This window comes from Nicotiana attenuata, chromosome 2 (assembly GCF_001879085.1).
Source record: "Nicotiana attenuata strain UT chromosome 2, NIATTr2, whole genome shotgun sequence".
Classification (NCBI taxonomy): domain Eukaryota; kingdom Viridiplantae; phylum Streptophyta; class Magnoliopsida; order Solanales; family Solanaceae; genus Nicotiana; species Nicotiana attenuata.
In genome coordinates, this window is record NC_031990.1 from 66880201 (window position 1) to 66952289 (window position 72089).

Genomic DNA, 72089 nt, shown 5'->3' on the forward strand with positions numbered 1-72089 from the left:
TGTCTTAATAGTCCGTCACTTCGATAAACACGGGTTTTTACAAAAGAGGACTTTTTTATGTTTAACGACACTGATGAAGATGACGTCTCATATTCATATTGGTGCAAATATATGAAGACATGAAAAGAAAAATAATTTGAGAAAGTTTTATGTTTTGAACTTTTAAATGAATTTCGTACATCATTTTCATAACTGTTCATACATCACTTTCATAACTACTTTCATTGTAATAGATTTTTAAATACAAATCCGGGTCTACTATCCCGCGACTAAATTTTTGGCCTCAACCTAAAACTCGTGGGAATAGGAATATCATGCATCCTCTTCACGAGTTCGAACTCCTTCGAAAAATGTTCAAGGCTTCTTCAAGGTTTTTGATTCAGGCTTGAACTATGCCTTTTTGGTTCTTTGCTTCCTTCTATATGCATAGTCCCCCCAATGTTGGAGCTTTGAAGTATGAAATCTCGAACACTGGATCACTCCTTTTTTTGGTCCATTCCCCGAAAAGGAAAATACGAACAAGACTCGGAGATAATTTTTTAGATGATGACTGCATAACCCTTTGTCCATCAGAAAAGTTGCAACCTAGATCAGGAATAACTCAGTATTCCGCGTGTTTTTCAGTCTAATATCATCATTTGGTATGGGCCAGCTTTTTGCCTGTCATCTAAAATGGTTAGTAAAATTCAAAAGAACAAAATAAAATTAAACTTGCGTGATACCTGATCGTGGGTACTTTCCTCGTCTAGAAGTAATACTTCTTCAAATGAACTGCATTCCAATTTGATGGTAGCATCTTGCCATCCATGGTTTCCAACTCGTATGCCCCTTTTCCAGCGATGCCTCAAACTCTATATGGGCCTTCCTAATTTGGGCTCAACTTTCCTGCAATGGCCGTTTTTATTTACCGGAACACCTTTTTGGGGACGAAGTCCCCAATCTTGAAGAATCTCAAATCAGCCTTCCTGTTGTAATATCGTTCAATCATCTGTTTTTGAGATGCCATTCGAATTAATGTTTCTTCTCTCCTTTCTCTAATAAATCCAAATTTACTCGCATCTCCTCCTTATTTGCTTCCTCAGTAGCATGTGTGTATCTCGTACTTGGTTCACCTATCTCTTCCGGAATCAAAGCTTCTGCACCATATATAAGCAAAAATGAAGTCTCACCCATACTTGTTTTTGCTATCATTCAATAAGCTCATAACACCCCCGGTAATATTTCTGGCCATTTGCCTTTTGATTCTTCTAATCTTTTCTTCAAATTATTGATAATAACTTTATTTGTCGATTCAGCTTGTCTGTTGGCCGCAGGGTGGTAAGGTGCGGATGTAATCCGTTTCATCTACCAACTTGGAAAGAATAATGTGATTTTCGTGCCTATGAACTGTGGGCCATTGTCACATACGATTTCCTTTGGAACCCCAAATCGACATATAATGTTTTGCCAAATAAAATCCCTGACTTCTTTTTCCCGCACATGTTTGAAAGCACCCGCTTCTACCCATTTCAAAAAATAATCTGTCAAAACTAACAGAAATCATACATTTCCTTTAGCTTGAGGTAACCACCCTACAATGTCCATGCCCCATTTCTTGAAGGGCCATGTTGAAATAACTGAATGCAACAGTTCTGCCGGGCGGTGCATGTTATTGGCATATCGTTGACATTTATCGCACCTGGCTACAAAGTTTTCTGCTTCTTCCTCCATTTTTGGCCAATAATATCCTGCCCTTATTGGTGTCTTTACCAATGATCTTCCCCCTGCGTGATTGCCGCAATGCCCCTCATGTACTTCTCTCATCACATACTCCGTTTGTGATGGACCGAGACACCGTGCTAAAGGTCTGCCAAACATCTTTCGATATAAATTTCCACGAATTAAGCAATACCAAGCAGCTTTTTGTCGAAGCAATTGTGATTTTTTTTTATCCTCAGCCAAGATACCATACTGCAAAAAGTTTACAAATTCGTTTCTCCAATCCCAAGTTAGATTACTAAAATTTACCTCACTCTTGTCATGGTCGAGTGCCGAATGAAACAAATGTATCACGATAGCATTTTCTACATTTGTTACATCCGCGACAGACGCGATATTTGCCAACACATCTGCTTCTATATTCTCTTCCCTGGGTATCTGCACAACCTTCCATGTCTGAAATTGTCTAAGCAATTCTTGTACCTTTTCCAGGTATTGCTGCATTTGCGTTTCTCTTTCCACGTAAGTTCTCTACATCTGGTTAACCACCAACTGCGAGTCACTTTTGATCACAACCTGTTCTATACCAAGTTTTCGTGCCAATTCCAAGCTTGCAATCATAGCTTCATACTCTGCCTCATTGTTAGTGATTGGATAACATTTTATTGCTTGCCTTATTACTTCACCTGAAGGTGGAATCAGGACAATTCCTAAACCTTCTCCTTTAACTTTTGAAGAACCATAGGTAAATAGGATCCAAGTCCCTGGATTAGCTCCGGTAAACACCCGTAGTTCCTTTTCTGCTTCAGGAACTAAATTCGTGCTAAAAGCCGCTACAAAATCTGCTAAAACCTGTGATTTCATTACAGTTCTAGGCTGATATATGATATCATACTCACTGAGTTCTATTGCCCATTTAGCTAATCTACCTGATAATTTTTGTTTATGTAGTATGTTCCTCAGGGGAAAACAGTTATAACGGAAATAGGATGATATTGAAAATAAGGTCTTAACTTCCTAGATGCCATAATTAATGCTAAAGCAAGCTTTTCCAAGTGTGGATATTGTGTCTCAGCATCTAGTAAAGATTTACTAACATAATAAATTGGGGATTGTTTACCTTTATCTTCTCGTACCAACACCGCACTTACCACTACTTCTGACACAGCAAGTTAAATGAGCAACCTTTTATCGTCTTTTGGTTTGGCCAGCAAAGGCGGAGTTGATAGATACGACTTTAGGTCCTTGAGAGCTTGTTGGCACTCATTAGTCCATTCAAACTGATTCTGCTTTTTCAATACTGAAAAGAATTTAAAACTTTTTTCTGATGACTTTGATATAAACCTCCCAAGGCTGCTGTCCTGCTTGTTAATCTCTGCACTTCTTTCTTGCTCGTGAGTATATTTGGTATTTCCTCGATAGCTTTGATCTGTGCAAGATTCACTTCAATACCCCTATTACAAACAAGAAAACCTAAAAACTTACCTGAAGCCACACCAAAAGCATATTTTTCCGGATTTAGCTTCATATTATACTTGCGGAGTATCTCAAAAGTGTCTAACAAGTGTTGAAAATGATCTCCCGCCTGTGTTGACTTGACTAACATATTGTCTATTTATACTTCCATAGTTTTTTCCAAATGTTCTTGAAACATTGTAGTCACCAATCTTTGATACGTGGCTCCAGCATTTTTCAAGCCAAATGGAATGACTTTATAACAATAATTAGTCCCCCTGTCTGTGATAAAAGAAGTTTTTTCTCATCTAGAGGGTCCATTTTAATTTGGTTATATCATGAATACGCATCTAAAAACTCAAAAGTTCATGTCCTGCGGTAGAAACAATTAGTTGATCTATATGCGGTGAAGGAAATGAATCTTTAGGACAAGCCTTATTTAAATCAGTACAATCCATCCAAACTCGCCATTTTCCATTCTTTTTGGGAACTACCACGGTATTAGCTAACTAGTCAGGGTACTTTACCTCTCGTATTGACCTAATTTTTAAAAGTTTTTTTACCTTATCATGGACCACTTGATTTTTGAAGGATCCTTGCTTCCTCTTCTTTCGCTTGATAGGTGGGTATAATGGATCCTCATTTAGCTTGTGGATCATCACCCCCGGTGGTATACCTGTCATATATGAGTGCGACCAAGCAAAGCAATCCGCATTAGCTCGTAAAAATTCAATTAACTTACCTTTCATTTTTGGGCTTAGGTTTGCTCTGATGTGAACTTTTCTGTCTAGACATTGTACAAATAGCATTACAGCTTCGAGCTCTTTAGTAGTTGTCTTAATATTTTCATTTTCTTCTGGCTCTTGAATAACATCAGGTCTCGGATCAACATCAGTCTGTCCTTGTGTGTCATCAGTTGAGGTCTCTGTAGCAACGTCCTCAACCAAATTCTGTAGTTGCTATTCTGCGTTTACATCATTGGCTACTGTGCTTGCAATCACCACTGAGTTGATACTTCTTGAAGCTTGCTGATGTCCAAGGATTTGATGAATTTCCCAATATGGATGGGACAACGTTTATATTGTGAATCCACAGTCTTCCCAGAATTATATTGTAGGCCATGTCCACGTCTATCACCTGAAACTTTGTATCCTTGACAACTCCTTCTGCAAATGTGGTGAGTACTACTTCACCTTTTGTGATAACGCTTGAATTATCAAACCCGGACAAGGACCGCACCTTTGGTATCACCTTATAATTAGCTTGCATTTCATTCACCACCCTCAGTAAAATGATGTTCGCTGAGCTACCTGGATCAATCAAAACTTGTCTTACGTTAGTGTCATGTACAAGTGATGATATTACCAATGCATCACTACGAGGAATTATCAAGCCGTCTGCATCCTCATCATCGAATGTTATACTGTCACCATCCAAGAACTGGCGAACTCGCTTCTGTGAGTAATCGTGACTTTTGACATCTTTTTTTGCAGCTATATATGTTACTCCATTGACCTTATCTTCCCCAATTATTACGTTGACTGTTCTTTTTGGTGATGGAGGTTTGGGGGGCTCTTGTCTGTTCTTCATATATGATTGTCTTCCTTTCTCTCTGAACAAATCAGTAAGATAACCTTGCTTCAACAGATGCTCGACTTCTCCTTGCAAAAGTTTATAATCTGGATCTGATCTCATTTCTTTAGTTTATTGCACCTTATCCCCCATACCTCTTAAAACAGGTACTAAATCGGAGGTGCTGATATTAAAGCTGTAACCTCCTATCCTCGCTTGCGTATTGGAATCATTGCTTCGGGCATCCCGTTCCTTTTTGAACCTCGATGAAAAACTCGTGTTATTTTGCCTTTTGTCTTGAGTCGAATCGTGCGCTTTCCTATTTAGATCGAGAGTCTCGTTCAGCAGGTCCCATGTACGGCTCATACCAATTTTTATCGGATATTTTTTCTGATTTTGCACGTATCGATCTTGCTCTTTCATCGGCCCTTGGCTGTTCGACCGTATCTTCTTCTATCCACAACTTCGTACTGTACCTATTGTACACATCGTTCCAAGTTTTTGCTGGAAACTTTCGCAAACTTTCCTTCAGCCTTCTCATGGCTTCTGAACTTTTCTCGTTCAAGTTGTTTGTGAATTCCATAGCCGCGCAGTTATCAGATACTCGACGTAACATTATCCTCTCCCGCTAGAATTTGTCTACAAATTCTCTAAGCAATTTTGGGTTCCCCTACTTAACCTTAAAGATGTTTTCCATCCTTTTCTCAACTTTTTGAGCTCCCGAATGTGCTTTTTATATATGAATCCACAAGCTCAGTAAAAGAATCAATAGAATTTTCAGGTAAAAGAAAATACCATGTTAATGCTCCCTTCGTGATGTTTCACCAAACTTTTTGACCAAAACCAATTCGATTTCTTGTTTGGTTAAACCGTTGCTGTAACGACCCGACTGGTCGTTTCGAGAGTTATAGCCCCGTTTCCCCATTTTGTATTTCATTTTGTGTTCTTCAGCGGTATTATGTCTTACCGGGTTAGTTGGTTCGGGTTCGGAATGGCTTTGGAGTGAATTGAGACACTTAGTCTCTATTGTGAAGGTTTAAGTTGGAAATTTGACCGGATGTTGACTTAGGTGTAAATGACATCGGATTTGAATTTGGATGGTTCCGTTAGCTTTGTCAGGTGCTTTTGGACTTAGGAGTGTGTTCGGGTTGTGTTTTTGAAGGTCTATAGTAGAGTTAGGCTTGAATTCGCGAAGGTTGGTCAGATGCTCTAGGAGTGCGGTCCGCACCAAAATGGTGCGGACCGCAGAGGTAAAGTGCGCCCGCAGATAAATGGTGCGGACGGCAGAGGTAAAGTGCGGCTGCAGATAAATGGTACGGATCGTAGAGAGGAGAGCACGGCCGCAGTAATATTATGCGGACCGCAGTGGAAGAAGGCCTAAGGAATGCGGCTGCAGCAAAATTGTGTGACCGTAGTGATTGTCAAAGTGCGGCCGCAGTGAAATTATGCGGACCATACAGTGGAGGTTCAGAGAGCTATATAAGCGAGGCTTAGGGTTTTATTTCACATCTTGGACCTTGGGAGCTTGGTGTGTGGCGATTTTTCCATGACTTTTTCAAGAGAATCATCAGAGTAAGTGAATATAACTCGGATTTGGCTAATATTCATGAGTATATCATTGATTTCATCATTTGATTAGTGATTTGAGATGGAAATTTGGGGAAAAGTTGTGGAGACTTCATAAAATGAATTTTTGGGATTTGAAAGCCGATTCGAAGTCGGATTTGAGTGAAACTAGTATGGTTAGCCTCATAATCGAATAGGTTGTCGGATTTTGTGACTTTTGTCGGATTTCGAGATGTGGGCTCGGGGCCCGGCTTATGAGTTGACTTTTTGACTTTTGACCTAAAGCTTAGTATTTTCTTATGGAATTGATTCTTTTAGCTCGTGTTGATTGTATCGAATTGTTTGTGGCTAGATTCGAGGCAATTGGAGGCCGATTCGAGAGGCAAAGGCATCGCAGAGTAGGATTTGGCTCGGTTTGAGGTAAGTAACGGTTATAAATTTGGTCTTGAGGGTATGAAACCCCGGATATCGTGTCGTATGACTATTTTGGAAGTGACGCACATGCTAGTTGACGGGCGTGTGGGCGCGCACCGTAGGGATTGTGACTTGGTCCGTCCTGTAATCAATCAGCCTACTGTTTAATACATGTTCCCTATGTTTTCATGGAAAATTGATTGTACTTCATGCTAGAAATAATGTGTAGGCCTTATGCTATCGTTGTTGAGACCCGTGAGGTCGTGTACTTGTTGAATTAATTGCTATTTGCCGTTTTGTTCTCAGTCATGATATTACTTGCGTATTTTACTTCCGCCCCCTCCTATTTATCACCGATACATGTTATCTTTGTTTAGGCTGAATTCTATGTTTTCTGAGAGCTCGAGGGACTAGTGAGATTGGTGACTGAGATAGGGCCTGGGTGCTGAGCTGTATGAGTGTATATGGATCGGGCTGCACGCAGCAACGAGCCTCAGGGCTATATATGTATATATATTGGATCTGGTTGCATGCCGCAACAAGCCTTCGGGCTAATTATTTATATTGGATTGGGTTGCACGCCGCAACGAGCCTTCGAGCTGATTATTTATATTGGATGGGGTTGCAGGCTGCAACGAGCCTTATGGCTATTTAAACATTGGATCGGGCTGGACGCCAACGATAAAGCGCTTGGGCTGAAGGAGCCCCTCCGGAGTCTGCACACCCCCAGTGAGCGCAGGTACCTATTGAGTATGATTATTGAGGGCTGAGAGCCGAGTGATTGAGCTGTTGAGATGAGCAGAGTGACTGTTGCCTTGAGAGGCTGTACTTGCTTTCAGTTAAATAGTTGCACTTTGTTGTTATTTGTCCTTGTTGTACAAATTTCTGGAGAACTTGATACTTGGTTTACTTGAGCAGGAACTGTTGTGAACTAAATCGAAGAATTTGAAAACATGACTGTTCTTACTTGAAAGATATTGAGATAACTGTATTTGCATAGCTCGTCACTGCTTCTCAGTTCCTTATTTATTTCTGTTACTTACTGAGATGGAAGTACTCACGTTACTCTCTGCACCTCGTGTGCAGATCCAGGAGCTGTTGGACGCGGTGATTGTTCATAGTACCCATAGCTGGTCATTGGAGATTGCGAGGCAGCTGCGGGCATTCGCAGTCCTGCTTTCTTCTTCCCTGTCTTTCCCTATTTCTATATTTTGGATTCCAGACTATGATAGTCTTGTTGTTTGTTGGATCAGTTGTATCAGATGCTTATGACTAGTGACACCCCGATGTCGGGCTTTGTTTCCGCACTTATGTTTTTTTTTGGGATTCACCCCTTATTATGGCAAAGATTTTAGTTATTTCAAGATTTTTGATTATTTCCGATTATTGTGGAAAGTGTTTTAATAATGTCGGCTAGCCTAGTATCATCGATAGGCGCCATCACGACGGGTAGTGTTTTGGGTTGTGACAAGTTGGTATCAAAGCCAAGGTTACATGGGTCTCACGAGTCATGAGCATGTTTAGTAGAGTCTTGCAGATCGGTACGGAGACGTCTGTACTTATCTTCGAGAGGTTGCAGAACCCTTAGGAAACTTCACATTCTTGAACTCTTGTCGTGCGAATCTGTTAATTCTAGTAACTAAACTTCTGTTATTCTATACTCTCACAGATGGCAAGGACACGTGCTACCGGTCAGGACGGACAGTCACCAGTACCACCAGTTGGGGCCGCGAGAGGCCGAGGTCGCGGTAGAGGCCGTGGTAGGGGCAAGGGTGTAGCCCACACAGCAGCTAGGATAGCACCTGCAGATTCACCAGTTGTCCCGGTACAGGATCAGGTCCCAATTGCGGATGCACCAGCGGGACCAGCTCAGGCACCAGCTGTGCCCTTCGTGACTCCAAGTCTTTAGGAGACCTTAGCTCAGATTCTGACCGTGTCTACCAGTCCTGCTCAGGTAGTCTCTGTTTCTGCTACAGCAGCCACTTCCCAGGCCGGGAGAGGCACTCAGACTCTCGCCGCCCGCACACTCGAGCAGGTTGTTCAGGGACTTTAGACACCGGGGGCTCTACCAGCCCAGCCGGTTGCACTTGCTCAAGACTATGTGGTTCCAGTCATGCCAGATGATGAGCAGTGTAGATTGGAGAGGTTTGGTAGACTTCAGCCCCCGACTTCCAGTGGTGCAGAGGGCGAGGATGCCCAGGGTTTCTTGGATAAGTGTTAGAGGATTCTCCGTACAACAGGTATTCTGGAGACCAGTGGGGTCTCATTTACTAATTTTCAGTTCTCTGGAGCTGCCTTCACTTGGTGGGAGGCTTATGAGAGGCGCAGGCCTGTTGGTGCAACGCCCCTTACATGGCAGTAGTTCTCCGTTCTCTTTCTGGAGAAGTATGTGCCGCAGTCCCGCAGAGAGGAGCTGCGCAGATAGTTTCAGCAGTTGCGTCAGGATGATATGACTATGATGCAATATGAGATGAGGTTTTGAGTTAGCTCGTCATGCTGTTTGGCTGGTTCCCACAGACACGGAGAAGATCAGGAGGTTTGTGGATGGCCTCGCATATCAGCTACAGATTCTTATGACTAGAGAGAGGGTGACCGGTGCTACATTTGAGGAGGTTGTTGACATTACCCGGGAGATAGAGTCTGTTCGCCGCTAGGAGCGGGCTGAGAGGGAGGCCAAGAGGCCTCAGGGATCAGGCAGTTTTAGTAGTGTTCCTTTTGGAGGTCAGTTCCACCACGGTAGGGGTCGTCCTTTCAGGAATGCGTAGACGGCTCGCCCAGTTCACCGTGGTGCATCATCTGGCCATGGTTCTCACAGTTCACATCAGGCCTACTCATCTCTCAGTGCCCTCCTAGCTCAGTGTTTGACTCATGCACCATAAGCTCAGGGTTCATCTATGCCAGGTTCTTTTACCAGTTATCCTGGTGCTCGGGTTCCCTTCAGTCCCCACCACCAGCGCCGAGTAGTTGCTACGAGTGTGGAGAGTTTGGTCATATCAGGAGGTAGTGTCCCCGCCTAGTAGGAGATTCAGCTTAGTAGCAGAGGGGTCAGCCTTCGACTTCAGCACCAGTTACTTTACCACCTGCTCAGTCAGCTCGGGGTGGAGGTCAGTCAGCTAGGGGTTGCCCTAGAGGAGGAGGCCGATCAGGTGGAGGTCAGGCCCGTTTCTATGTACTCCCTGCCAGACCAGATGCTATTGTTTCAGATGTTGTGATCACAGGTATTATCTCAGTTTCCACATGGACGCCTCCGTATTATTTGATCCTGATTCCACTTTTTCAGATGTGTTGTCGTATTTTGCTCATTATATGGATACGCCCCGCGAGTCTCTTGTATCATCTGTTCATGTATCTATGCCGGTTGGCGATACTATTGTTGTGGACCGTGTATATCGATTGTGTGTAGTGACTATTGGGGGACTAGAGACTAGAGTGGATCTGTTACTGCTTAGTATGGTTGATTTTGATGTGATATTGGGCATGGATTGGCTGTCTCCGTGTCATGCTATTTTGGACTGTCATGCTACGATGATGACGTTGGCTATGCCGGGAGTGCCACGGATTGAGTGGCGAGGCTCGTCGGATTATGTTCCCAGTAGAGTGATTTCATTCTTGAAGGCCCAGCGGATGGTTGGGAAGGGTTGTCTTTCTTATTTGGCTTTTGTGAGGGACGTCAGTGTAGAGACTCCTACTATTGATTCAGTTCCGGTGGCGAGGGATTTTCTGGATGTGTTTCCTGCAGACCTGTCGGTCATGCCGTCAGACAGGGATATTGACTTTGGTATTTGTTTGGTGCCGGGCACTCAGCCTATTTCTATTCTACCGTATTGTATGGCACCGGCGAAATTAAAGGAATTGAAGGAGCAGCTTCAGGAACTCCTTGATAAGGGGTTTATATGGCCTAGTGTGTCACCTTGGGGTGCACCAGTTGAAGATTAGGGATTCGGACATTCTTAAGACAGCTTTTAGGACCCGATACGACTATTATGAGTTCCTTGTGATGTCTTTTGGGCTGACCAATGCCCCAGCTGCGTTCATGCATTTGATGAACAGTGTGTTCCATCCTTAGCTCGACCCATTTGTTATTGTATTCGTTGATGATATCTTGGTGTACTCTCGTAGCCAGGAGCAACATGCCCAGCATTTGCGGATTGTGTTGCAGCGGTTGAAGGAGGAGAAACTTTATGCAAGGTTCTCCAAGTGTGAGTTCTGGCTTAGTTCAGTGGCGTTCTTGGGGAACGTGGTGTCCAGTGAGGGTATTTAGGTTGAACCGAATAAGATAGAGGCAGTCCAAAGTTGACCCAGACCGTCCTTAGCCACAGAGATTCACAGCTTTCTTGGTTTGGTGGGTTATTACCGTCGATTCGTGCAGGGTTTCTCTTCTATTGCATCGCCCTTGACCTAATTGACCCAAAAGGGTGCTCCTTTCAGGTGGTCAGATGAGTGTGAGGTGAGCTTTCAGAAGCTCAAGACTACCTTGACCACAACTCCAGTGTTAGTTTTGCCATCAGCTTCAGGCTCTTATACCGTATATTGTGATGCTTCTCGAATCGACATTGGGTGTGTTTTGATGCAAGAGGGTAGAGTGATTGCTTATGTTTCGCATCAGTTAAAGCCCCATGAGAAGATCGAACTACCCCGTTCATGATTTAAAGTTGGCTGCTATTGTTCACGCGTTGAAGATTTGGAGGCACTATCTGTATGGTGTGTCTTGTGAGGTGTTTACTGATCATCGTAGCCTCCAGCACTTGTTCAAACAGAAGGATCTCAATTTGAGGCAGCGGAGATGGTTGGAGCTGCTAAAGGACTATGATATTACTATTTTGTACCATCCGGGAAAGGCCAATTTGGTGGCCGATGCCTTGAGTAGAAAGGTAGTGAGTATAGGTAGTCTTGCATTCCTTCCTGTTAGTGAGAGACCCCTTGTAGTTGATGTTTAGGCCTTGGTCAATCGGTTTGTGAGATTGGATATTTCGGAGCCCAGTCGGGTCCTAGCTTGTATGGTTTCTCGGTCTTCGTTGTTTGATCGTATCAGAGAGCGCCGGTATGATGATCCTCATTTGCTTGTCCTCAAGGACAAGGTTCTGCATGATGATGCCAGAGATGTGACTATTGGTGATGACGGGGTATTGAGGATGCAGGGATAGATATGTGTGCCCAATGTGGATAGGCTTCGTGATTTGATTCTAGAGGAGGCCCATAGTTCGCGGTATTCCATCCATACGGGTGCTGCGAAGATGTATCGGGATTTGAGACAACACTATTGGTAGAGGAGAATGAAGAGGGATATAGTTGGGTTTGTAGCTCGGTGTCTGAACTGTCAGCAAGTGAAATATGAGCATCAGAGACCGGGTGGATTGCTTCAGCGAATAAAGATTCCAGAGTGGAAGTGGGAGCGGATCACCATGGATTTCGTAGTTGGGCTCCCACGGACTTCGAGGAAGTTCGATGCTATTTGGGTGATTGTGGATCGGCTGACCAAGTCCGCGCACTTCATTCCTGTGTGTACTACCTATTCTTTAGAGTGGTTGGTGGAGATTTATATCAGAGAGATTGTTCGCCTTCACGGTGTGCAAGTTTCCATCATTTTAGATAGGGGCACGCAGTTTACATCGCAATTTTGGAGAGCCATGTATCGAGAGTTGGGCACTCAGGTTGAGTTGAGTACAACATTTCATCCTCAGACAGACGGGTAGTCCGAACGCACTATTCAGATTTTGGAGGACATGTTGCATGCTTGTGTCATTGATTTTGGTGGTTCATGGGACCAATTTCTGCCGCTAGCGGAGTTTGATTACAACAACAGTTATCGGTCCAGTATTCAAATGGCTCCGTATGAGGCTTTATATGGAAGCCGGTGTAGATCTCCAGCGGGTTGGTTTGAGCTGGGTGAGGCTAGGCTAGACTTAGTTTAGGATGCATTGGACAAGGTGAAAGTGATTCAGGAGCGGCTTCGCACATCACAGTTAAGGCAAAAGAGTTATGCTGAAAGAAAGGTTCGTAATGTGTCCTACATGGTTGGGGAGAAGGTTTTGCTGAAAGTTTCACCCATGAAGGGTATTATGAGGTTTGGGAAGAAAGGGAGGTTGATCCCTCGGGTCTAGAAACATACTTTCAAGTATGTTTCTAGACCCGGCCGTTTCGAGAGTTATAGCCCCGTTTCCCCATTTTCTACTTCATTTTGTGTTCTTCAGCGGTATTATGTCTTACCGGGTTAGTTGGTTCGGGTCCGGAGTGGCTTTGGAGTGAATTGAGAGACTTAGTCTCTATATTGAAGGTTTAAGTTGGAAATTTTACCGGATGTTGATGTAGGTGTAAATGACCTCAGATTTGAATTTGGATGGTTCTGTTAGCTCCGTCAGGTAATTTTGGACTTAAGAGCGCGTTCGGGTTGTGTTTTTGAAGGTCCGTAGTAGAGTTAGGCTTGAATTGGCGAAGGTTGGTCGGATGCTCTAGGTGTGCGGACTGCACCAAAAATGTGCGGACTGCAGAGGTAAATTGCTGCCGCAGATAAATGGTACGGATCGCAGAGGGGAGAGTGCGGCCGCAATAATATTATGCGGACCGCAGTGGAAGAAGGCCTAAGGAATGCGGCCGCAGCAGAATTGTGCGACCGCTGTGATTATCAGAGTGTGACCGCAGTGAAATTATGCGGACCGCACAGTGGAGGTTCAGAGAGCTATATATGCGAGGCTTAGGGTTTTATTTCACATCTTTGACCTTAGGAGCTCGGTGCGTGGCAATTTGTCCATGAGTTTTCAAGAGAATCATCAGAGTAAGTGAATCTAACTCGATTTGGCTAATATTCATGAATATATCATTGATTTCATCATTTGATTAGTGATTTGAGATGGAAATTTGGGGAAAAATTGTGGAGATTTCATAAAATGAATTTTTGGGATTTGAAAGCCGATTCGAAGTCGGATTTGAGTGAAACTAGTATGGTTAGTCTCATAATCGAATGGGTTGTCGGGTTTTGTGACTTTTGTCGGATTTCGAGATGTGGGCCCGGGTCCCGGCTTATGAGTTGACTTTTTGACTTTTGACCTAAAGCTTAGTATTTGTTTCTTATGGAATGGATTCCTTTAGCTCGTGTTGATTGTATCGAATTGTTTGTGGCTATATTCGAGGCAATTGGAGGCCGATTCGAGAGGCAAAGGCATCGCGGAGTAGGATTTGGCTCGGTTTGAGGTAAGTAACAGTTATAAATCTGGTGTTGAGGGTATGAAACCCCGGATATCGTGTCGTATGACTATTTTGGAGGTGACACACATGCTAGGTGACGGGCGTGTGGGCGTGCACCATAAGGATTGTGACTTGGTCTATCTCGTGAGACTGTGGCATCAATTAGCCTACTGTTTAGTACATGTTTCCTCTATTTTCATGGAAAATTGACTGTACTTCATGCTAGAAATCATGTGTAGGCCTTATGTTATCGTTGTTGAGACCCGTGAGGTCGTGTACTTGCTGAATTAACTGCTATTTGCTGTTTTGTTCTCAGTCATGATATTACTTGCGTATTTTACCTCCATCCCCTCCTATTTATCATTGATACATGTTATTATCTTTTTTTGGGCTGAATTCTGGGTTTTCTTAGAGCCCGATGGACTAGTGAAGTTGGTGGCCGAGATAGGGCTTGAGTGCCGAACTGTGAGCTATATGAGTGTATATGGATTGTGTTGCACGCCGCAACGAGCCTCAGGGCTATATATGTATATATATTGGATCGAGTTGCACGCCACAACGAGCCTTCGGGCTGATTATTTATATTGGATCGGGTTGCACGCCGCAATGAGCCTTTGGGCTGATTATTTATATTGGATCGGGTTGCACGCCGCAACGAGCCTTATGGCTGTTTATATAACGGATCGGCTGCACGCCACGTCGATATAGCGCTAGGGCTGAATGAGCCCCTGCGGAGTCTGCACAGCCCCAGTGAGCGCATGTACCTATTGAGTATGATTATTGAGGGCTCAAAGCCGAGTGATTGAGCTGTTGAGATGAGCGGAGTGACTGTTGCCTTGAGAGGCTATACTTGCTTTCAGTTAAATTGTTGCACTTAGTTGTTATTTGTCCTTGTTGTACAAATTTCTGGAGAACTTGATACCTGGTTTACTTGAGCACGAACTGATGTGATCTAAACTGAAGAATTTGAAAACATGACTGTTCTTACTTGAAAGATATTGGGATAACTGTATCTGCATAGCTCGTCACTACTTCTCAGTTCTTTATTTATTTCTGTTACTTACTGAATTGGAAGTACTCACGTTACTCCCTGCACCTCGCGTGCAGATCCAGGAGCTGTTGGACACGATGATTATTAATAGTACCCGTCGCTGGTCATTGGAGATCGCAAGGTAGCTGCCGGCGTTCGTAGTCCTGCTTTCTTCTTCCCTATCTTTCCTTGTTTGTGTATTTTGGATTCCAGACTATGATAGTCTTGTTGTTTTTCGGATTAGTTGTATTAGATGCTCATGACTAGTGACACCCTGATGTCGGGCTTTATTTTCGCACTTATGTTTTTTTTTTTTGGGATTCACCCCTTATTATGGCAAAGATTTCAGTTATTTGAAGATTTTTGATTATTTTCGATTATTGTGGAAAGTGTTTTGGTTATGTTTGCTAGCCTAGTATCATCGATAGGCGCCATCACGTCGGGTAGTGTTTTGGGTTGTGACAGTTGCCTTCAACGCCAGTAGTGAACGCAGTTACATGATCTCGAGGGTCAATTGTTCCATCGTATTTGGGAATATCATGCATTTTATAATTTTTAGGACTTGGTAAAGGTGCCGCACTTGGCTTCCAGAGTTGTTGTGAATACTTGTTAATATCTACCCCTTTGATTACGGGTGGTATGCCTGGTATCTGCTTTATACGATCGTTCTTCTCCTTCAATTGTTCCCGCAAAGTTAGCACTAAACTTTGTAAATTAGAATTATTTGGAGTACCTGACCCTCCATCACGGGATTCATTAGGATTTTCTCCACTTCCAGAATTATCAAGCCCTGAACGTGGGTTCTCCAGAGTTGCTTTGTTAACTGGTAGAGGAGTTTGCACCGCATTAGGTAATCCACTGACAAAAGCTTGCAGCGCATTATTCACGTGCTCCGCAATCAATTACTTTAGAGCATCTTGATCCACAGTTTGGTCATTTCCCTGTTGATTGTCAGCACGAGAAGTGGACCATGCAGGAAAACTTCCACGTGACTGTTGAGGGGATTCCGTTGGTGTGTGGTGTGGTGAAGTTGTACCTTGTTGGTTTTGCTGATTGTTGTCGTTAACTGTGGACATATTTGATTGTTTGAGATTGGGAAGTGAACAGATTATTAGTTTTTTGGTAATGGAACCAATTTTGTTTAATCAAAAATAGATTTCTCTGTCAAAGCCAATATCTAGAAGAAATCGGGTTACTGATAACCAAGATTTACTTCACTTTCCCAATAATTTTGGAAGAATAGATCGAGGAATGAAAATGGTTGACAAAGAAAAATAAGAAATAAACTGATAATCACTCCCCAAAACTAAGGCTTAAAGCTTAGAGAATAAAGCAATGAATAATAGTGCGGATCTCAATAATAATCGTCATTTTTTCTTACAAAAATGAGATTTCTATCCTTATATAGGAACATACAATTATAACGGTTCCCTTACTTAATTTGGGCTCACCAATGGTAGTTAATTATATTGATTGCCCATTACCATATGTAACCGTAACTAAAACATTTATGACTAAAGATTCCTTATAACTGTACTGGTTCCCTTTTCTTATTTACTTCTGGTTCCTGTACCTTCCCTTCTTTGCAGCCATTATGCATTTCGTTTATGTTTCTTCTTTAACAACTGTCAGGTCTGGTTCTTTTCTCTACATAACCCCGTGGGTGTTTCTCCCGTGTCTTTCCTGCATTCTTAACTCATCTAATTGAGAATGCCAATTATTGTTTCATCGATGCTCCACGTGCAATGCCTCGTCAGCTTGCTGTAGTCCACGTGTCATGTCTTTTTTCCATCAATACAACCCTTATGGAGAAATTCCTGGCTTCGCTTTTCAATTGGTATATAAGTCTAATATGACTCTTTTCGTACAATATACTAAATCTTGAACCACCTTAAACACCTATGGATGTTGGAATCATAAAGTGGACATAAAGTTATTTGATTATTCTTTTCAATCTTTTCTAGATACGCATAAACTCAAAATTCTGGATCCGTCTCTATTTGTATTGGTTGTTATTTTTAATATACCAATTCCAACAATCTTTACCTCGACCAGTTTTTGTAAGTATCAATTCCAATAGTTTATGGGTTCACAATATACTACTAATAGATATTTAACTAATTTTATAGTATATGTACAAGGTATAAACAAAAGCTACTGGGTTCCGATATATATATATATATATATATATATATATATATATATATATATATATATATATATATATATATATATATATATATATATATATATATAACGACCCGGCCAGTCATTTTGAGTATTTTAGCCCCGATCCCCTAATTTATGCTTTCTCTATGTTATATTGTGGTTACGCGACTCGTCAGGGTGTTTGGTTTTGATTTTGGGTGAGTTCCATAGTAAAATGGGACACATAGTCCCTAAGTTGGAGATTTAAGTTGTAGGAGTTTTCCGCAGTTTGACTTGTGTGAAGATGACTTCAGAATGGAGTTTTTATGGTACCAATAGCTCCGTATGGTGATATTAGTCTTAGGGGTGTGTCCAGATGTTGATTTGGAGGTCCGTAGGTCGTTTTGGCATGAATTGGCGAAAGTTGGAAAATGGAAGATTTTGGAAAGTTTGACCGGGAGTTGCCTTTATTGATATCGGGGTTGGAATCCAATTCCGGAAGTTGAAATAGGTCCGCAATGTCATTTATCACTCATGTACGAAAATTGAAGTCAACCAAAGTTGGTTTGGTATGAATCGACAATGGTTTCGGAATTTGGAAGTTCATAGTTTATATGCTTGAATTTGGGTTGCGATCGTAGAATCGATGTTGTTTGATGTGCTTTTGGTATCGAGTAGGTCAGTTATGTATTTTGGAACTTGTTGTATATTTGGACGGGATCCTTGGGGCCCTGGGTGGAAAATGGATTGAATGCGGATCGAAATTGGACTTGTGTGAATTGCTGAAGTTACTAGCCTTCTAGTGACATAGCACATGCAGGGGGATTGGCCGTAGGTGCGGACTCGCAAAAATGAGCTAGGAATCACAGATTCGGAGCTGGCCATGCCCAGCTGGGGTCGCAGAAGCGGGATGGTTTCCGCAGAAGCGAAGTCGCTTCTGTGATGGGAGGAATATGGTTCGCAGGTACGACGAAGTCGCTACAGGAGCAGCCTTGTTCTCGCAGAAGCGGAGAGTGCTGAGCTTAGTCATGACTGCACCTGCGATGGTAATTCCGCAGGTGCAAAGTCGCAAATGCGGCAGTTGGGTCGCAAGTGCGAGTTACCTGGGCAGAAAAAGGGAAATTCTGAGGGTTTGATTCATAATTCATTTCGGGACTTAGAGAGCTCGGTAGGAGGCAATTGTTCGAGGGTTATTCAAGGAGAACTTTGGGGGTAAGGAATCCTAACTCGGTTTTGGTCAATTTATATGAAACTATTGTTAATTTCATTATTAAATTGGTGTTTTGGAGTTGGAAATTTGGAAAAAATCTGTGATAACTTCTTAGGCCAAAAATTGAGGACTTGAAAGGCGATTTGAGTAATTCTTGCATGGTTGGACTCATTATCGAATGGGTGTTTGGATTTTATAATTTTGGTCAGGTTCCGAGAAGCGTGCCCATGTTGAATTTTTGGGTTGAGTTTTCACTTCTTTGCAAAGATCGTAATTTTGATGTTTGAATTATTTTCCTATTGTTATATTTATAGTATGAAATTGTCTTGGGTATATTTGAGCCATTCGGAGTTGGATAATCGAGGGAAAGGCCTACTAGTGGATTGATTTAGCGTGATTTTAGGTAAGTGACTTGTCTAACCTTGTGGGGGGTGGGGGGAGTACCCCTTAGGATTGGTGTTGTTTGTGATGATTGTGATATATGAAAGCCATGTACGCAAGGTGACGAGTGTGTACACGGGCTAAATGTGGAAATTTCCGATTTTAGCTATGTATATCCCTTCCATGCCTTAATTGAGTTGCCTTAACATGTTATAATCATCATTATTAGTCTAATTTCACATGTCTACTTGTCTTATGTCTTACTTGCTAATTGCTCTACATGTTTAGTTGAGTTTCTTGTTTCCTTTATTCCGTATTCATTATTTAACTGTTGAATTCTTTACTTGAAATTGCTCTTCTTGGAATATCTTGTTGTTGAATTTGGTATTGAGTTGCAAAGGCCGTTATTCCTATTGACGCAAAGTGTTAGGCTGTGAAATATCATTCTATTGAGTTATTCATCCGGTCGTTATTGTTGAGACTTTGTGTACTTTGTGGTTGAGCCGAGGGCTCCTTATTGTGAAATTTATTTATTGTTTGGTTTCTCTGGCAAGTTGAGATATTGGGCACTTGAGGTCCAATTTTTGATATGTTGTGATATTGATACACATGCGGTGGTATAAAGTCTGGGGGTTAGAACGCACGCGGTGAGATAAGGTGGGCTTGATACGTGTGGATAGTAGGTGAACTACTAGAAACCATGCGGCATGATAAGATGGGCTAAAACGCGAGATGCTATTTCGAAAAAAATAATTTTCAAAACTAAATGTGAAGGCTCCCGCGGTGATATAAGGGAAGACTGTGAGTTACTTTTGTGATTTGGGACTACTAGGTGGTAACTTGGTAGTGGCCCTTGTTGATCTTTCTCTATTTGCTGTACTTGTCCTTGGTTGTTTGTTTCCTTCCGTGTTGTATTATCTGCCTTGATCCTGTGTAGTTAACTTTTGGTAATCTCCTTATTGTTTCATTCCCATTGTCATTCTAATTATATTTTTATATATTTCATCCTGTTTCTTATTATTTCTAGTAGGGCCTTGACCTGACCTTGTCACTAATCTACCGAGGTTAGGTTTGGCACTTACTGGGTACCGTTGTGGTGTACTCATGCTAAGCTTCGGCACATCTTTTTGTGCAGATCCAGGTACATCTTATCAGTCCCGGCACTAATGAGCTGAGTTACATTTGGAGACTTCAAGGTACACCTGCACACGTCCGCAAGCCTCGGAGTCCCCTTCTATCCCTTTTTATATCTTTCCTTCTTTACTAGACATAATTGTATAGGAATGATTTTGGTATTGTCATAGAGCTTGTGACTTGTATTACGCCGGGTTTTGGGCTATTGTATACGCACTGAGCTGTATAGATTTCTCTTATATATATGTTGTTGAGTTTATGAGATTTTTTTATAGTATTATTTCAGTCACTTCTGCAAGTTTGTTACCTACGGAGCGAAATTGGGTTCGTGACAAGTTGGTATCAGAGCTTTAGGTTCATAAGTTGTACAAGTCACAAGTAGGTTTAGTACAGTCTCGCGGATCAGTTCGGAGACGTTTGTACTTATCTTTGGGAGGCTATGGAACTGTTACGAAAAGCTTCACTTCTTTGATTCCTTATCGTGCGAATTTGCTGACTTCGGGATTCTAAATTTCTATCTTTCTATTCTCTCCCAGATGGTTAGGATACGTACATCTGGATCGGATGACCAGACACCCGCGCCCTTGCTAGAGCCACGAGAGGCCGGGACCGGGGCCAGAATAGAGGCCGAGGACGTCCAAGTGGTGCAGCTAGAGCTCCTGCACGCGCTGCTCCACCAGTGGTTCCAGTTGGAGAGCAGGTACCTGAGACGTCTGTTACTGCCCCAGCACTTCAGGAGACCCTCGCCCAGTTTTTGAGCATGTTTGGAACTCTTGCTCAGGCAGAGTTGATCCACTTGCTCCTGCCACATCTTAGGCCGAGTGAGGAGCACAGACTCCCGCCGCTCGTACCCCATAGCAGCGGGTCCAGGTTGACCAGGTCCTAGAGGTCATTCCAGTACAGCCGGTCGCCCTAGTTCAGCTCGAGGTTAGGGAAGCAACTTTTGAGGGGGAGCAGCTCAGGCTCGAGAGGTACAAGAAGTACCACCCTCCTAATTTCAGCGGTTTGGTGTCAGAGGATGCCCATGGTTTTCTTTAGGAGTGCTACTGTATCCTTCGTACTATGGGTATTGTGGAGTCTAGTGGGGTTGCTTTCACTACGTTCCAGTTTAAGGGAGCGACTTATCAGTAGTGGCGAGCGTATGAGTTGGGTAGTCCGGTCGAGGCAACTTCACTGACTTGGGCTCAGTTCTCAGGTATGTGTTTTGAGGGAGTTTGTTCCTCGGTGTCCCAGGGATGCATGGCGTGTGGAGTTTGAGCAGTTGCGCCAGGGTTCTATGACCGTATCGGAGTATGCAGTTCGATTCAATGATTTGTCCAGGCATGCACCAGCCTTGGTTGCTACAGTTAGAGAGCGAGTCCGTGGATTTGTCGAGGGGCTCAACCCTGGTATCAGATTCATCATGGCCCGAGAGTTAGATATGGACATTGCATACCAACCGGTACTAGAGATCGCTAGGAGATTGGAGGGTATGTGGGCTCGTGAGAGAGAGGAGATGGAGGCCAAGAGGCCTCGAGATTCTAGCACATACAGTGGTGCCCATGCCCTAGTTGTAGCCCGTCATGGTAGGGGCTATCTGAGCCGCCCTGTTCATTCAGCACTTCTAGATTCCAGCGGTATTTTGGACACTCATAGGCCCTAGGTTCCCCATTATGCACCGCCATTGTCTAGTGCACCTTCTGCACGGGGTGCTTTCAGCGGTCAGTCCGGCCGTTTAGGCCCAAGCCAGTCATAGCAGCCAAGTCTTGCGAGAGCTTGTTTTGAGTGTGGTGACACTTTTCATATGGTGAGGGATTGCCCTAAACTCAGGTGTAGTGCACCTCCACAGACTACTCAGGCTCCACGTATTGCACCGGGACCTCTGGCTTCTCAAGCCATGGTTACCGCACCCGTAGCCACTCTACCAGTATAGCCAGCTAGAGGTGGAGGTCGGGCAGGTAGAGGTCGCCCTAGAGGGGGAGGTCGGGCCAGATATTATGCTCTTCCTGCTAGGGCGGAGGCAATTGCATCCGACTCAGTTATCACAGGTATTGTTCTGGTTTGTCATAGAGATGAATCAGTCTTATTTGATCCAGGCTCCACTTATTCCTATGTGTCATCTTACTTTTCTCTATATTTGAGTGTATTCCGTGATTCTTTGAGTCCTCTTGTCTATGTGTCCACACATGTGGGAGATTTTTTTATTGTTGACCGTGTGTGTCGGTCGTGTTTAGTTGTTCTTGGTGGTTTTGAGACCAGAGCCGATCTATTGTTGCTCAGTATGGTAGATTTTGATATTATTTTGGGCATGGACTTGTTGTCGCCCTATCATGCTATTCTCGATGGTCACACCAAGACTGTGACGCTGGATATGCCAGGTTTACCACTGATTGAGTGGAGGGTTGCATTAGACTACCTTCCTAGCAGGATTATCTCATTTCTAAAGGCTCAGCGTATGGTTGAGAAGGGGTGTAATACATATCTAGCCTTTGTGAGGGATGTCAGTGTTGATACTCCTACCGTTGAGTCAGTTCCGGTAGTGAGGGATTATCCAGATGTACTTTCGGCGGATCTCCCGGGCATGCCGCCCAACAGAGATATCGATTTTGGCATTGATTTGTTACTAGGATCTCAGCCAATTTCTATTCCACCATATTGTATGGCCCCAGCAGAGTTAAAGGAGCAATTGCGAAAATTGCTTGATAAGGACTTCATTCGGCCCAGTGTATCGCCTTGGGGTGCTCCCGTCTTGTTTGTAAAGAAGAATGATGGTTCTATGCGTATGTGCATTGATTATCGACAGTTGAACAAGGTTACAGTGAAGAGCAGATATCCATTGCCACGTATTGATGACCTATTTGATCAACTACAGGGTGCCAGAGAGTTCTCAAAGATTGACTTGCATTCAAGCTATCATCAGTTGAAGATTCGGGAGCCAGATATCATGAAGATTGCCTTCAGGACACGGTATGGTCATTACAAGTTCCTTGTGATGTATTTTGGGCTGACCAACTGTCATGACCTGAAATCCCATCACAGGCTTCATGATGACACTTATTCTTTAAGACTAGGTTAGCCGATTACTATAACAAATTTTAAGCCATTTGTTTTACAATGATAATATAAATACCAAAACCAAAAGCGAAAAGATTCATACAACCTCCTAAGACTGTTAATACAGAGTCACGAACTCTAATTGAATACATGAAATGATCTCAAGGATCAAAATAAAATATTTTTCAAATGATAACTGACAGTACAATATAAGGAAAAGACTCCAAGGGTCTGCAACGATCAAGTAACTCTACCTTGATTCCTTGCGATAAACAAGCTAACTCTGTCCGAGTCCAATATCTCCAATACCTGGCTTTGCACAAAAATGTGCAGAAGTGTAGTATGAGCACACCTCGGTCAGTACCCAGTAAGTATTAAGACTAACCTCGGTGGAGTAGCAACGAGGTACAGTCAAGAGTGACACTCACTAGTCAAATAAGATGTACAGTATAACAGGATAACGATAATTATGGAAAGTAGGAAGCAGTAAATGGCAACAAGAATCAACCAGTGATGTACATAGCAAAGCAATAAGAACACCATAAAGTATCGTTCAAACCAAATAAGGAACAGAAGGACATCCAAAATTAATCAAGTCTTTCTAACACAAGTTTTCACAACAAAGTCACTCCGTGGTACCTCATCTCATAGTCACAAATCACGGGTCTCAACCCACCATCATATACTCACGGCACCTCCTACCCACATCTTAAATCACAATCGCACGGACATCTCACGTGCCAACAATATCAATATATGGATCCGCACGGACAACTCACGTGTTGCACGGTTAACTCACAAGTTAATAACATAATCAACATATACTCACGACACCTCATGCCCACATCTCAAATCATAATCCGCACAGACAACTCACGTGCTAAAATCACAATCCACCCGGCATGATCACATGCTCAATAGCAACATGAAATGGATAATACCAGAATACATGGACATATTCAATTAATGTCAGGTTTTGTACTCATGAGCTATATAAGTATCATGTTACAGTGTATGCTTGTGCAAGTGTACTACTACATCTCAAATCAACAAGTAATATCAAGGACATCGAATATCTCACTGAAACTATAAGACAAGTCACGCAAAGTGTATAACAAACATAACGAAAATCATACCATCATAAAATTCACCAGCACAATATCTCCAAACCATTGCACATCACCCCTGACATTTTCCACTCTTATCTCTCCTGTAGCAACCCGTATCACTCCGTATAATAGCCTCCCTTATATCTCCGCCATGACAATATCATTAGCCACCCTTATCTCTTCTATAGCCACTCGTATCACTCCGTGTAATAACCTCCCTTATCTCTCCGCCCTGACATTATCATTAGCCACACTTATCTCTCCTATAGCCACCCGTATCACTCTATGTAATTGCCTCCCTTATCTCTCTGTCCTGACAATATCACAATAGCCTCCCATATAACACCGTTCAATCAACAACAGTGAAATGTCACCCTTATGCCCCTTATAATATCAAAAGTGGAATGCCACCCTTATACTCCGCATAATGACAACCCAAATCACAAAACAATTCACATGTACTATCATCGCAACAACACAATGTAATCAGCTTGTATGACAAATGCCTATAGGCCACAACCTTTCCAAAGGTTCATCGATCAATAATTTCACAACAGATAGCCCACGGCTCAACACAATGTGTATAAAATCCCAATAACAACAACATCTCGTTTAACCACTTCTTCAAGTAAAATTAATCAATGCCTCTTGATTACTTCACTTCCAATTAATTAATTAAGGAAAAACTCAATAATGAAAATATCTTCCATAAAATGGCAACTAAATAATAAAAGAATTCACGTAAAGGTTTAAGTAGTATCCACTCCAAATATGCATATAAAACAAACTCGGCAAGTGAAGAATGTGACATGCAACAATAATTTTCAAAAGCATGTAATGGTGAACATGAAAAATGAAGGATATAATATGTGCCCACAATTTCCAATTAATACATAAAAGATGCCTAAGAGTTTAAACCGATAGAATTTACACATATAAGCCACGAGTACGTACTCGTCACCTTGTGTACACGACTTTCACATTACACAAATTGCACAATAGCTTAATGCCTAAGGGGTAATTCCCCCACACAAGGTTAGGCAAGATACTAACCCCAAAACACGTTAACTCAATCCACTGGTAAGCCTTTTTTGCAATTATCCAACTCCGAATGGCTCAAATCCAGATGAATATTTCCTTGAAAATCCCTCGCCAAAATTGCCACAAACCGAGCTTTCTTGATTTAGCTCTTTAGTGATATTAAAACCTCCCACTACTCTTACAACTTCAATCTACATCAACATAATTCAATTGAACCAATATTAGTAAAAATTTCTAGATTTTAGGTCATTAAGACATTTTATCAAATACCTAGAGTGCATAACATTTTACTACCTCTAGTAATGGTGTTTCTTCCTCCAACAATCCCTCCTTCCCACCAACAAGAGATACAATAACATCCTTGTTCTACTAACTGCCTTCTTTAGCACCATTACAATCATCAATGAACTCACATCCACCCAATTTTACTAATTAACACATTACAAAAATCTATACAACACCCAATAATCTAGTTTAAGTATTTATGGATTTCAAGCACCATCCAATAAGTGCTAATACTTATTTCTTTCTCATATATTCACTAACAATCCATGCAGATAGGCTTAAGAGTGAAAGATTACCTCTTGAAGGCCAAATCTTGAAAGGCAACTTTTGGGGTATTCTTGAGATTTTGAAGAAATCCTATGGAATCCAATAAAAAACCTTGTTGTAACTAGTGATTGAGAAGTGGAATCATCAAAAAAATACTCTTAAAAACTCACCTTAAGTGGGTATTGAAAGCCTTGTCCGGATGGGTGATGGAGAGAAAAGCCCTAACCTTGAAATCCTTTTATTTTTCTTTCTCCCCCTATTTTATAGCACATGGGTCTGCGTGGGCCACGTAACCTGGCCACGCAACTTGAGCCCTTTCTTCTCCTCTTCCTCCCTTATTCTGGAATGGACTACGTAGCCTACATGGGCCACACACCTTGGCCACACAGGGCTTCAGTGAGTTTTCTAATTTCTATATTTGATTTTTCTAAAGTTATTTCCTTAGGCACTTAACTTAGGGACTACGTCTCTCATTTCACTCCAAAACTCACCTGAACCACTAGGAACTCCATCTGAATATACCAGCGAGTAACATATTGGGTACCTACTCGAGGTCCCAAATCATATCAAACAACATCGAAACTACGAATCGCACCTCGAATCGAACTTAATGATCTTATGAATTTTTGAATTCTATAACTCGCGTCGAAATATATCAAATCAATCTGAAATAACCTCAAATTTTGCATGCAAGTCCCAAATGACATAACTGAGCTAATCCAACTCTCGGAATCGCAATCCGAGTCCGATATCAACCAAGTCAACTTCCGATCAAACCTCTCAACCTTCCAAAACTTCAACTTTCCAATTTTCGCCAAGATGTATCAAATTATCCTACGGACCTCCAAATCCAAATTCGAAAACACGCCCAAGTCCAAAATCACCATAAAGCTATTGGAATCATCAAACACCATTTTAGAGTCGTTTACACAAAATTCAAACTCCGGTCAACTCTTACCGCTTAAACTTCTAAATTGATCCCGAATCATCCGAAAGCCGAACTCGACCACACACGCAACTGTTAACACATAATATGAAGTTTCTCAAGACCTTATGCCACCAAACAGGATGCTAATTCTCAAAACGACCGATCGGGACGTTACACCAACGCCCCAACAACATTCATGCACTTGATGAACAGTGTATTTCAGCCATATCTTGACTCATTCGTGATCGTGTTTATTAACGACATCTTGATGTACTCCCAGAGCCGGGAGGATCATGAGCAGCACTTGAGGACCATGCTTTAGACCTTGAGAGAAAAGAAGTTATATGCAAAATTTTCAAAGTGTGAATTCTAGCTTGATTCAGTAGCATTTTTGGGTTATGTAGTGTCGAGTGAGGGGATTAAGGTAGATCCGAAGAAGATTAAAGCACTGTAGAGTCGGCCCAGACCGTCTTTAGCTACTGAGATATGAAGTTTTCTTGGTTTGGCAGGGTATTATCACCGACTCATAGAGGGTTTCTCATCTATTGCTGCACCTATGACCAGATTGACCCAGAAAGGTGCTCTGTTCAGGTGGACAGAGGAGTGTGAGGAGAGCTTTAAAAACTCAAGACAACTTTGACTACAGCCCCAGTGTTGGTGTTGCCAAAGGGTTCGGGGACTTATACTGTGTACTGTGATGCGTCGCCAAATGTTCATGCCTCGAACATTTGGCGCACTATTTTTACGGTGTCCCTTGTGAGGTCTATACCGACCACCGAAGTCTACAACATTTTTTCAAATAGAAAGATCTTAACTTGCGTCAGCGGAGATGGTTAGAGTTGCTTAAGGACTATGATATCACCATTCTGTATCATGCCGGGAAGGCCAACGTGATGGCCGATGCCTTGAGTCGCAAGACGGAAAGCTTGGGCAGTTTAGCATATCTACCAGCAGCAGAGAGGTCATTAGCATTATTAGATGTTTAGGCCTTGGCCAGCCAGTTTCTTAGATTGGATATTTTGGAGCCGACTCGTGTTTTGGCTTGTGTGGTTGCTTGGTCTTCTCTATATGATCGTATTAGAGAGTGTCAGTATGACGACCCCCATCTGCTTGTCCTCAAGGACACGGTTCAGCACGGCGATGCCAAGGAGGTCACTATTGGGAATGACGGTGTATTACGGATGCAGGGCCGACTATGTGTCCCCAATGTGGATGGTTTGCATGCGTTGATTCTCTAAGAGGCTCATAGTTCGCGGTACTCCATTCATCCGGGTGTCACGAATATGTATCAGGACTTGAGGAAGCACTATGGATGGAGGAGAATGAAGAAGGACATAGTGGAGTATGTAGCTCGGTGCCTAAATTGTCAGTGTATACGGCTAAAATCGGAGAGTCCGATTTTACGATCATTTTGGCATTCCATAGCCCGTCTTCAGAAGGCCCAAGGCACAACTCGAGGTTCGACCCCAAGGGTTCCCTATGCTCAACCTCGGGGCAGTGCAGATCGGCGGCTATCATGGATAAGCGGGGGATTTCCAAGGAGCGTGATTAAAGCGGACCAAGTCTATTGGGCTAATACAAGCCCATACCGTGGCATTAAATGGCTGTACCAGCCGCATATCTTTGTAATAAATGCATCTGTACTATGTTGGGATTCCCCCTCATATATAAAAGGGACCCTTGTCATTTTGTTAGACACATTATATTCAATACAAAAACAAGAACATTCTCTGCTCTATAACTTAAACATATTCTCCCTTGATTTTGTTGCTTATATTTATTACATTGCTTACATTTATTACATTTCATTGATTGTTCTTCATTTATTACTCATCATTGATCATAAAGAGCCCTCATCAAAGCTCTTAGAACTGTTAGTCCTTCATCGGCTATACACAGTCCAGCGCTTTAGCTCGACCTCGAGGCCCCGAGTAGGCTAGCTCGAGACCCCGACTCTCGGCCACTCGGTTTACTTGTCACGCTATCTTCAAGTTCTTATCTTATTTTCTAGTCTCACACTTAACGTCTACTGCCTAACAACTAGCATAAAAATAAACACGTATTTTTAGAACCATAAAATCAAATCTAATTGTAATTACCATTTTCAAGGTAAATGGTTTGGCGCCCACCGTGGGGCTAAAAATAATAGTGATTGTTTTCGTGCTGGTTACTAAATAACGCAAGTTATCTTTCAGACTTTTTCTTGTCCAAGAATCTTTGATTTCAGGTCAAAATATCTAGCTCAGTGAATGCACATGAGAACAACGGTCTTGAGGACCATGGAGAGAATGGTGTAACTGTTTCAGGCATCGGTGTACCACCGCGAAACCCTGAGGATGCACCAGAACCAATTCCCGTGGACGTGGTCTCGCGCAACGCCCAACACGTCGATATAAGCTCCCACACTAACAGGAGTATATGCCAAGAAAACCAACAAGAAGCTCAGAAAACCCCAGCTCGGGAGGAACGAAAGGTTAGCCTTCACGTCATTTTTGAGATGTTGCGGGCACAGCAGCTGGCGATCGCTCAACTACAAAGCCATCAAAAAACTCCAAGCACAAGCAGCGCCGGAAACGGCCCCTCAAGACGAACATGTACCAGAAAGATCAAGCAACAACGGGTCAGCAGCCGACCCCGCTATCATAAAGATGCTCGAGGACCTCACAAAGAGGATTGAATCGGGCGAAAAGAAGATAGAAGCCAATGACAAAAAGGTGGAGACCTACAACTCAAGGGCCGATCAAATTCCGGGCGCACCCCCGATCCTGAAGGGTGTAGATTCAAAGAAATTCGTACAAAAGCCATTCCCACAAAATGCTGCTACAAAGCCCATCATGAAGAAATTCAGAATGCCCGACCTTCCGAAGTACAATGGAACCTCGGACCCAAACGAGGACGTCACTGCTTACACTTGTGCGGTGAAGGGCAACGACCTGAAGGACGACGAGATTGAATCCGTCCTGCTAAAAAAGTTCGGAGAAACACTTTCAAAAGGGGCCATGATGTGGTATCACAACCTATCCCCGAATTCAATAGATTCATTTGCCATGCTGGCAGATTCTTTTATAAAGGAACATGCCGGTGCCATCAAGGTTGCAACAAGGAAGTCTGACGTTTTCAAAATCAAACAGGGAGAAAACGAGATGTTGCAGAAGTTTGTATCTCTCTTTCAAATGGAAAGAATGGAGTTACCACCAGTCTTTGATGACTAGGTAGTGCATGTCTTCGCCAAAGGCTTGAACGAATGAAGCTTGGTGGCTTAGAAGCAGCTAAAGCAGAACTTGGTTGAATATCCTGCCGTGACTCGGTCGGATGTCCACAACCGATATCAATCAAAAATTAGGGTCGAGAACGACCAATTGGGAGCCCCTTCGGGCTCAGTATATCCTAGCTGGCTCCTGGAAAAGGAGCCAAAGCCAAACAAGGAAAGGTACCAACCATACACCGAAGATCGAAGAAACGCCCCAAGGCGTAACATACCCCGAAACAACCGAAGGGCAGATCGCAGTCAGAATCCTCGGGGACTCGTGACCAGAGCCGGATTTAACAGATACACAGGGCCTACGGAGGCACCTTGGTTATCTGAGTACAACTTCAACGTTGAAGTTTCGAACATCGTATCAGCCATAGGTAAAACCAGAGACACCAGGTAGCCAAAACCCGTGCTATCAGATCCGTCACAAAGGAACCCTAACCTGACGTGCGAATTTCACGGCACACACGGTCATAGGACCGAAGATTGTAGACAACTCCGAGAAGAAGTAGCCCAACTACTTAACAAAGGGCACCTCCGAGAGTTCCTCAAGACCGAGCCAAAAATCAATTCCGAGAAAGAGAGGCGAACAGGAAAAGTGAAACAGAAGAACCACAACATGTCATCCACATGATTGTTGGTGGAGTCAACATCCCACAAGAATCCATTGTCAAGCAAACAAAAATATCCATCACCAGGGAAAAGCGAAATCGAGGTTACATACCCGAGGATGCTCTCACATTCTGCGACGAGGACATGAAGACCCTGTCTGAGCCTCACAACGATGAATTGGTGATTTCTTTTCTTGTGAATACATTTCACATTAAATGTGTACTTGTGGATCTAGGTAGCTCGGCCAACATTATCAGGTCGAGGGTGGTGGAACAGCTAGGACTGCTCGACCAGATCGTACCCGCCTCTCAAGTCCTCAATGGATTCGACATGGCAAGCGATACAACAAAAGGGGAAATCACTCTCGCGGTCAACGTGGCCGGCACAACCCAAAATGTCAAGTTTCATGTCATCGAAGGAGACATGAGATACAATTCCTTGATCAAAAGGCCATGGATACACTACATGAGAGAAGCACCATCAACCCTTCATCAAATGATGAAGTTTCCAACAAAGGACGGAATAAAAATGGTATACGGGGAGCAGCATGCTGCGACAGAAATGTTCACAGTGCACAATGTGGTACCGGCATCAGCATCTTCAACATCGAAGGAGTCAAAGGATAAGCGAACAACGAAGCAGCAATCACAAGCTGCATCCTCAGCTGCACCCGAGTGAACGAACCAGGTTGTGTACCGCGTCCCCAGAGCAAGCAGTGAAAGCATATCGAGGCTTGAAGCGCCATCTCCACTAATGTATAACTATCTCCCTTTTTATTTACATCTTACACTAACCAATGTGCAGGAGCCCGGTTAGAACAATCGAAGCGCTATCCAACTTGAAGACCTTAGGTTTTAAAGCATACGTTGCACTCTTTTCCTTTGATCAGATTTTATCCCAAGAAGGGTTTTACTGGCAAGGTTTTTAACGAGGCAACATCTATATGCTACCTAAGGAGAACATAACAAGTATTCAAGGCTTCTCTTCAATCAACCTCAAATACTAGGGGGCATCCCCCCGAGAGATCACCTCCTCGAAGAAGTCAAAATGAGCCAAAAGAGTCTCAATAGGAAAATGATGTATCAGGCCAAACGGTCAAATGAACCGTGTCCGCATAGAACAATTGAACCCTTGACAACGAAAAAATGTACACCTGTACCAAGTAATCGAAGGAGTATGTTTTACCACAAAAAATTCTTCGCGCTTCAAAGAAGTCTGCCATTTTTACAAAGAAACGACTCTAGGGCCAGAAATTTACCGAACACTTGGGGACTGACTTCAAAAACTCGAAACCTTAAGACCTCCGGGCCGGAAACTTCGAGCTCGTAAGCCCTCAATGAGGCAACATCAAAATATACAAAGAACGGATCCAGAGCCAAAAACTCTTGACGTCTCAGGGACTGTCACCGACGGTCGCCCCATCGAGGTATCAAGAATTCGAGGCCATAAGACCCCATACGGGAGACCTCAAGCCCGAAAGCCCTCCACGTGGCAATATTAGAAAACGTAAGACCTCCACGAGGCGTTATCAACAGTGTAAGACCTCCATAAGGCAATACCAAATCTGTAAGACCTCAAGCCAGGCATGAATCACACTTGTACCAAGTAACCTATCAATAAGACCTCGAGCTAGGCATGGATCATATTTGTGCCAAGTAACCTATCTGTAAGACCTCAAGTAAGGCATGTTCAAATTTGTAAGACCTTACAAAAGGCATAATCCCAATATTAAAGTTAAGGCTATATACTCAAACTTGTAAGACCCCTCAAAAGGCATACCCTCGATATAGACGCCGAAGCTACTTCACTCGGGGACTAAAAGGCTACGGCCAAATACAATGACTATGGTCACAAGGCTGTACCAACCAAACTAACGCGACTCAGGGACGCCCGACCGTCACCATAAATTACATGCCTTAAATTACTTCGAAATACTTCGAAAAGAACTGGTTAATCAGGCTACCCTCGGCATAAGCAAAAGAGCTTCAATCATGTCAGCTCCAAATAATAAAAATTCTTCGAAACAATTTAGCCATTGAGCGAAACCTCACGAGATGCTCATCTATCGTCACATAACGACTCACTATCGAGGTTCTTATCAAACCATCGAAGAGTTGGACGAACACAAAAACTTCAATGAAGGAAAAGTAAAGCCTATACTAGAGGTCGTACCGACCTTACGTGTAAGAGCCACTGTCGCCAGCCTAAATTAAAAGGTCGTACCGACCCTACGCGTAAGAGCTACTGTCACCAGCCTAAATTAAATGATCGCACCGACCCTACGCGTAAGAGCCACTGTCGCTAGCTTAGATCAAAAAGTCATACTGACCCAATGCGTAAGTGCCACTATCACCGTTTAAACTAAATGGTCGTACCGACCTAATATGTAAGAGCCATTGTCGCCAGCTTAGATTAGAGGTCGTACCGACCAAATGCGCAAAAGCCTACGGGCCAGCATAACAAGCCTCGGGCCGATTAGTAAACCTAATGGTTTTTACTCGAAAGCCAATTCAACTGGCTAATCATCGACAAATGTCAAAACTTAAGACAAAAAAAGACATACACAAGCAAATAGAAATGCATGAAAGATGAAACCAAAAGGTTTCCTTTTATACGAAAAAATACAAAGCTCCATTTATAATGTTCTATAAGAGTATTATATGCAGAATCAGAAAAGAAAGGCCTAGTCTACTTTCCCCTCGGGGACTGTGGCCCGTCGGCCTCTTCCTTATTATCTTCGGCATCAGACAAGAGGAACTTGGCATCTTATTCATCTGCCTTGGCCTGCTCTATCTCTTCCGAGAGATCGAAGCCCCTAGCATTGATCTCCTTGAGGGTTTCCCTCTGAGATTTGCACCGAGCATATTCACTGCTTCTGCTCTCTCGATTGGCAACCTCTCTCAGCTCAGCTCGAGCATCAGCAACGTCTTTTAAGTAGACGACCACTTTCTTATCAGCCTTAGCTCGAATCTCTCCAGTTTCAGCCCGGGCATCCATGACCTCGGCCTTCATCTTTAGAAGGACAGACTCGAGTTTTACAATCCTGCTTATCTGGACCGAGCTATTTTTACGAGCATTCCGAAGGTGCACCTCGAGGGCAGAAGCCTTGGCCAAAGCATCTTCTTGGCCGCAACTTGGGCATCTATCTGAGCCCTTAGCTCATTACACTCATACTTGGCCTGACCAACTTCACCCCAAAGGTGTTCCAGGTCCTCCGCCTTTCTCTGCAACTAAAGTATCAAAATATTAATCTCCGAGGGTGGAAGAAGAAACATGCATCCCCTCGAAACAAAGGTTACCTGTCTCTCGAGGTAGCCTTCGTAGTTTTGGCTTTGACTCGCCACGTACCGCATGTATACCAACTCTTTTGCCCTTTTATCACAAAGAAGCCTGAGGTATTTCTCCCCGTCCAAGGCTTTTCGCAACCTAGATTCACGGCGGAGCAGCTCGGACTTGAGCTTGTCAAAGGCCTACGAAAAAGAAGCTCAATTAGAAAATGAAAGTGCAAAACTGAAATGCCAATACAATCGACCAAAACTCACCACAGAATAGAGACGCTGAGCCTCCTCAAAAGTCGAGCGCACATCTACTGGCTTGGTCTCATCGGCCCCAGTAGAACCACTCCCGATGGGAACACGGTTGCTCGATACCCCGCTTGATTTAGGCAGGCTATGGCCTAGAATCTCCCTTGAAGTACCTTTGGTAGGAGAAGAACAAGGTGGCAGAAAATCCTTATCCCTCGAAGTACCTTTGGCAGGAGAAGAAGAAAGCCGTAAAAAATCTTTATCCCTCGATGTACCTTCGACGGGAAAAGAAGACGGCGGCAAAGAAGGAACCATTTTTCCGAGGCTAGAAGCCTCGAGTGCTGTAGGCTCATTGGATGCATCTACTTTGAGCCTTCGGGCAGGGCTTGCCTCACTATGAGCATCTTCACCCTTCGAGGATCCCTTCCGTTTGTTATTATTCCTCGGCCCCGAATCTGACGATCATTCCTCCTCTCTAAGGGGGCACAATCTCATCTTAGGAAATTCTCCAATGCTTACGGTGACGGAGTTTACACATATAAAAGAAAGTACCTTTCAAAGGGAATTAACCACACAACATATACCGTGGTGTTTTGCCTCCCATCTACCCTTCGACAGGTCCCGCCACTTACGCTCATCGTAGGTCGCACGAGCGGCCAGCTTCCAAGTCCAATCCTCCAGGTCGGGGACCTCGTATGGCATCCACGGGATTCCTGTCAAAAAGGAAAAGGAAAACATCTCTACGGAGTCCGCCCCCATTATGAAAAAAAATGATAAAAACACAAGTGTACCACATACGTGTGAAATTCCATTTTTCAGGAAGTGGCAGGAACTCCACAGGGATAATATCGACAGCCCCCACTCGAACAAATAGACTCATCCACCCTCGGTCCTCATTTTCTTCATCATCGTTAACAAATGGACTGGTGGATCGGCATCATAAAGCTATCAGGCATCAGTAATGAAAGGGCTGGTACAATCTGATAAGATGGCTAAGGGAGAACTCGAGCCCAGCTTCCTCCGCAAATAACCTCATCATCAATACTATCCTCCAGAACGATGAGTGAACCTGTGCCAGGGTAGCCCGATATCTTCGACAGAAGTCAAGCACGACTCTATCGAGAGGGCCTAACGTGAAGGGGTACGTGTATACGTTCAAAAACCCCTCCACATGAGCCATGATGTTCTCTCCCAGGGAAGGTACCTGCAGTACCACCTTTTCTCCCCATCCGCAGTCTCTCCTCACTACCTCGAGGTGTCCCTCTCCTATTGATGAAATGGATCTCAATGCATGATCCCAATGGCCCTCAACATTGGGAGGTCTCTCTAACGAAAAGTCCCTCTTTGAGACAAAGCATCTCGAGGTTAGCTCGCCGAATGCTAGCGGTGTACCACCGATCGAGCAGGAGGCAGAGGCAGAACTCTCCTCTTCTTGATGAGCGGGTTTGGGCATAGCAGCCATAACTATGGTAAAACGGAGAAGGGAAGTGAAAACTTAGGCGAAAACTTTGAATTAAAATGATGAAAGAGCTGACGCAAGGAAGGAGAATTCTATAAAAAAGATAGCTGCTCAAAGTAGCGGAACCCTCAAATCAGGGGAGAGCAAACTCATATATAGAGCAAGCGGCGATTGTCCGCCTACGCTAAAGGCTAATTAATCCTAACTAGGCCATTATCTCTTTCGGGGAAGTGTACCGGCGGGACCGTCCCGGTCACTTCATGACTGTGCCATACGGATGACGCTGTCTTACAACATTCGAGGGGTCAAAGGTTCCATGTCAACCTAGCCTCGAGATGGTGCGCGATCTCAAGGATCTCTGCTACCATAACGATGGGCTTTAAGGAACCATCAAAATCGATCTAGCCTCGAGATGGTGCCCGATCTCGAGGCTCTCTATCAATACAAAATTAGGCTCTAAGGAGCTATCGGCATCAATCTAGCCTCGAGACAGTTCCTGATCTCGAGGATCTCTATTACTATAACTATAAGCTCTAAGGAGCTATCTGCGTGAACCTAGCCTCGAGATGGTACCCTATCTCGAGGACCTCTGCTATTACAAGTACGGGTCATTCACCCGATTCTTTGGCCCCCGGGCTACTTGAGCCCAAGTCAACTCTCACTCGAGAATTATTAAAGCCTCAGGGCTATCTTCGCCCTCAGATCAATTTAAACGTTCCCTCGGTTACTTTAGCTCAGGGGCCATCTATAAACTCCTTAAGGGCCATATTCATTTTATGTTCGAAGCAAGTTTTCAAGGCCGCCCGAGTTCAAGTGAACTCTCACTCGGGGACTATTTGGGAAAGTCTAAGGGCTGTCTTTATTTTCAGATGATCGATAAACTCAAGGATTAGCGACAATGCCTAAAAGGGCTAGCCTCTATTTCAAAGAAATCCGGGACCCTACTCTCACTCAACTCAAACTTAGAAGTCCCGGCGACCTATATTTTTACCGGACCAATCCAGACTTAGTCCGAGTGATGACAAAGAACCTCAAGGAATATCATACTCGCTAATCGAGAATTAAAGGGATTACGATGTCCGGGTTCAATGTTCTAACCAATCAAAAGTAAAAAAAGAAGTTCAGCACAAGCCGAAGGCAAATTAAAGAAACTTTTATATTGATAAAAGACGATTACAAAAGCCCACGAGGGGTCGATACACGGAGAAAAAGAAGCAGAAAACAACAGTCTAAAAGCCTAAATCTACTTTTGGAAGTACATCCTCGGGAGCGACATTTGCTAGAACCATCTCTTCTGGGATCCCATTTCAGTCTTTAGAACGACGTCTTCGAGACTCTCATTTGGAGCAGCAATAGATGAGGAAAAGGCTATAGCTTGTCGAAGAGCAAAAGCTTTCAACAGGCAAGGAAAATTGTGGCTTGGTGAAAAATTTGGCGAGTATGGGTCTCGCCAGCACTACTATTAGGAAGCCACTTCTTGAGATGTTGCACCGGTGTGGGATGCAACAGTTAGTAGATGACGCCACCTCACTCCATGGAAAGCAAAATGAGTGAAGCGCCACACCAGGTGGAAGTTAAGAGAGATGAGCATCAGTTCATGGTCCACATATCCTCTAATACGGGAATAATTTGAAGCCCCACTCTTGTTATTTCGGGCCAACAACAACAACAACAAACCAGTACGATCCCCCTCAGTAGGGAAAAGCTCTGAAAAAGAGCCATGGCATAACTGGCGAAACCGCTTCCGTGTGACCTTACAGTCACGGGCTTGAACCATGGAAGTTAGAGTTTGGATGAGGATGAAGAGAAGAAAAGGGGAAAAGGCTGTTGAAGAATGACTGGGTGGAATTATAGCTCAAGTAACCTCCCATTTATAGAAAGGTAGTAACGTAACCAACAGCGCAATCAATGCCTTTGGGAAACATATCAACAGGCGCAATCAATGCTTTTTGGGAAACGAATTGGTGGCGATATCATCGCTTTTGAGAAAATAAACTGGTAGTATATCAAATGCTTCTGGGAAGATGCGATGGGATGTTTTCGTCATCACGAAAGCTTACGTCATAAGCATAACATCATCGTGAGAAGCTCGAGGAGATCGATGTCAAAGTCATTTCTTATCATTTCACTCTAAGAAACGCAGGGACTATTTGTATGCGGCTAAAATCGGAGAGTCCAATTTAGTGATCACATGGCAGTTTGCGGCTTGTCTTTCGAAGCCTCGAAGCATAGCTTGAGGTTCAACCCTAGGGGTTCCCAATGCTCAACCTCGGGGCAGTACAAATCGGTGACTATAGTGAACGAGTAGGAGATTCCCAAGGCAAGTGGTTAGGACTGACCAAGTCTATATGAATAGTGCAAGTCCGTACCGTGACTTTAAATAGTTGTACCAGCTATAAATCTTTGTAATAAATGCACATGTACTATATTGGGATTCCCCCTCCCCGTATATAGAGGGGACCCTTGTCATTTTGGAAGACACATGATATTCAATTCAAGAACAAGAACATTCCTTGCCTCTAACTTAAACATATTCTCCCTTGAATTTATTACTTATATTTATTACGTTGCTTATATTTATTGCATTTCATTGATTGTTCTTCATTTATTATTCATCATTGATCATAAAGAGCCCTCATCAAATCTCTTAGAACTGTTATTCCTCCATCGATCATCTCCAATCGAGCTTACTAGGCAAACTCGAGGCCCCAATCCCCCGATCCACGATCGTTTGGTTTGAGTAACACCACTCACCCTCACTCTTACTTTGCTATCCTAACTCACACTTAGCATCTGTTGCCTAACAACTAGCATAAAAATAGATCACGTATTTTTAGAACCACAAAATCAAATCTAATTGTAATTACCATATTCAAGGTAAACATTACTGTTGATATTCTTGTACACGTTGTGATGGAGTTATGTGCTGTTGTTGCGGGGACATTGATATTGTTGGTCGTTGGCAAGTTGTTATATATGGGCAGTTGTGTTGCGAATTATTATTGTGATGTGATATTGACACGCATGTGGTAGTATAATGCTAGGGGTTAATGTGCATGCGGCGGTATAAGGTAGGACTTATGTGTGTGTTGCTTATAGAGGGAACTACGTGAAACCATGCGACATCATAAGGTGGGATAAAAGTGCGTCTAGCTATTCCGGGCAAAAATATTTTCAAAACTATTTAAATGTAAGGCTTACGCGGTGGCATAAAGAAAGATTGTGATTGAGATTGTGAATTGTGAATACGAGGTGGTACCTCAGTTGTGATTCTTGATATATACACGAGGCGGTACTTTGATTGTGATTCTTATTATATACGAGGAGGTATCTCATTGTGATTCTTGTTGTTTATCTCCTGTTGCAATGAGCTTTGGTGGGAACACTTCTTGTTGTTTTATTCTTCCTTGTTCTATCCGTGTTGTTCGTATATGCTCATTGTGGTTCTCTTTACTTGCTTCCTTTATGTTATTTCCATGCTTAAAATTCCGGTATTAGTTCATGCTATTAACTTGTTTTGTATTAATTATTTCTCCGCCTTCCACTATTCTTCATTCTTTTGTTTTCATACTGTTTATTTATATCCTAGTAGGTGTCTTGACCTAGGCTCAGCACTATTCTACCGAGGTTAGGCATGATACTTATTGGCTACCGTTGTGGTATACTCATACTACACTTTTAAACATTTTTTGTGTAGCTCCAGGTGTGATTGCTCGTGCCCGTCGTTAGTGATTGTCTGTTAGCTGCTTTTCGGAGACTTCAAGGTATTCCTGCTCGGCCTCCGCAGGCCTCGGAGTCACCTTTCATTATCTTTACTTCCTGTTGTATTTTCATTGTAGGTGCTTACTCTATAGAGCTTATGACTCATTTCCACCGGTCTTAAGGTGTTTATTGTTGAGAATCTATTTGTGAAGATTATATCAGTTTATTAGACTTGTTTTAGTACTTTTGTTAATCATTTCTATCAAGCTATTACTAAATGTTAGTCTTACCTATTCGTAGAGACTAGGTGCCATCACTAAATCCTACGGAGTGAAAATGGGATCGTGACAATATCCAACCTAGATATGTAGGGAGTGGATAATGATGGAGATGATAATGGAGTGGAAGATGATGGAGTGAAGAAGATGGTACAGAAGGTGTGGGTATAAAGGTAAAGACAGCGGTACTTTGTCATGACCCTAAAACCGACCCGGTCGTGATGGCGCCTATCGTGAAACTAGGCCAGTCGACATAAACCCAAAACCGACCAGAAAATCATAAGAAGTCATTTTAAACCATTAATGAACTAAAATCCCATAATATAAGTTAGAATAAGCAGTGCGGAAATATAACACAAGCCCGACATCGGGGTGTCACCAGTCATGAGCAACTACAACTCGTCTAGGAGCAAGAAAGGACAACATAGTACGAAAATAAAATACTAAGACAATCTAAATAAGATAGGAAGGAGAAACACTAGGCTGCAAACGCCAAGCAGCTACCTAGTCAACTCCGGAGACCTCCTGAAAGACTGATCAACACTCACTATCACGCCCTGGGACTCCTGGATCTGCACACAAGGTGCAGGGAGTAATGTGAGTACACCAACTCAGTAAGTAATAAATGTAAAAGCAGCTGAGCAGTAAGAAAATAGGTAATTTCACGTCATAGCACCACATCAAAACAGTATATGTGCAGAATCATTCCAGTAAATCAACAAACTCGAAAAACAAACTCAGTTCAGTAAAAACTTTTCTAAAACATCTTTCAATAGTTTCAAGTTAGTGATGAAAATAATGAGTTAGGGTAGAAACGTAACAACCCCTCGGGAAAAACATGTACCATAACCGCACCTCGGGAAAAAATATCAACAGAACCAGCCCCTCGAACTACCTCACAATCACTCGTAATCAGCCCCTCGCGCAACAACATGAAACAACATCAGCCCCTCGGGCAATAACACATCTCTCACACTGGGTACCCGCGCTCACTAGGGGTGTTCAGACTCCGGAGGGGCTCGTACAGCCCAAGCTCTATCACAAGCCATCTCGTGGCATAACAAATCAGGCCTTCGGACTCTCATATATCACAATCAGTACGCATGTTGCGTCGTGCAGCCCGATCCCATGATATCCTCACAATATAGGCCATCGACCTCACACAGTCAGAAATCTTTCAAGCCCCTTGGGCAACAGTAAAACATGATACTCAGCCCAAAATATCATTTAAAAACATCAAAAGGGAGTAAACACTGCTGAGTTATGAAAACAGTAGAATACAACATGACTGAGAACAGGTATTAAGTCAAAACAGTGAGGAATAGCAGTAAAAAGCCCCTAAGAGTCCAAAACAGTTGGCACGAGGTCCAAAAATGGTATTCAGCCCAAAACATGGTAATACTTTCCAAAACACAATGATATCAAACAGTTTTCAATCAAATACGCGACTTAGCAATCGTACGGGACGGAACAAGCCACAATCCCCAACGGTGCACGACCCCATGCTCATCATCTAGCATGTGCGTCACCTCGAAGTAGCACAACAATGTGAAATCCAAGGTTTCATACCCTGAGGACAACATTTACAATCATTACTTACCTCAAACCGGTCGAAACTCTAGCCCGCAATGCCTTTGCCTCTCGATTCGGCCTCAACTCGCCCCAAATCTATCCAAAATCAGAATCATAACATCAAAATAGGCTAAAGGAGTAAAGCCTATGCAAAAATAATCAATTTACTTCAAAAATCCCCAAATTTGCCAAATCTGACCCCCGGGCCCACGTCTCGAAATCCAATAAAAATGACATCAATAGAATCCTTATCCCTTCACGAGTTCATACATACCAATTACATCAAAATCCGACCACAAACGACCCCTTAAATCCCTAAATCAAAGTCTCCAATTTCAAGCCCTAAACCCCCAATTTTAACCACTAAATTCCATAAATTCCATGTCTAATCAGTAAAATTTCACCGTAGAAACAAGTTTTAGTTCCAAGAATCTTACCTCCACGAAATTCCGTTGAATTCCCTCTTCAAATTGCTCCCACAAGCTCCAACCCGAATGACAAATTGATGAAATAAGACACAAATTCACGAAGGCCTCTATTTATATGCTCTGCCTAGTGCTATCGCACATGCGGCCTTTTTATTCGCATCTGCGGACCACACCTGCGGTAAAGACAACCACATCTGTGGTTCTTCATTAAATCCCCCAGGGCCGCATCTGTGTCCAGGAACCGCACCTGCGGTCCCGCAGATGCGCCCAATGCACCACATCTACCACCAAGCTCCAGCTGACCAAAATCCGCTTCTATGACCTCTTCTACGCATCTGCGGCGTCACACCTGCGGTCCCCAATCCGTAGGTGCGGAAACAACAGAAGTAGAAAAAATTCTACAACTCCCCTCAAATTCCAAATCTTCCGTCAACCTTCCAAATCTATCTCGAGGCCCCTGGGACCTCAACCAAGATTACGAACAAGTCACATACCACTATTCAAACTTGTACCAACCCTTGGAACACTCAACACAACGCCGAAACACTAAATCACCCTCGGATTCAAGCCTAAGAATTCAAAAAGTTCCAAATTCCGATATCGTTCAAAAAGTCTATCAAACCTCATCCGAATGACCCGAAATTTTGCACACACGTCGTAAATGACACAGCGGACCTACTCCATTTCCAGAATTTCCATCCAACCCCTATATGAAAATCTCTACTACTAATCGGAAAATGCCAAAATTCCAATTTTTCCAATTCAAGCCTAAATCTACCCCGGACCTCCAAAATACATTTCGATCACGCTCCTAAGTCCCAAATCACCTCACAAAGCTATACGAACCATAAAAACCAAGTTCCGAGATCATTTACTCACAAGTCAACTTACGGTTGACTTTTCCAACTAAAAGGCCAATTTAAGAGACTAAGTGTCTCATTTCTCTACAAAACCACTCCGAACCCAAACTAACCAACATGATGCGATGAAATACAGTTGAACAACATATAAAGAAGTAGAAATAGCGGAAACAGAGCGGTAACTCATGAAACGACCGGCCGAGTCGTTACATCCTCCCCTTATTAAGCAAACGTTCGTCCTCGAACGAGTCAAGAAACGTACCTGAAGCCTCAAATAGGTGAGGATATCTGCTTCGCATCTCCTGCTCGGTCTCGCAGGTAGCCTCCTCCACGGGCCAACCTCTCCACTGCACTTTCACTGAAGCTATATCCTTTGTTCTCAACTTTTGAACCTGACGCTCCAAAATAGCCACTGGCTCCACATCATAAGTCAAATCACCATCTAACCGAACCGTGCTGAAATCCAAAACATGAGACGAATCGCCAATATACTTCCAGAGCATAGAAACATGAAAGACCAGATGCACACTCGATAAGCTGGGTGGCAAAGCAAGCTCATAAGCCACCTCCCCAATCCTCTGAAGCACCTCAAAAGGCCCAATAAATCGAGGACTCAATTTACCCTTCTTCCCAAATCTCATAACACCCTTCATGGGTGAAACTTTCAATAGAACCTTGTCCCTAACCATGTAAGACACATCCTTAACCTTCCTGTCGGCATAACTCTTTTGTCTTGACTGAGCTGTACGAAGCCGCTCCTAAATTACCTTCACCTTATCCAAAGCATCCTGCACCAAGTCTGTACCCAAAAGCCTAGCCTTACCCGGCTCAAACCAACCAACTGGAGATCTACACCGTCTCCCATACAAAGCTCCCTATAGAGCCATCTGAATACTCGACTGATAACTCTTGTTATATGCAAACTCAAACTAATCCCATGAACCACCGTAATCAATGACACAAGCACGCAACATGTCCTCCAATATCTGAATAGTGCATTCGGACTATCCGTCCGTCTGAGGGTGAAAAGTTGTGCTCAACTCAACCTGAGTACCCAACTCTCTCTGCACGGCCCTCCAAAACTACGAAGTAAACTGAGTACCTCTATCTGAGATGATGGAAACTGGGACACCATGCAAGCGAACAATCTCACGGATATAGACCTCTGCGAACTGCTCTGAAGAATAGGTAGTACACACAGGAGTGAAGTGCGCGAACTTGGTCAACCAATCCACAATCACCCAAATAGCATCGAACTTCTTTAAAGTCCGTGGGAGTCCCACTACAAAATCCATGGTGATCCGCTCCCACTTCCACTCTGGAATATCCATCTGCTGAAGCAAGCCACCCGGTCTTTGATGCTCATATTTCACCTGCTGACAATTGAGACACCGAGCTACAAATCCCACAATATCCTTCTTCATTCTCTGCCACCATTAATGCTCTCTCAAATCCTGATACATCTTCGCGGCACCCGGATGGATGGAATACCGCGAGCTATGGGCCTCCTCTAGAATTAACTCCTGAAGCCCATCTATATTGGGCGCGCATATCCGGCCCTGGATCCTCAACACCCCATCATCACCAATAGTCACATCTCTGGCGTCGTCATGCTGAACTCTGTCCTTAAGGACAAGCAAATGAGGATCATCATACTGCCGCTCTCTGATGCGATCAAATAAGGAAGATCGAGAAACCACACAAGCTAAGACCCGACTAGGCTTCGAAATATCCAACCTCACCAACCGATTGGCGAAAGCCTCAACATCAACTGCAAGAGGTCTCTCCCCAACAGGAATAAATGCAAGACTGCCCATACTCACCGCCTTCCTACTCAAAGCATCGGCCACTACATTGGCCTTCCCCGGATGGTACAAAATAGTAATATCATAGTCCTTTAGCAACTCCAACCATCTCCGATGCCTCAAATTGAGATCCTTCAGCTTAAATAAGTGCTGGAGGCTGCGATGATTAGTAAACACCTCACAAGACATACCATACAAACAATGCCTCTAAATCTTCAACGCGTGAACAATGGCAGCCAACTCTAAATCATGAACAGGGTAGTTCTTCTCATGGGGCTTCAACTGACGAGAAGCATAAGCAATCACTCTACCCTCCTGCATCAACACACACCCAATACCCACTCTCGAAGCATCACAATACACTGTGTATGAACCTGAAGCTGATGGCAATACTAACATTAGAGTTGTGGTCAAGGCAGTCTTGAGCTTCTGAAAGCTCACCTCACACTCTTCCGACCACATGAACGGAGCACCCTTTTGAGTCAATTTGTCAAGGGTGATGCAATAGATGAAAATACCTGAACGAAACGGTAATAACCCACCAAAATAAGAAAGCTGTGAATCTCTGTGGCTGAGGACGGTCTGGGCCAACTCTGAACCGCCTCTATATTCGTAGGGTCAACCTGAATACCCTCACTGGACACCACGTGTCCCAAGAAAGCCACTGAACTGAGCCAAAACTCATATTTGAAGAACTTTGCATAGAGCTTCTCCTCCCTCAACCTCTGCAACACAATTGTCAAATTCTCCGCGTACTCCTCCTGACTACGCGAGTATAACAGAATATCATCAATGAATACAATAACGAACAAGTCAAGATATGATCGAAATACGTTGTTCATCAAATGCATGAACGCTGCTGGGGCATTGGTCAGCCCAAAAGACATCACAAGGAACTTATAATGACCATATCAGGTCCTGAATGCTATCTTAAGAATATCAGAGTCCCTGATCTTCAATTGGTGATACCCTGAAGAGAGATCAATCTTGGAGAACACCCTCGCTCCCTGAAGCTGGTCAAATAAATCATCAATACAAGGCAAAGGATACTTGTTCTTGATTGTGTCCTTGTTCAGTATTCTTGTAATCAATGCACATCCTCATAGTGCCATCCTTCTTCTTCACAAATAGAACATGCACACCCCACGACGACACACTGGGCCGAATGAACCCCTTATCAAGGAGTTCCTGAAGCTTCTCCTTCAACTCCTTCAACTCCGCTAGTGCCATACGATATGGAGGAATAGAAATGGGATGAGTGCCCAGCACCAAATCAATACCAAAATCAACATCCATGTCCGGGGGCATGTCCGGCAGGTCTGCATGAAACACATTCGGAAAGTCCCTCACTACCGGGACCGAATCAATGGTAAGAGTCTCTGCACTGATATCCCTCACGAAGGCTAAGTAATAAAGATAACCCTTCCCAACCATACGCTGGGCCCCCAAGAATGAAATCACCCTACTAGGAACATAATCAGGCGAACCCCGCCACTCTATCCGTGGCACACCCGGCATGGCCAACGTCACTGTCTTAGCATGACATTCCAGAATAGCACGACACGGAGATAGCCAATCCATGCCTAATATCATATCAAAGTCCACCATACAAAGTAATAGAAGGTCCACTCGGGTATCCAAACCCCCAATAGTCACCACACACGATCGATATACACGGTCTACAACAACAGTATCACCCATCGAAGTAGATACACGAACAGATGAAACAAGAGACTCACGGGGCATATCCAAATAACAAGCAAAATACGATGACATATAAAAAAAGTGGAACCAGGATCAAATAACACAAAGGCATCTCTATGGCAGACTGAGACAATACCTGTAATCACAGCATCGGAAGATATAGTATCAGGTCTAGCTGGGAGTGCATATAAACGAGCCTGACCACCACTTGATCGACCTCCCCCTCTAGGGTGATCCCTATCTGACTATCCACCATCCCTATATAGGTGGGTGGGTGGTGAAGTAACTGGTGTTAAAGTCGATGGCTAACTCCTCTACTGAGATGAACCCCCAAGACGACGAGGACACTGCCTCCATATGTGCCCCAACTCTCCACACTCATAACAACCCCCTGGTGCTAGAGACGGGGACTGAAGGGAACCTTTAGCATCAGGATAACTAGCAGATGAACCTGGCATAGAAGAGCCCTGAACTGATGGAGCACGGGACGAACTTTAGGCTGGAAGGGCACTAAGTGATGAATGGCCCTGATGAGAACTGTGAGAACCATGGTCCGATGATGCCCCACGATAACCTGGGCGAGGTAACTGAGCATGCCTGAATGGACGGCCTCTACCGTGCTGAAACTGACGCCCATGAGGAGTACTGCTGAATCCACCCTAACCACGAGGCCTCTTAACCTCCCGTTCAAACCTCCCTTGACTACGAACCATCTCAATCTGTCGAGCTATGTCAACAACCTCATCAAAGGTAGCACCAGACACTCTCTCTCTGGCCATAAGCAATCGAAGCTGAAAACCGAGGCCATCTATAGACCTCCTGATCCTCTCTCGATCTGCGGGAACCAACCAGACCTCATGACGAGCTAACTCAAAGAACCACATCTCATACTGTGTAATAGATCTGTCACCTTGACGAAGCTGCTCAAACTGCCTGCGCAGCTCCTCTCAGCGAGACTCAGGTACAAACTTCTCCAAGAAGAGAATGGAGAACTGCTACCAAGAAAGGGGCACTGCGTCAACCGTCCTACGCCTCTCGTAAGCCTCCCACCATCTAAGCGTAGCCCCAGAGAACTAAAAAGTTGTGAACGAGACCCCATTGGTCTCCAAATACCCGCGGTCCAAAGCATCATCTGACACTAATCCAAGAAACCCTGAGAATCCTCGCCCTCTGCACCACTGAAAGTTGGAGGCTGAAGTCTTTCAAACCTCTCCAATCTGCGTTGCTCGTCCTCTAGCATAAAAGGAGCTACATAGTCCTGAGCAGCTGCAACCGGCAGGACTGGAGGTGCCCCTGGTGTCTGAAGTCCCTGCACGACCTGCTCAGGTGTGTGAGCGGCGGGAGTCTGAGTGCCTCCCCCAGTCTGAGAAGTAGCTTCGGCCGTAGTAACTGAGACCTCCTGAGCTAGGCCAGTGCACACTGATAGAATCTGGGCCAAGGCCTCTTGAAGGCCTGGAATCACAATAGGCACAGTCGGTGTCTGAGCTGGTGCTGCCGGAGCGTCCATAATTGGGACCTGATCATGAACTGGGGCGGCTGGTGGATCTGTAGGTGCTGCCCTAGCTGTTGTTCGGGCTACACCCCTGCCCCTACCACGGCCTCGACCGCGTCCTCGGCCTATAGTGGCCCTAGCTTGTGGTACTGGTGTCGTCCATCCTAACCGGTAGCGCGTGTTCTCACCATTTGTGAGAGAATAGAATAACAGAAGTTTAGTACTAGAATCAACAGAGTCGTACGATACGAATTCAAGAACAAGAAGTTTTTCCTAAAAGGTTCTGCAGCCTCCCGAGGATAAGTACAGACGTCTCCGTACCAATCCGCGAGACTCTACTAAACCTGCTCATGACTCGTGAGACCTATGTAACCTAGGCTCTGATACCAACTTGTCACGACCCTAAAACCGACCCGGTCGTGATGGCGCCTATCGTAAAACTAGGCCAGCCGACATAAACCCAAAACCAACAAGAAAATAATAAGAAATCATTTAAGCCATTAATTAACTAAAATCCCATAATATAAGTTAGAATAAGCAGTGCAGAAATATAACACAAGCCCGACATCGGGGTGCCGTCTAAAAACAAGAAAGGACAACATAATCTGAAAATAAAATAATAAGACAATCTAAATGAGATAGGAAGGAGAAGCACTAGGCTACGAACGCCAAACAGCTAACTAGTCAACTCCGGAGACCTGTTGGAAGACTGATCAGCACTCACTATTGCGCCCCGAGACTCCTGGATCTGCACACAAGGTGCAGGGAGTAATGTGAGTACGCCAACTCAGTAAGTAATAAAAGTAAAGCAGCTGAGTAGGAAGAAAACAGGTAATTTCACGTCATAGCACCACAACAAAACGGTATATGTGCAGAATCATTACCGTAAATCAATAAACTCGTAAAAACAACTCAGTTTAGTAAAAACCTTTTTAAAACATCTTTCAATAGTATCAAACGAGTGATGAAAATAGAGAGTAAAAGGGTAGAAATGTAAACAGCCCCTCAGGAAAAAATATCAACAGAACCACCCCCTCGGGCTACCTCAGAATCACTCATAATCAGCCCACCGGGCAACAACATGAAACAACATCAGCCCCTCGAGCAATAACACATCTCTCACATTGGGTATCCGCGCTCCCTGGGGTGTTCAGACTCCGGAGGGGCTCCTACAGCCCAAGCACTATCACAAGCCATCTCGTGGCATAACAAATCAGGCCCTCGGCCTCTCATATATCACAATCAATACACATGCTGCGGCACGTAGCCCGATCCCATGATATCCTCACAATATAGGCCCTCGGCCTCACTCAGTCAGAAATCTCTCAAGCCCCTCGAGCAACAGTAAAACATGATGCTCAGCCCAAAATATCATTTAAAAATATCAAAACGGAGTAAATACTGTTGAGTTATGAAAACAATAGAATACAACATGACTGAGAACAGGTATTAAGTCAAAACAGTGAAGAATAGCAGTAAAAAGCCCCTAAGGGTCCAAAGCAGTTGGCACAAGGTCCAAAAATGGCTTTCAGCCCAAAACATGGTAATACTTTCCAAAACACAATGATATCAAAAAAATTTCAATCAAATACACGACTTAACAGTCGTACGGGATGGACCAAGTCATAATCCCCAACGATGCACGACCCCACACTCATTATCTAGCATGTGTGTCACCTCGAAGTAGCACAACAATGTGAAATTCGGGGTTTCATACCCTCAGGACAACATTTACAATCATTACTTACCTCAACCGGTCCAAACTCTAGCCCGCGATGACTTTGACTCTCGATTTGGCCTCAACTCGCCCCGAATCTATCCAAAATCAGAATCATAACATCAAAATAGGCTAAAGGAACAAAGCCCATGCGAAAATAATCAATTTACATCAAAAATACCGAAATTTGCCAAACCCGACCCCGAGCCCACGTCTTGAAATCCAATAAAAACCACATCAATAGAATCCTTATCCTTTCACGAGTTCATACATACCAATTACATCAAAATCCGACCACAAACAACCCCTCAAATCCCTAAATCAAAGTCTCCAATTCCAAGCCCTAAACCCCCAATTTTTAACCACTAATTTCCATAAATTCCATGTCTAATCAGTAAAATTTCACCATAGAAACAAGTTTAGTTCCAAGAATCTTACCTCCACGAAATACCCTTGAATTCCCTCTTCAAATTTCTCCCACAAGCTCCAACCCGAATGATAAATTGATGAAATAAACCAAAAATTCGTGAAGGCATCTATTTATATGCTCTGCCCAGCGATATCGCACCTGCGGCCTTTTTACTCGCATCTGCGGACCGCACCTGTGGTCAAGACAACCGCATCTGCAGTTCTTTATTAAATCCCCCAGGGTCGCATCTGTGTCCAGGAATCGCACCTGCAGTCCCGCAGATGCGCCCAATGCACAGCATCTGCGGCCAAGCTCTAGCTGACCCAAATCCGCTTCTGTGACCTCTTCTACGCATCTGCGGTGTCTCACCTACGGTCCCCAATCCGCAGGTGGGGAAACAACAGAAGCAGAAAAAATTCTGCAACTCCCCTCAAATTCCGAATCTTCCGTCAACCTTTCGTATCCATCCCGAGTGTTGACACCCAATTTTTCCCTGTGTATTTTTTTATACTCAAAATACCACCAAAATAGCATGTGTATGCATATATAAGCATACCCAAGAGTCTTGGTATTTTTCCCTAATTTTTAAGATTTTAAAATCAATTTATTGTCTATTTCTAGCAGTACAAAATCTAATAATTATTACCAAATTATCATTTTGGTGAATAATTTATTTCTACTCTCATATTTACACCAAAATATGATTAAGGTGATTTTTGTATATTTTTACAAATTTATTTGGTATTTTAAATCTACATTGCATATAATCGCAATTATAGCCTATTTTACGATTAATAGCATTTTACAATTCTAAAATTATTTCCAGTGTTTTTGGATTAATATTTATATATTATTAATTAGCTCATTGCTTTTAATTTGTTTTAAAATCATTATTATTATTTTATAAAAAATAAAAATAAAAAGGGAAAATTATCTATTTAACATCTAGCCCGTTTCTATTTCAATTATAGCCTCATTTTCTTTCAATTCTAACCTCAATTTAACCCCCAATTCCGCCCCAAATCAAAATAACCCAATTCCATTTTAACCCGACCCCTGACCCGATTTTAAACCCACCCGGCTTCCCTTTAAATCCAGGTCATTGATCATTTTGATCAACGGCCGATATTCTTTCTTTCCTTTTTAATTCCCTAACCCACCTAACCCTAATCCATTCTATCAGATACGCCGCCTTTGAACTCTTCATCTCTCAAACTCTCTCTAGCCCACTCCGAAACCCTAATCATCTCCCACCTATTTATACCATGTTTCCACTGGAATCCATGGCATTCCAAGCCATGGGTGGCCTGTGCTCACTCTCTCTCACCGTTAAACCTAATCTACTCGAAGTTTGGGGGCTCGAACTCAATGGCTCTCTTTAGATCTTTCTCAGATCTATTGATCTATGGCCTTTCCGGCCATTATTCCGGCGTGTTCAAGCAATATGAATCTTTTCGACTCAGGATCCGACTTTCCTCAAGACCTTTCTCATTCTAGGGTTTTCTCTGCAACTCTAAGCCATTTGAGGTTCTGTACTTGCTTATTTCTTTTATATTTGTGACATGCATGAGCGTTATTTGACGTTTCAAAGGTTTCTCCCAAATTTCCTCTTTAAAATCGTTCAATCTCAATTTTAGGGTTTCTGAAAAGGGTTTCTTCAAATAATTTTCTGATCTTTCCTGTTCTTTCTTTATGTGCGTTTATGCTCGTATATTTTCTTCTTATTATGCATGAGTTTGCTCTCTTGTTTCTTCCTTTTTATTATTATGCAAGACTCTTCTATTTTTTCTGCTGTTATCCTTATGCTCGCATGTTAATTTGTGTTGTTTTCCTCACTCTTTGCTATATGTGTTTATGTTTTAATCCTGGATTTTGGTCGCTTTACTGAGTTTTGTTTGTATATTTTTCCCTACTGTTGTTTAAAAACTCGCATCATCTCTTTCTTCTGAGCTTGTTTGTGTATGTTTGCCTCTCATAAGTCTTTGAAAGAGATTTCTATGCCTCTTTCAAAGACATTGTTTTCTCACCTCTGATTCTATTCGAAACCCTAGGTTTTGGGGTTTCTTTGACAAGTGGTACTAGGGTTCCGCTTTGGGACCCTAGGCTTTCAGACTCACTGTGAGTCTGTAATTAAGCTTGAATCTCTTTGCTTGTGACTCTGAGACCTTCAGTGTTAAACTCTTTTTCTAAATAACCTAACGACTCTTTTTGTTTGATCTGTGTGCTTATATATATGAGAAATTTCTCTTTCAAAAGGTTTCTTTTATCAACTAAGTGATTGATTCTGAAATCCCTTTAATAAGGCCAATGATTTGCCACTAATTTTCCTTCGATTGAGCCTTCTTTACCTTTCTTGACTTGGTTCATTCAATTGAACTTGCAATTTTTGGTTTCGTGGAAGTTTAATTGATTCCCTTTCCATATTTGGCACAAACCGTGTACCATTGACTGTTTCCTTAAATAACTTCTATGTATTTACCCCTTTTGTGCTACTTTGAAAGGTTTTAGTAAAAAAAATTCTTTCCTCAACTAATTTCTACCCGTTGGAATCAGAATCCCTTAACCAAAGGGAGACTGATTCCAATGATTTCTTTACCCTTCTTACTGGTTCTCTTTGCACTATAAAAGGGGGTGCACCTCTGCACTCTAACAAGACCTAACTTTACATCTACACTCCCAACCAAATACTTCGCCTCTATACTTCAAGTTCAATACCTCGAACTTCTTACTTTCAACTCACACATTTACCTTACTAATTTGAATTCAATACTCTGCATTGCTTGAGACCTTTTGGAACTGCTGTGCTTGCAACTTGGCTTTTCAAAGACTACTGTTTTCTTACTTGTTTTCCTTTGAAACTGGTATGTTTTTCATTTAATTTTCTGCCTCACCTCTATGTGTTTACTTCACAGTTTCAGCATCATTGTTTACTTTACTGCTTATGTTCAGTGATTTGTGCTAATTATGCTCTTTCTTTGCCTTTTCTATTGTGAATCCCTACCCCTACTCCCTTCTATGTGTTTGAGTTAAGGTTCTTGGCCTGACAGTACCCTAATTGATGTCCAGGCTATAACCTGATCCACAATGGATACTAACTCTTATGTTTGGCTAACAGGTTGGTGAGGGGTGTGCCAGCATCCTAATTGCTGGGCATGACCACCAGCCTGCCATGGCTCTTTCCCTATGCACTTACACTTATTCTTAAGTTCTGGCCCTCTCTTATGAGCCTTGCTTTGGGACCTTGAGTTCCCTCTGAACTTGGATATCTGAGGGCTGGCATTTCCATACTGCACTATGATCTTAATTCTGCAATGTGTTTGGGGTGTAAGCACTGCCCGGAGCCCCTTTGAGACTCTTGGGAACTTTGACACATCCCAAATATGAGAAAGGCTTTTGGAAATCTGATCCTGGAAGTTGGTTTATCTCATATTGTTGGACTTTGAAGTCTGAATTAGGCTGTTTGGATGTAGCTGGAGCTTCTGATGTAATTTTACTTTTCTTTCTGATTCGTTTGGGTCTGTAATAATTTGTAATAACAATTAGGAATGGCTAGTGGAAAGGGATGGGGATGAATGCATGCCAAGGGTAGAAAACCTGCCTATAGGTTATTTACAATTTCTGCATTCTACATTTTAAACTCATGCCTATAAATTCTGAATTTCTGCATCTTAGAAATCATGTCTATAAGTTCTGCATATAGAAATCATGACTTTAGGTTTCTGCTCATCTGCATTGTAGAAATTATGTCTATAAGTCCTGCACTTCTGCATCTTAGAAATTATGTCTATAAGTTCTGCATATAGAAATCATGATCTTAGGTTTCTGCACTTCTGCATATACATGCCATTAGGCAAACAATCATAGGTTTAATAAATAACAACTTCACTCTAGATACTATGCCTATAGGACTCTTGCATTTATGTATTTGTTTAAAACCAATTACGCTTAGAAATCATGTATGTAGGAATAATCAACTGAACCAGCTTCGTCTATTTCATCTACGAGTCTAAAATCAGTCATAAGGTCGTCAAAATCTGCAGATCTTTTGTTTATATAACCAGCAACCTTTTCCCTAAAATCAGTACGCTCTATTAGATGTCATGCCTATAGGCCTCACTTAGGCACTCTATTAGGTAATCAATTGCGTCAATTCTGATAAACTACATCCAGACAAGGCCTAATTCAGACTCCTTATCTGAAAATATGTAATAAATCAGCCACCCCCTTTACGTAATTTTAATTCAGACCACAACCGGTATTTGAAGTCATGCTATACAATCTGCTCTTTTAAGTGAGGAGGCCTACTTGAGCCTTAATTGCTATGTGTTCTTCCCCTAACTGCTTATGTGTTTTTGTTTGTCGCCTTAGACTTTTTTATCCTTTTAAATTCTGAAAAGCCCCAATTCCCTTCCCTTTTAGGATTAGTAGTCTCAATGCCTCCGAGACTGATAGGATCGGGACGGGTAATAGCATGCAATATGTAACGAGACCATTCTGCGCTTTAATACCCTAAACGGGGTGGGTAAGGGTAGACATGGAGATGATGATCACGTGATAGCACCACGCGTATAATTGGTTACCGGGTGTTGCGTGGATGATCTATGTTATTTATAAACCTAGGATCCCCCTCCCTCCATATGTGCTTACGTCAGTCTTCCAGTTCTTTAAACTTTGTATTTCACTTTAATTCAAACCTCTTTGGAATTTCCAGCACTATTTTCATTTTTTAAACTTCCACCCATTTTACTTCTTTGTCTGATTATTTGCATTCGTTACTTGACCCTCATTTTTCTGCATTTATACATTCTTTTAAACGAACATGAAACCATCTATTCCCTAACTTCAGCGTGCTTATTTAACCTTTATATAATCCTACTTGTAATCGTTATGTGAAGTCGTCTTGTGTGTTTATTCGCTTTAAAGTCACAAATTGTAGCATGGTCGGGAACCACACTAGTGGATCTTGGGGGGTGCCTAACACCTTCCCTCTGGGATAATTTCAAGCCCTTACCCGTTCTCTGGTTCTTTTCTTTTTTCACTCCTTGGTATCCTAATGCACTCAATCATTAGGTGGCGACTCTTCTAAATCTCAAAATCCAAATTCCCAAAAGGAATAGAGTTCTCCGCCCAAATGTCGTAAACCTGATTTCGCCTTTAGAAAAAGGGGGCATCGACACTGACGCCCCCGGTACCTCAACCAAGATTACGAACAAGTCACATACCACTATTCAAACTTGTACCAACCCTCGAAACACTCAAAATAATGCCGAAACGCAAAATCACCCTCGGATTCAAGCCTAAGAATTCCAAAACTTCCAAATTTCGCTTTCGATCAAAAAGTCTATCAAACGTCGTCCGAATGACCCAAAATTTTGCACACACGTCTTAAATGACACAACGGACCTACTCCAATTTCTGGAATTCCATTACGACCCCTATATCAAAATCTCCACTACCAAGCGAAATATGTCAAAACTCCAATTTCGCCAATTCATGCCTAAATCTACCCCGGACCTCATTCTGATCAAGCTCCTAAGTCCCAAATTACTTCACGAAGCTATCCGAACCATAAAAATCAAGTTCCCAGATCATTTGCTCACAAGTCAACTTCCGGTTGACTTTTCCAACTAAAAGGCCAACTTAAGAGACTAAGTGTCTTATTTCTCTACAAAACCAATCCGAACCCAAACTAACCAACACGATGCGATGAAATACAGCTGAACAACATATAAAGAAGCAAAAATAGGGAAAATAGAGCGGTAACTCATGAAACGACCGGCTGGGTCGTTACAACTTTGACTTCCTTTGGTAGACGTAGAATAATACCGAACTGAATTAGATGGAGGGTGAATAGTGAACACGGTAGATGAAAATGAAGTCGAGTGAGGAGGATGAGAAAGAGAATGAGGAAGAGGATAAGGAAGACTCATATGTATCATAGTGGAGGTAGTTGGAAGAGATTATTTTTTCTTCTTGGATTTTACCTTTTCTATACACTTAGATGTCATCTCTGTAATATAATCATAATAAAATATAAACAAAAAACACAACAAGTCATAATAAATATAATATAATTATTTCACAAATTAAACGACTAAAGAAATAAAATAAGCAGCCTAACAAGTCATAAAAATACAAAATAATTTTGCAACATAATAGATAATTAAAGGAATAACATAAAAACCCCAACATGTCATAAAAACATACAATAATTCTTCAATATATTAAATAGTTGAAGAACAACATAAAAAAGAATAACAAGTCAATCCTCATCGCTATCTTCATAATGATCATCTAAGTCTTCATCATCGTCTGTTTTACTTTAATTTAGTAATTTTTTCTCACCACTTGTTTCATGTTCAACACCTCTATCTTCATCCTTATTTGTTCCAAGGGCAGAATGATCAAATTCTTCATATATGCCTTCATTATGATACAATTCATCTGTTAATTCATCATCCACTGTTGTTTTAACACTTGAAATGCCATTCTGGTATGCCACATATAATGCATCTTCGACTTTCACTCTACCTACGGGCTTTGTTTTCAAAATTACCCGCCATGCAGACTTATTCTTTATCAAAGGATAAGGAGCATAATACTGTTGTTTCACATTTTGTGCAATGATAAAGGGAATATAAAATCTATACTGCCCCGTGTGTTTAATTTCAACTATTTTGTACATAGCGTGCACCTTTGTACCTCCATTTAATGTTGGATCATACCACTTATATCGAAAGAGTACCAACTTTTTCTTCGACCAACCTATAGTATACCCCAGTACCAAAATCTCTTGAAGCACAGCATAATAATCAACATCTCCATCACCTTTCACCCACACCCTATTATTGTTGGTTTTCTTGCCCTTAGACCATTCTTGTGTATGAAATTTGTACCTATTGAACAAGTATTTAGACATTATTTTGACTGTAGGGTCAGGTCTCCAATCTATATCACGTAAAAATAGGTAATTAATGCCATTAGCTGGATTTTGAACCTATATATAGAATTAAAGATAATTCAGTTTTTTTTAAAAACATATAATTGATTTACATATAATAAAAATCATGTTAAATAATAAGTAATACTTACAAATTCTTTAAACCTCTCTGAAAAACTGGGGTAAATAACATCTTGTCCATAGTACCCACAAAGTACCAGACATTATAACATTTATTAACTAAATCACTGGTAGATATAATTTAAAAGTCTGTAAAATATATAAATGGCGAAATGGCATCCTGGCCACTTAAACTTGTACCCGTTTGTAAAGCCGATACATAAACTTACAATTTTCCCATTTGAACACTCCAACTTGACAGAATGAGTACTAATAAATCACTTTGTTTATTGACTATGCTTATGTGGCAGTGATATACGTGATGTGGACAAAATGCGTATCAATCACGCATAAAATGCGCGTGAATGCAATAATCCAATTAAAGAAAATACTATAATCAATAGGAAAAAAATAAAAAAATAAAAAAAGAAAAGGAAAAAAATGACCCCTAGCCTGTCAGTACTCATTTCCGCTCTCTTTCTTCTCTTCAACTTAAGAAAGGAGAGAGAACATCAGAAACTTTAATTCCGGCCAAACTTCGATATGAAGATTGTGTATTTTTACTTTTTATCTTACGATTTTGGAGTTTTAGAAAAGATTGGGTTATGATTGGTTGCCAGCGAAGTGGAGGTGGCAGCCATTTAAGTTTTATGGTGGTCAAAAGTACTCACCACTCTAAACCACCAGTGTCTGAAGAAAACCCTAACATCGAATCTCTTTGCCAAAAATACAACAAAAAAGGGCAGATATTTGCAATGGTATTCAACGGCCTCCACTGTTTCAAAACCATGGATTCCTATTGAATTTCTGAAATTTCAAAATTCAATTTTTTTCTGGTCTAATCATGACCATAGTGGAGTTGTGAAATTGATTCAGAATAAGAGAGAAAGGAACAGTAAGGAAAAAGAGAAAGGAGAAGAAAGAATAAGAATAAGGTAAGAAAGGGAGGTGGGTGAACGGAGAAGAAGGTAGTGTCAGGTCTTTTTCCTCCATTTTTTTGTTTCTACTTCTTTTTTGTTGATTTAGTATTTGAAAATGGGACCCACAAGTAACACTTGTCAAGTAATAAATAATCTAACATATGATGTGTTGTACATGTCAGCGCAAGTAATATACACGCTCCATTGGATGTATTTATTAGTACTCATTCTGTCAAGTTGGAGTGTTCAAATGAAAAAACTGCAAGTTTATGTATCGGCTTTACAAACGGGTACAAGTTTACTTAACTATAATAAAGTTGGACTTTAGGGCAATTCAACAATACATGTGTTGTAGCTGACTTTAGCTCCATCTCAGACAACCTTCACTTTGGACTATTTTTTGGACCTCTTTTACCTGCTTGATTAAATATGAAAAAGGGTGGTGCCAATGGATCGATTTTGTCTCTATTGTCATGCCGATTCGGTCTATTTCTCAAACATGACATATCGTATTCAAAATAATATGAACAGAAATAAGATATTTCTTTAGCCACATATGACTCACACATCAAACCCTCAATTCTTGATCTATTTTCTGTGGTCCGTTTATATATAGTCCTGCATGATGTCAATTTTAGACAAAATAATATTTTAATCAAACACAAAAGGTAAATGTTAAAATTTCATTACCTTTCGTTAAGATAATTTTACTCTGCATGTGGATTATGTTCTCCACCCTCAATGTGCTAAAACACAAATCCTTGAATTAGAAACTTATCTCTGTAATTGGTTTTCATATTCGATCAGGCAATGCATTAAATGCAATAGGCATCAAAGCTTCCATGAAAATATGACGATCGTGGCTTTTTATTGACGCCAACTTCCCTTCTTTCATGTCAACACACCGGGATAAATTTGATGCGTACCCATCAGGCATCCTCAAATTATTAACCCAACTATAAATTTCTCTTCTCTCATCCAAAGTGAATGTGTAACTAGCCTCGACCTTCTAAATATTTTTATTAAAGTATGTCAGATACAACTCACTTCGCTTATAATATTCCTTTAAGTCCATCCTAGCCTTCAAGTTATCTTTGGTCTTGTTAGTAATATACATAATAGTGTTAAACAAGTTGTCAAAAAAATTCCTCTCGATAGGCATGATTCCAGATTATGCTAAATAACATTATGTTTCCAATAAGGTAACTCCCAAAATATTCTCTGTTTAGTCCAGTTATGCATGACACCATAACTTGGTATCTTAGATGGTGGAGACTCTGTTACTTTAGGCAGATCCCTTACTCTGATCCAAATTTCTTCTGAAATCAAGCAGGACAGTGGCTCCTCTAAATTAGTTCGGTTCTTCATAAACCCACTTGTATTTCGCCTAAATTCATGATTCATTGGCAAGAATCTATGGTGGCAGTCGAACCATGTATTTTTACTTCCATGTTTCAACGTAAATTCTTTTGTGTCTTCTATACAACAAGGGCAAGATAACTTTCCAGCAGTCGACCACCCAGACAATATTACATAAGCAAAAAAATCATTTATAGTCCACATCAAAGTAGCATACAATCTGAAGTTTTGTTTAGTTCATATATCATATGTTTACACACCTTTATGCCACATAAATAACTCAAGAATCAAAGGCTGCAAGTAGACATCAATCATACTTTTTGGGTTGCATAGACCTGGAAAAATACAAGTTTGAAACATATATGGACTTGTCATACACAACTCCGGTAGAAGATTATACGGGTAACATACACTGGCCAATATGAATATGGTTTAGCAGAGACAATAAATGAAGTGAATCCATCTGCACATAATCCCAACCTAATGTTTCTAGGTTCATTAGAAAAATCTGGAAACACCCTATCAAAATTCTTCCACGCTTCTCCATCTGATGGATGGTATAGAACATCAGGTGGCCTTCTATGTTCATAGTGCCATCTCATATGAGGAGCAAAGCTCATTGATGCATACTTTAACTGGAACCTTCTTTTTTGTATTGGCATTTGTGACTTCCTTAAAACGAGGCTGATTACAAAATGTATAGTTCTTTAAAGATGCATCATCCTTATAGAATAACATGCAACCTTTCTTACAACAATCAATTCTCTCTGATGAAAGGCCCAACTTAGAAACCAATTTATTAGCAGTGTAGAAATTTTTTGGTAAGTCAATGCTACTCGGATTAAGTTCATTCATAAGCAAAGTAATAGAATCCATGCCCGCTTGAAAATAGAGCTATCCGATTTAATACTTAGCAATCTAACCACAACATACAACTTGGAGTGTACCGAGCCTTCATACAATGGACGACTAGCTTCCTCTAACTATTCATAAAAATCGGCACGACCCCAAAATCCCACCTAAGGAATTGTGATGGCACCTAGTCCCTGGGACTAGCTATGCCTAACACATACTGAGAATTAACGAAATTTAACCAAATTAACTTCAAAACATTAATTAATAATTAAAATAAATAACTGAACCAACAACACTCATACAATCTCAAAATCGATAGTACAAGTCATAATCTTTTCTAAGAGTATCTAGGAATATCAAGTACATCACTATCCCAGAATTATAGTAAATAATGGAAATGGAGACAACAGAAGGTGACTCCGGGGCCTGCGAATGTCAAGAAGGTATACCTTGAAGTTTCGAGCCGCGCAAACATAAGTCTCAAAACCAACTCAACCAGAAGTACCTGGATCTGTATAAAAATATACAGAAGCGTCGCATGAGTACACCACAATGGTACCCAGTAAGTATCAAGACTAACCTCAGTAGAGTAGAGACGAGGTAAGTCGATACACTCACTAGAGATAAAATCTGTATATGGTATTAACATAAAGATAACAATTGAAAGAACGTCAATGTAAGATTAACATCGCAAAAATTACTAATTTAAGACCAACAAAGTAATAATAGAACAACAATTGGCAACAAGAAGTAAACGGGTAATAAAGTAGCAATAAAACCAGGACACATGTGAAATATGAAAGAACTCAATTAAAGAAAAGGGATGACAACTCAAGTAATCAAATCGTTCCCAATGCAAGAACTACAAAAAAAAAATTCCTCGAGGCACCACTCCTCGTAACTACAATTCATAAACCACAATTTCGAATCTTACATGCATGGAATTTCGTGCCTACATTATGAATCTCCTCCGTACAGAAAAGTCCACATGCTACTATGTGCATTATATCCATTTCAAATGCCAATAAAAATATTCGAGAGATTTATTGTAATGACACGGCTGGTCGTTTTGAGTATTTTAGCCCTGATCCTCTATTTATTTGCCTCATCTATGTTATATTATGGTTATTTGACTTGTCGACTTCTTGGTTTCGGGTTCGGGAGATTTTCAGAGTGAAATGAGACACATAGTCCCTAAGTTGGAGGTTTAAGTTGAAAGAGTTGACCGTAGTTTGAATTTTGAGTAGACGACTCCGGAATAGAGTTTTGACGGTTCAAATAGCTCCATAGGGTTATTTTTGACTTAGGAGCATGTCCGGATGTTGATTTGGAGGTCCGTAGGTCATTTCAACGTGAATTGGCGAATGTTGGAAAGTTGAAGATTTGAAAATTTTGAAAAGTTTGACCGGAAGTTGACTTTATTGATATCAAGGTCAGATTTCAATTTTAGAAGTTGGAATAGGTCCGCGATGTTATTTATGACTTCTGTGCTAAATTTGAAGGCAATCGGAGTTGTTTTTGATATGAATCGACATTAGTTTAGAAATTCAGAAGTTCATAAGTTCCTTAGGCTTGAATCGATGCATGATTCGTGGTTCTAGTATTGTTTGAAGTTATTTGATGCTTCGATCATGTTCGTATGCTGATTTAGGCCGCGTCTGTGAAGAAGGAATAGGAGGCTACATGTCCACGCATTTTTGTTCATTGTGATCACGTGTAGTGGACCGCGATCGCATAGCTTCAGGAGTCAGTGTGTCGCATCCACAAGTGGACTATCACGTTCGCGTAGTGTTAATTTGGACAGGAGCATTTTTGTGCTTTGAGAACGCGAGGCATTTTCCACAATCGCGAAGAGTAAATCACTGGGCAACAAAACTTAAATCTCGAAACGAGAGTGTAACTACCTGGCCGGTCATTTTAAGAATTAACGCCTCGATCCCCTATTAACTGCTTTTCCCGTGTTTGTTTCTGCTATTGTGAGTTGCCAGGAGGATTCGTTTTGAGTTTCGGAGTGTTTTGGGACACTTAGTCCCTCAATGAGAGCTTAAGCTTTAGAATTTGGACCGTAGTCAAAGCAGTGTGAAGACGTCCTAGTAATGAAATTTTGTCGACTCCGTTAGCATCGTTGGGTGACTTCAGGCTTAGGGGCATGTTCGGATTGTATTTTGGAGGTCCGTAGCATATTTAGGCTTGAAATGCCGAAAGTTGAATTTTTGAAGTTTCCGGATCGATAGTGAGATTTTGATATCGGGGTCGGAATCCGATTCCGAAAGTTGGAATAGCTCCGTAGTGTTGAATGTGACTTGTGTGCAAAATTTGGGGTCAATCGGACTTGGTTTGGTTGGTTTCGGCATCGGCTATAGGATTCTTGAAATTTCAAGTTCTTTAGGTTTGGATTGGAGGGTGATTCGTGATTTTAGCGTTGTTTGATGTGATTCGAGGGTTGGAATAAGTTCGTATGATGTTTTAGAATTGGTTGGCATGTTTGGTTGAGGTCCCGGGGGCCTCGGGTGAGTTTCGGATGTCTAAAGGATTGGAATTTGGACTTAGGCAAAAATCTGAGTTGCTGAACCTATCATAACCGCACTACGTGTGTAGGACTGCAGGTGCGGCATCACAGAAGCGGTAACAGGACCGCAGGTGCGGTCTGAGACCCAAGTGAAGCTGGTCGCAGATGCGGCCCAAGAACTCCAGAAGCGGACCGCATCTGCGAGTATAGGGTCGCAGGTGCGACTTATGACCGTTTAATGAAAAGTCGCACGTGCGGATAAAAGGCCGCAGAAGTGGGACCGCAGGTGCGGTGGGACCCTCGCAGGTGCAAAAATCACTGGGCAGAAAAAGGGAAAAAAATGAGGGTTTGAACTCATAATTTGGAAAAATGATTTGGAGCTCGGTTGAGGGCGATTTCTCGAGGGTTTTCGAAGGAGATACATTGGGTAATGATTTCTATCTTGAATTTGATCCTAGAACTATAATCTATTATTGTTTTTCTCTTCTAATTAAGAAAAATTGGGGGCAAAAGTTTGAAAATGGGAGAAAGGTTCACAAATTGAAAATCCTAGTTTTGAGTGAGATTTTTGGCGTCGGATTTTGGTGATTTTTGTTCGAGTGTGTTCGTGATTGATCGGGGTTCTGAATTTGTAAATTTTATCCAATTTCGAGATGTGGGCCCGGGGGACTTTTTGGGCAATTTTCTTAATTTTGCGTCTTATCTTCGAATTAATTAGTTAAATTAGTTACTTGAAGTTATATTTACATTATGCAATTAATTTGAATCGATTTGGGCAATTTGGAATCAGGTACTCGTGGAAAGAACGTGATTTCGAGTTGATTGAGTTGGTTCGAGGTAAGTGCCTTGCCTAACCTTGTGTGAGGGAACTCCCCTTAGGATTTGGTATTTTTGTTATATAAGTGTCGTGTACGTGAGGTGACGAGTGCGTACACGTGCTAATTGTTGGAAAATCCCATTTTCATTAAATAAATATCTACGTTTTCTTGTAATTGAGCACTACTTGTACTTGAAGCCTCTTTCTTAGTTTAGGAAAAGCATGCTTATGTGATTTAATTGTTTTACCTGCTTTAATTGCCTACTTGTACTCTGTGCAACATGCTAGAGTATAATTTCCTGTTAATTCTCGAATAGAACTGTAAATTCTTCTGAGATTGTTGTGTGTTTACTTTTGGACAACGTGATGATATCCCAGAGATCCGCCTGCATGTTTACTTTGGGACTACGGATCGGTATTCCTGTAGATCCCCCCGCACATTATGTTTGGGACTACGGGACAGCACCCGGTAGATTCCCCGTACTGTATATTTACTTTGGGACTACGGATTGGTATTTCGGGAGTTTCCCCTGCATATTTATGGTTCGGCCTACGAGACGATATCCCGTGAGATCCTCTACACGTTTACGTTTGGGACTACGGAATGATATCCTGGGAGATCCCCTGTTGCTATCTTTGTGTACTGAGCATATTTTGTCTGTGAATTACTCTTTATCAACTGTTAGTGTCTTTAATTGTACTGTCGTACTTCTTACTATTTTACCTCGTTTTATATGTATATATAACCAGTAGGGCCATGACCTTCCTCGTCACCACTTGATCGAGGTTAGGCTTGGCACTTACTGGGTACCGTTGTGGTGTACTCATGCCCTTTCCTTCACATAATTTTCATGTGCAGATCTAGGTTCTTCGGCTCAACCATACTAACAGTGAGGCGAGGCGATCTTCAAAGACTTCGAGGTATATCTGCCACGTCCGCAGACCGAGGAGCCCCTCTCTATTCTCTCTTTTAGCTATAGATCTTCTGTACTATCTTTTGTTTAGACTTCTGGAGTTAGACATTATGTATTTTCTCTAGTTTGTGATTCATGAGATTTCGGGTTTTGGGAGTGTTGATATTGATCGAGAGTGCGGTTATTGTATATACCGAGCGGCATTCTAAACTTTTCTATTATATTACTCGTAAAAATTGCTAGTTCGTACCTTTATTTTCCGTTTTCCCCAAATTGTTGAGCTTACCTAGTCGTAGAGAGTAGGTACTGTCACGATAGTTCACGGAGGGAGAACTTGGGTCGTGACAGAAAGTTTATCAGAGCTCTAGGTTCACAGGTTTCATGAATCACAAGCCGGTTTATTAGAGTCTCGCGGATCGGTACGGAGACGTCTGTACTTACCTACGAGAGGCTATGTAACTGTTAGGAAAATTTCACTTCATTTGATTTCCTTGTCATGCGAGATTTTTGATATCACAATTCTAAATTTTAGTCTTCTATTCTCTCACAGATGGTGAGAACACGTGCTACCAGAGATGACCAGGCACCCATGCCCCCTGCTAGAGTCGTCAGAGGTCGGGCCGGGGTAGAGGCCGAGGACGCGCACGTAGTGCAACCAGAGCACCCGCGCGAGCTGTCATCGAGGAGCCACCAGCAGCTCCAGCCGGAGTCCAGACACCTGATACCCCTATTGCTACTACCATTCCAGCTCTTCATGAAAACCTTGCACTGTTCGTGAGCATGTACACCACCCTAGATTAGGCAGGGTTGATTCCCCTTGCTGTATCTACATCCCAGGTCGGGGGAGGAGCAAAGACTCCCGCCGGCCGCACTCCTGAGCAGCGGATTCAGGTTGATCAGATCCCAGAGGTTATACTGGTACCGCCTATAGCCCCAGTTCAGCCCAAGGACAGGGAAACGGCTTCAGAGGATGAGCAGCGGAGGCTTGAGAGGTTTAAGAAATACAAGCCTCCTGTATTCGATGGTCTAGCATCATATAATGCTCTGGGATTTCTAGGAGAGTGCTATCGTATCCTCCGCACTATGGGTATATCAGGATCGAGTGGGGTTTCTTTCACTGCCTTCCAGCTTCGAGGAGCAGTCTATCAGTGGTGGCGTACTTTTGAGTTGGACAGTCCAGCTAAGGCAGCTTCCTTTACTTGGACTCAGTTTTCAGATATGTTCTTGAGATAGTTTGTCCCTCAGAGCCTCAGGGACACATAGCGCACAGAGTTTGAGCATTTGCGCCAGGGCACTATAACTGTTTCGGAGTATGCTGCCCGTTTCACTAACTTTGCTAGGCACGCACCAGCCTTTGTTTCTACAGTTTATGAGAAAGTTTGCCAATTTATTGAGGGGCTCATTCCCAACATCAGGTCTAGCATGGCTCGGGAGTTGGAGATGGATATTTCTTATCAGCAGGTGGTGAGCATTGCTAGGAGAGTAGAGGGTATGCATGCTCGGGATAGAGGGGAGAGGGAGGCTAAGAAGTCTCGAGAGTCCGTCCATTATTCTAGTTCCCGTGCCCTAGCTGCAGCTCGTCATGGTAGGGGTTATATGAGTCATCTCGTTCATTCAGCTCTTCCAGCAGCCAGTGGTATTCCAGCTCCTCCTAGACCTCAGGACCCTTTTTATGCACCTCCAGCAGACCTGGCCCGAGCCAGTCACAGCCGCTAGATCCTCCTAGAGCTTGTTTTGAGTGTGGTGACACACGCCACATGGTGAGGGATTGCCCCAGACTTAGGAGGGGTGCACCTCCACAGACTTCTCATCCACAGCATGCCCCGCAGTTCCTAGGCTATGATTATAGCACCAGTTGCTACCCCACCTGCTCAGCTAGCTAGAGGTAGAGGTCGGGGAGGTAGAGGTCGCCTTAGAGGGGGAGGCCAGGCCATATATTATGCCCTTCCTGCCCGTACTGAGGCTGTTACCACCGATTCTGTCATCACAAGTATTGTCCTGGTTTGTCATAGAGATGCATCGGTTCTATTCGATCCAGGCTCCATTTATTCTTATGTGTCATATTATTTTGCCCCGCAATTAGGCTTACCTTGGGATTCTTTGAGTTCCCCTGTTTATGTTTCTACTCTTGTGGGATATTCTCTTGTTGTGGACCGCATTTATCGGTCGTGTTTGGTTTCTCTTAGTGGTTTTGATACCAGAGCCGATTTATTATTGCTCAGCATGATAGATTTCGATGTTATCTTGGGCATGGACTGGTTGTCACCCCATTATGCTATTCTTGATTGTCACGCCAAAATCGTGATGCTGGCTATGCCAGATGTACCACAAGTAGAGTAGAGGGGTACCTTAGATCACACTTCCTGTAGAGTTATTTCATTCCATAAGGCTCAGCGAATGGTTGAGAAGGGGTGTGACGCGTATCTAGCTTATGTGAGAGATGTCAGTATTGATACCCCTACAGTTGATTCAGTCCCAGTAGTACGAGATTTCTCTGATGTGTTTCCAGCTGATCTTTCGGGCATGCCGCCCGATAGAGATATTGATTTTGGCTTTGATCTATTGCCGCGCACTCAGCCTATTTTTATTCCTCCGTACTGTATGGCTCCTCCTGAGTTGAAGGAGTTGAAGGAGCAGTTGCAGGAATGGCTTGATAAAGGTTTTATTCGGCCTAGTGTATCACATTGGGGTGCTCTTGTCTTGTTTGTGAAGAAAAAGGATGGTTCTATGTGTATGTGCATTGATTATCGCCAGTTGAACAAAGTTACAGTGAAGAACCGGTATCCTTTGCCTCGTATTGATGATTTGTTTGACCCGCAACAGGGTGCATGAGTGTTTTCTAAGATTGACTTGCGTTCAGGTTACCATCAGTTAAAGATTCGGGAGCCAGATATATCGAAGACTGCTTTCAGGACTCGGTATGGTCATTACGAGTTCCTTGTTATGTCATCTGGGTTGACTAATGCCCCAGCAGCCTTTATGCATTTGATGCACAGTGTGTTTCGGCCGTATCTTGACTCGTTCGTCATTGTCTTTATTGATGATATTTTGGTATATTCCTGGAGTTGGGAAGATCATGAGCAGCACCTGAGGACAGTGCTTCAGACTTTGAGAGAAAAGAAGTTATATACAAAGTTCTCGAAATGTGATTTTTGGTTGGATTCCGTGGAATTCTTGGGTCACGTGGTGTTGAGTGAGGGGATAAAGGTGGATCCGAAGAAAGTGGAAGAGTGCAGAGTTGGCCCAGACCATCCTCAGCTACAGAGATCCGTAGTTTTCTTGGCTTGGCGGGTTATTACCGTCAATTTGTTGAGGGGTTTTCATCTATTGCAGCACCTATGATCAGGCTGACCCAGAAGGGTGCTCTATTCTAGTGGATGGAAGAGTGTGAGGCGAGCTTCCAGAAGCTCAAGACAGCTTTGACTACAGCCCCAGTTTTGATATTGCCTATAGGTTCGGGGTCTTAGGCTATCTATATTGATGCCTCGAGGATTGTCCTTTGAGCGGTATTGATGCAGGACGGTAGGGTGATTGCCTACTCGTCCAGACAGTTGAAGGTACATGAGAAGAATTATCCTGTTAATGATCTCGAGTTAGTTGTTATTGTTCACGCCTTGAACATCTAGCGTCATTATTTGTACGGTGTTTCTTGTGAGTTCTATACTGATCACCAGAGTTTACAGCACCTGTTCAAGCAGAAGGACCTTAATTTGCGCCAGAAGAGGTGGTTAGAGCTGCTGAAGGACTATTATATCACTATCCTGTAAGATCCGGGCAAGGCCAATGTGGTGACCGATGCTTTGAGTCGCCGGGCGGAGAGTTTGGGGAGTTTGGCTTATCTACCAGCAGCGGAGAGACACTTGGCGATGGATGTTCAGGATTTAGCCAGCTAATTTCTAAGATTGGATCTTTCGGAGCCCAGTCGGATTCTAGCTTGTGTGATTTCTCAGTCTTCCTTATTTGATCGTATTAGAGAGCGTCAGTATGATGACCCTCATTTGCTCGTCCTCTAGGACAAGGTTCTGCTTGGTGATGCCAAAGATGTGACTATTGGTGATGACGGGATATTAAGGATGCAGGGTCGGGGATGTGTACCCAATGTTAATGGGCTTGGGGAGTTGATTCTAGAGGAGGCCCATAGTTCGCGGTATTCCATTCATCCGGGTGCCGCGAAGATGTACCAGGACTTGAGACAGCACTAATGGTGGAGGCGGACGAAGAAAGATATAGTTGGGTTTGGAGCTCGGTGCCTTAATTGTCAGTAGGTAAATTATGAGGACCAGAGACCGGGTGGGTTGCTTGAGCAGATAGAGATTCCGGAGTGGAAGTGGGAGCGGATCACCATGGACTTTGTAGTTGGACTCCCACGGACTTTGAAGAAGTCTGATGCCATTTGGGTGATTGTGGATCGGCTGACCAAGTCCGCGCACTTCATTCTTGTGTGTACTACTTATTCTTCAAAGCGGTTGGCGGAGATTTATATCCGTGAGATTGTTTGTCTGCATGGTATTCCAGTTTCCATCATTTCAACAGAGGTACTCAGTTCATATCAGGGTTCTGGAGGGTCGTACATCATGAGTTGGGTACTCGGGTGGAGTTCAGCACAACATTTCACCCCCAGACGGATGGGCAGTCCGAGCGCACTATTCAGATTCTTGAGGATATGCTCCGTGCGTGTGTGATGGAGTTTGGAGGTTCTTGGGATCAGTTCTTGCCACTGGTGGATTTTGCATAAAACAATAGTTATCAGTCCAGCATTCAGATGGCACCGTATGAGGCTTTGTATGGTAGGCGGTGTAGATCCCCGGTGGGTTGGTTTGAGCTGGGTGAGGCTAGATTATTGGGCACAGAATTGGTTCAGGATGCCTTGGAGAAGATTAAGGTGATTCAAGATAGACTTCGCACAGCCTAGTCCAGACAGAAGAGTTATGCGGACCGAAAGGTTCGTGATGTTTCTTATATGGTTGGAGAGCGGGTCTTGCTTCGGGTTTCGCCTATGAAGGGTGTTATGAGTTTTGGGAAGAAGGGGAAATTGAGTCTGAGGTTTATTAGTCCTTTTTGAGATATTGAGACGTGTTGGGGAGGTTGCTTATGAGCTTGCCTTACCTCCCAGCTTGGCAGGAGACCATCCGGTATTTCATGTTTCGATGCTCCAGAAGAATCATGGTGACCTGTCACATCTGTTGGATTTCAGTTGAGTCCAGTTGGACAAGGATCTATCTTATGTTAAGGAGCCAGTGGCGATATTGGACAGGCAGGTTCGAAAGCTGAGGTCAAAGAACATTGCATCAATGAAAGTTCAGTGGCGGGGTCAGCCAGTCGAGGAGACGACCTAGGAGACCGAGCAGGATATGCGCAGTCGTTACTCTCATCTTTTCACTACTTCAAGTATGTCTCTATACTCGTTCGAGGACGAACGGATGTTTTAAGAGGGTAGGATGTAACGACCCGGCCGGTCGTTGTAAGAATTAACGCCCCGATCCCCTACCCCGTGTTTGTTTATTCTATTGTTAGTTGCCGGGAGGATTCGTTTTGAGTTTCAGAGTATTTTGGGACACTTAGTCCCTCAATGAGAGCTTAAGCTTTAGAATTTGGACCGTAGTCGGAGCAGTGTGAAGACGTCCTGGGAATGGAATTCCGTCGATTCCGTTAGCTCCATTGGGTGATTTTGGGCTTAGTGGCGTGTTAGGATTGTGTTTTGGAGGTCCGTAGCTTATTTAGGCTTGAAATGCCGAAAGTTGAATTTTTTATGTTTCCGGATTGATAGTGATATTTTGATATCAGGGTCGGAATCCAATTTCGGAAATTGGAATAGCTCCGTAGTGTTGAATGTGACTTGTGTGCAAAATTTGGGGTCAATCGGACTTGGTTTGGTTGGTTTCGGCATCGGTTGTAGGATTCTTGAAATTTCAAGTTCTTTAGGTTTGATTCATGGTTTTAGCGTTGTTTGATGTGATTCGAGGGTTGGAATACGTCCGTATGATGTTTTAGTATTGGTTGGCATGTTTGGTTGAGGTCTCGGGGGCCTTGGGTGAGTCTCGAATGTCTAACGGATTGGAATTTGGACGTAGGCAAAAATCTGAGATGATGAACCTGTCATAACCGCACCTGCATGTGTAGGATCGCAGGTGTGGCACCGCAGAAGCGGTAAGAGGACCGCAGGTGCGGTCTGAGGCCCAAGTGAAGCTGGTCGCAGAAGCGGCCCAAGAACCGCAGAAGCGGCCGAAGAACCGCAGAAGCGGCCCAAGAACCGCAGAAGCGGACCGCATTTGCGAGTGTAGGGTCGCAGGTGCGGCTTATGACCATTTAATGAAAAGTCGCAGGTGCGGATAAAAGGCCGTAGAAGCGGGACCGCAGGTGCGGTGGGACCCTCGCAGGTGCGAAAATCGTTGGGCAGAAAAAGGGAAAAATGAGGGTTTGAACTCATAACTTGGAAAAATGATTTGGAGCTCGGTTGAGGGTAATTTCTCGAGGGTTTTTGAGGGAGAAACATTGGGTAACAATTTCTATCTTGATTTTGATCCTAGAACTATAATCTATTGTTGTTTTCCTCTTCTAATTAAGGAAAATTGGGTGTAAAAGTTTGAAAATGGGAGAAAGGTTCCCCAATTGAAAATCTGAGTTTTGAGTGAGATTTTGACGTCGGATTTTGATGATTTTTGTTCGAGTGCGTTCGTGAGTGATCGGGGGTTCTGAATTTGTAAATTTTATCCAATTACGAGACGTGGGCCTATGGGACTTTTTGGGCAATTTTCTTATTTTGCGTGTTAGCTTCGAATTAATTAGTTAAATTAGTTACTTGAATTATATTTACATTATGCAATTAATTTGAATAGATTTGGGCCATTTGGAGTCGTGTACTCGTGGCAAGAACGTGATTTCGAGTTGATTGAGTTGGTTTGAGGTAAGTGGCTTGCCTAACCTTGTAGGGGGGAACTCCCCTTAGGGTTTGGTATTGTTGTTATATGAGTGTCGTGTACTTGAGGTGACGAGTGCGTACACGTGCTAATTGTTGAAAAATCTCGTTTTCATTAAATAAATATCTATTTTTTCTTGTAATTGAGCAATATTTGTACTTGAAGCCTATTGCTTAGTTTAGGAAAAGCATGCTTATGTGATTTAATTGTCTTACCTGGTTTAATTGCCTACTTGTACTCTGTGCAGCATGTTAGAGTAGAATTTCCTGTTTAATTCTCGAAAAGAACTGTAAATTCTTCTGAGATTTTTGTGTGTTTACTTTGGGACTACGGGAAGATATCCCGGGAGATCCCCCTGCATGTTTACTTTGGGACTACAGATCAGTATTCCGGTAGATCCCCCCGCACATTATGTTTGGGACTACGGTACAACACCTGATAGATTCCCCGTACTGGGTCTTGACTTTGGGACTACGGATTGTTGTTCCGGGAGTTTTCCCTACATATTTATGATTCGGACTACGGGACGATATCCCGGGAGATCCTCTACACGTTTACGTTTGGGACTACGGGATGATATCGTGGGAGATCCCCTGTTGCTATCTCTGTGTACTGAGTATTTGTCTGTGATTTACTCTTTATCAACTCTTTGTGTATTTATTTGTACTATCGTACTTCTTACTGTTTTACCTCGTTTTATATGTATATATAACCAGTAGGGCCCTGAACTTCCTCATCACTACTCGACCGAGGTTAGGCTTGGCACTTACTGGGTACCGCTGTGGTGTACTCATGCCCTTTTCAGCACATGTTTTTCGTGTGCAGATCCAGGTTCTTTGGCTCAGCCATACTATCAGTGAGGCGAGGCGATATTCAGAGACTTTGAGGTATATCTACCACGTCCGCAGACAGAGGATTTCCTCTCTATTCGCTCTTTTAGCTATAGATCTTCTGTACTATCTTTTGTTTAGACTTCCGGAGTTAGACATTATGTATTTCCTCTAGTTTGTGATTCATGAGATTCTGGGTTTTGGGAGTGTTGATATTGATCGAGAGTGCTGTTATTGTATATACCAAGCGGCATTTTAAACTTTTCGATTATATTACTCGTAAAAATTGCTAGTTCGTATCTTTGTTTTCCGTTTTTCGCAAATTGTTAGGCTTACCTAGTCGTAGAGACTAGGTGCCGTCACGATAGTTCACGGAGGGAGAACTTGGGTCGTGACAGAGAGTTTATTGCATATTTCACATTTTGGACTTAGAGAGCTCGGTGTAAGGTGAATATTTCGAGAGATTTTCAAAGAGATTATTAGGGTAAGAATTTCTAACTCGATTTTGGTTAAATTACTCGAGACTATCATTTTTTTTATCATGTAATTAGTGTTTGAGTTGGAAAATTGGTAAAAAAATTGTGAAAAGAACTTCTTAGGCTTAAATTGGGGGTTTTGAAAGGCGATTTGTGGTCGGATT